Source organism: Chlorocebus sabaeus, chromosome 8 (assembly GCF_047675955.1).
Source record: "Chlorocebus sabaeus isolate Y175 chromosome 8, mChlSab1.0.hap1, whole genome shotgun sequence".
In the NCBI taxonomy this organism is placed as follows: Eukaryota; Metazoa; Chordata; class Mammalia; order Primates; family Cercopithecidae; genus Chlorocebus; species Chlorocebus sabaeus.
The window spans coordinates 85,184,035-85,256,123 of record NC_132911.1 but is presented as its reverse complement, the minus strand read 5'-3'; the positions used below and the strand labels follow the sequence as shown (position 1 = coordinate 85,256,123).

Genomic DNA, 72,089 nt, shown 5'->3' with positions numbered 1-72,089 from the left:
CCTCCCTGTTGAGAAAGCAAGCAGACTCACAGTTTTTCAGCATCTCAGGGAGCCTGCAGTAGTGATCCAGTTCCTTCAAAGAGTCTATGGATTCTCTCAGCTTTCCTGGTATGTTCCTGCAGTAGTTCTTGGAGCAAAAGTTCACAATGTGAGTCTCCACACACTGCTCTGTCCATCTGAGCAACAGCTGCAAGCTAGTCCTGCCTCCTATCTGCCATCTTAAACTGTCCATCCTTAATTTTTTTCACAGCATTAAAATTTTCTTTGAGCCTAGGAATGGACATGAAAGTACCTAGGAAAGGTACTTCCTGAATCAAACCCAGAAATATGAGAAGAATTTAATTTGGTGATAAAGGAAGAGGATGGCATTCTAGTAGGAAAGAAGAGCAAGCACAAATTATGTGAGGAAAAAAAAGCATGAAACATTTAGAGAATAGCAATTTGTTTTTATTACTTTATTTTAACTAATGAAGGAGAAGGGTAATCAGAAATCAGTTGAAGGAGCAGGTGGCAATCAGATCTTGACAGGCCTTGGACCAAAAAATTTATATGAAAATCTGGGTTCCCATCACCACGTTCATTATACCATCTTTTAGGACAGAAATTGCAACTAATTTTTCTGGAATATTAGCTAGTATTTATGACATATGTATCTCCTTGACCTAATTGATGGTGTTAGGGATTGGGTTGGTTCAAAGTCACTAGCTTCCAAATTAACCTGAACTGGAAGGTGATCAACGGCCTTTGTAGTCACTTGGTATAAAACTCTGCCTAGGAAGAGTTCTTTGAATGGGATAGTGACAAAGTAGTCAACACGAATCATCTCTCTTGGGATGTATAAATAGAAAGTACTCACAGGGAAACAAATCACTGAAGCAGTAGCTAGATGCAAAATAGTATAAAAATATTATTACAATTCTCCATAAGATATATGGAATACCCAATTATTGAAGTATCAGACCTAACAAAAATTTGCAACAATACAGTAGCCCAGGTTACCTTGTTATATCTTGATTTTTCTGATAAACTTCCATTACCAGTGGTAATCTGGATATACTACTTTCATGCAACATTAGAAACAAACACACTCAACCTCTTATGACATACTGAAGGGTCAGTATTTTATCTTAAATATACTAGCAAAGCCTATCACCAGGTAACAACCATACTATCAACTCCCAGGGACTATGACCATTGTATTTTTAATCCAAGCGTATTTGGTGCTTAATAAATAGCCTGGGACTCTGTGACACTGAACAATTTTATATTAAGTAAAAGAAAACAAATGAGTTAGAGGAAATCAACCGAAAAAGACTGTTTTATAACACACTTGAAGGTAATATTTTTAAATAGTTCATCCATTGACAGGACATTGATAATTGTGACATTCTCTGGATAAACTTGGCAGGGCTTGGGTCTTTGATGTTGCAACCATGAATCTTCCTGCAGGCCAAAAAGTAGTCATAGAGGCAAAAGGAATACTGTTAAGATACTGCCAATAAGTAGGATAAAAATCAAATATAAGAGTTGCATATTGCCAGATATGCAGTAGTTGATTTATCAAGCAAGTATCTTATGTCATTTGGGCAATCAAGATTTCTCAACCTGTTTTTCACAAGATGTTACTGGGTATTTTACAACAGAAGTTTCTAATCAACTGTACTCAACATGCCACTTTAAACACGGTTGATTAAGTTTCTTAATTTCAGGATTTTTCAGTCTTTGATATGCTAAGCAGTATTATGAATGTCTAAGAAAAGGTGTTAAGTATACAACCTTATCTCCCTAAGTTATTTAACCTTGCCTTTTTCTGGTGTAACATCTCAAACACCATTCGGAATCACCAGTTTATGTAATTTCCATACACTCTATATAGTTATGACCAAAGAGTTTTTCAGTGTTTCAAAATTTTATAGGAAAATTTACCCTTTGTTTGTCAATTATGACTCAATAAAACTAGGAAAAAATATAATTAAAATGTTTTTCATTATCTTTAAAAAACAAAAGGGAAATAAAATTTCGCCAAAGGAATTATTCAGTATTATAATTAGGTAAAATTCTTACACACAAGACATTCTCTGCACCTTGATTTATCAAGGAAAGTTCAGTCAGCATGAAGAAAAGAGGCTTATTTGGATCTTACAAGATCTGCATGATCCTATCTTTCCTTTGGGGAATTGGATGAGCACCAGAGGACAGGGACTCCCCAGGCCTTTTGACAGCTGCTCCTCCCAACAAATAAAGGGTATATACGAACAAAATTAATTATTTTATGACATAGCTACTTTAAAAATACAATATTTGCACTGCTTTTACATCTGAGTAAGGTAATTTCCTTTACATCTTGGTAAGAACAATAATTTTTTTTTACTTAGAATATCAATGGATCGACTATATATTTTCATTAAATATGGCCATCTCCTTTTTTAAAAAAAACTTCAATGAAAAATGTGTATGGATCTGACTGTTTTTCAATACAAAGAAAAGCACAAAGGAAGTTATCCCATCATTCTGAATTAAAACACAATCTGCAAAATCTGTTAAAATTGTTTCTTATTATTGTGCCAATAACTAATGGCCTAATTTTTTTAACATTAACTCTCCACTGAGGAGGTTTACTGAGCTAAACTTTTTCTTATAATATTAAGCATAGTCTAAGGAATATTATGGTCTATATTTTCCTTACAGTTCTAGAATAGATACATGAATCTATTCCAGAGTAGATGCATGAATCTATCCCAATGGTAACACGTACAGAGAGGATGCAAGATGCTTAGAAGTAGGGAGATGTGTGTCCAAGGTCTAGTTTTGCCTGGAGCAAACCACTCCAGGTATTACTTCCTTCACATAAAATGAAAAGATTAGACTTCACTTTAAGGATCCTTCTAGCTCTAGCTCTAAAAATCCATCATTTGAAAATAATGTTTTTAATGTGTTAGCCCTTTCAGCTGAAATACAAATAAGTAGAATAAGACTGGGTTCTGATGTCTCACATGTTTCCCCATTACAAAGTAATACAACGATTCCTAAGGGATTTTTCAACGCACTCTTGTGCAGCCCATCACTAAAAGGAAAGCTGCCCATTAATCTCATAGAGTGAGGCTGAAGACACTTTTGGGGCAGAGTGGGGAAGATGATCTCACAGGAACAAAATCTGCAGAGTTCAAAGCTACACAGATTTACCACAAACATTTTCATTTTGTTTTTCCTTGATTTTATGACTTTTTCTACACTTTCTATTCTGAGTTGGAATCGGATGTCAACGTGAGCTAGTAACATGAGCCCAAGCAATACAAGATTTGGATGTGGAAAGTCAAGATATTCAGGGGCACATATTAAAAGAAAGCTTATTTTTACACCTTCCAGGCATTTGTGTGAATACTTATGACACCTAGTGGTGAAAAACTGGGAAATGGGATAATCAAGGAAGAGGAAGTGGCAATGGCCTGAAAGAGAAAAGATTGTAGATAAGGAGGAACTGCTTTTTTTTTTCCAGCACAAAACTTATCCATAGAGGTGTCTAGTTCTGTGATCCCTTATTTAAGAAGAAATGGTTAGAAGAAAACACAATATATAAGGGTTAAAACGATCCTTAAAAAGCCAAAGACTCTAAAGAATCTGGAAATATGTCATTTACAGCAGCCATCCCCAACCTTTCCATGAATGGAGAAGTGGGTTGGGGAGGGGGGTTGGTTTGGGGATGAAACTGTTCCACCTCAGATCATCAGGCATTAGAGCATTAGATTCTCAGAAGGAGCAGGCGACCTACATCCCTTGCATGCACAGTTCACAATAGGTCTCCTGTTCCTACGAGACTCTAATGCAGCGAATGATCTGATGTGAGATGGCACTCAGGCAGTAATGCTCAGTTGCCTGCTGCTCACCTCCTGCTATGCGGCCAGGTTCCAACCAGGCCACTCCCGGGTACTGGTCCACTGCCTAGGGGTTGGGGACTCCTGATCTACACGGAAAGAAGAACTTCATCCATGTATATTTTTCCCATCCAGAAGTAAGGAAAACAATCATTCAAGAACTTCTGTAATCTACTACAGCTCAATCCAAGTCTGCATGGATCCACCCTGGTCCTCAAGACAGCTGAAGCAAGAGGACCTGTTGTAGCAATATCTTTTTATTTCCCATATACTAACACAATCTTAAAAAAAATCTTCAGTAAAGACTGAGAATGCTTTTTGCAGTGATATTAGAACAACTAGGAAGACACTGAAACTATTTGGCGTGTTGGGATTCACTTTAAAAGTAAATGCCTAATTTTTCATAATCAGACAAATTTGCAGAATTTCCAAAGAGAAGAGATGTAGAACTTTTTTAATAAAAATAGTAAATTACCTTATCTCTTAGAAAACAGTGAGAATCAGAAAGCTACTAAAATGAAGAAAGAAGATACATATAGATCAAATGGAGTTGAAAATAAATTGCGTGTGTGTGTGCGTGTGTGTGTGTGTAAAAATAATGGAGAGGAGTGGTAATGAGGCCATGTGAACGGAAAGCGTCCTGTTAATAATATTCTTAGAACTGATTACAAGTGCTCATTCCTTTAGGTTCCTGAACTGTTTGGCATTTCTCAATGAGGTTCATTCTAGAAATATTTTCATTGCAGGTCTATCAGCTCTACCATGTACTTCCCTCCAGTACTGAATATTCCATTATTGCTTAGACCATTCCTATCTGAAGTATGCTCCAGAACTTCTGCAACTCTTATCAGCATTTCTCTTATACTCTGTAGAGATGGTGGTAGATGGAACTATGTAAGTCACCTCTCTTTGAAATGTAAAACAAAAACAAAATTCAAAGGCCCCCACCAGCCATTTGAATGAACTCCCGCCTTGTCCAGGGCACCTGAAAGACTGGTTCTGGCCATGATGGGAAAAGGGGGGTTGGAAATGCCTTATCATGCCTTTCTTTCTTTTGAAATTCAGAAAAAGCCGATCAGCATTTGACATCAACACAGATCTTAAGTCTGTTAGGAAATATTTACAATCTATTTTCTCTGAAGCCTGCTATCCTGAGGTTTATCTGCATGATAAAACTTTGGATTCCACAACCTCTTATCCTAACTGGAACATTCCTTTCTATTGATAATGACTCTTTCAACCAATTTCCAGTCAGAAAAATGTTCAATCTACCTGTGACCCTGGAAGCCCTCTACCCCACTTTGAGTTGCCCTGCCTTTCTGGACTGAACCAATATGTATCTTAAATGTATTTGGATGATGTCTTGTATCTCCCTAAAATGTATAGAATCAAGCTACACACTGACCACCTGGGGCACATGTTCTCAGGGTCTCCTGAAGGCTGTGCCACAGGCCCTGATCACTCATATTTGGCTCAGAATAAATCCCTTCAAGTATTTTACAGAGTTTGAGTCTTTTCATCGACAGAAAGCAAGGCCCTGAACATTCCGGCATATATGCCTTGCCCAAGATGGATATTCCCATTAAGATGTTAACCTAGGTATTAGTTTCTACAATTAAATTTATTTGCAATTACGCAAAAGTTATTAATTTGGATTGCCTATTATACTACTGCTCCCCCCTTCTTTTTTTTTTTTTTTTTTTTTTTGAGACGAAGTCTCACTCTGTCACCAAGGCTGGAGTGCAGTGATCTTGGCTCACTGCAACTTCTGCCTCCCGGGTTCAAGTGATCCTCCTGCTTCAGCCTCCCGAGTAGCTGGGATTACAGGCACCCGCCACCACACCCAGCTAATTTTTTGTATTTTTAGTAGAGATGGGGTTTCACCATGTTGGCCAGGATGGTCTCGAACCCCTCACCTTGTGATCTGCCTGCCTTGCCTCCCAAAATGCTGGGATTACAGGTGTGAGCCACTGCGCCCGGCCTCCCCTTCCTTTTATAAATAGCCAAATGCTGGGAGACTCTGGAATCCATTCCAGACACTGAGAATTGTCTGAGAATTGAACTGGCTCAGTGGATGCATAACACATTTCCTATAACTGGGGCTGAAAGAGCTTAAATTAGAGTTAGCTGCTATGCAAATAAAGAAGAAGAGGAAAAGAAATCAAGTTCTCAGAATCCAAATGCCTAAAAAAAAGCTTTTAGGAACCAAGAAAGGTAAAAATATGTTTTATGCATTAAAGCTTCTCTTGAGATCTTTCATACAGCCAGTGGTGTTCTGGAAGTCAAGAGAATGGGACCTAACAGAGGCTCTATCATAAACCATTTGTGTATCGTTGAGCAAGTAGCATACATTTCCTAAGTCTTCCTTTCGTGATCTTATAAAATGAAAACATAGCCATAAAAAAGAACAAAATCATGTCCAACATGGATGCAGCTGGAGGCCATTATCCAAAGCCAATTAACACAGAAACAGAAAACTAAACACAGGATGTTCTCACTTATAAGTGGGAGCTAAACAATGGGTACACAGGAAACAAAGATGAAAACAACAAACACTGAGGATTCCAAAATAAGGAAGGGAAGGAGGCAGCAAGGTTGAAAAATTAGCTATCTGGTACTATGCTCACCACTTGCGCTATGGGATCATTAGAAACCCAAACCTCAGCACCAGGCAATATATCTATGTAATAAATCTGCACATATACCCTCTGAATCTAAAATAATTTTTTAAAAGCAAAGTATCATACAACTATAAAGGTAAAATAATAAAGTCAAACTGAAATTTCCAATAACTATGAAAGAATTAAATAATTTTTTCATTAAAAATAAAATAAAATGAAAATAGTTTATTAGATGATATCTGAGGCCCCCTTGAGCTTCAGAATTTGATTTTTTAATAGCTTATTATATCTACTTTTTCTTATTTTACTTTCTATACTAATTATGCTCCTCAAGTTCTGAGTTCAATACCTTTTGAAATTTGAACAAGAGAATAACAAAATAAAGATGATACCTGTTTTTTCACTGCTATGGGAACACAGAAAGTAGAAAAATATACCAGAGAATTATCTTGGGAATGAAAGCTAAAGAAAAAAAAAATCATGAACTTGATTTAGGCAATGACCAATATAACATTAGTTTTATGAGATATGTACAATAATTATTTTATTGACTGTTTAAACATTATTGGTTTGAAAGTTAAAACTAATGATTTTCTCTTTCAAAGGCTGAAGAGAGTAGGCATAAGGAGTCAAGAATTCACAAAGTTAAAAATTGTTTTAAAACAATTCTACATATTTCAGGAAAGAGTCAAGTACCTGCAATGAGATTGTGTAGCAGGACAAGCCACAGACAAAACTCCTCAGACACCGAGTTAAAGAAGGAAGAGGTTTATTCAGCCGGGAGCATCAGCAGGACTCCTGTCTCAAGAGCTGAGCTCCCCAAGTGAGCAATTCCTGTCCTTTTTAAGGGCTCACAACTCTAACGGGGTCCGCATGAGAGGGTCGTGATCAATTGAGCAAGCAGTGGGTACATGACAAAGGCTGCATGCATCAGTGGTCAGAGTGAAACAGAACAGACTGGGAAGTTTTACAATGTCTTTCTATAATCTATAGATAACATCAGTTGCTAGGTCGGGGTAGAATTTTAACTACCAGGCTTAGGTCAGGCAGGCCCAGGCCTGGTTTCAGGCTACCTGCCTTTAGTTTTGCTTCTCTTTCCTTTTCTGAGTATAAAACCATATGAGAGGGTCTGTCTCTCTTCTCTCAATTGAACCCTCTGTAAAGTTCCTTTCAGCCCTGAAAATCTAAGATACTATATTTATATCTCCTGGACTTTTGTACAAAATGACTCTTCCAAGTCCCTCCACTCTGGGCTTGGGGTTTATTTGATTCCATGGCTCCTGTTTGACAATCACGAGAACAAGGAAGATAGTGGATGAATAAAGATGGGAAAGGTGAAGAGATTTAGAACCAAAGATGAGTTTCACTGTTTTTACCATTCTTAAATTTACCTGGTGAGAACCATGAAGTATAGGGAGCCTAAAAAGAGAAAGAAACGAGAAACAGGAGCGTAAGCAAACTGGTATTACCAGGCGCATGCAGGAAAAAAAAAAAAAAAGATGTTTTATTTTTTTGTTTGCTTTTAGAAGAAATGCTGGGTTTTGCATTCTAGCCCCTCATTCATTCAAGACTCCCTTTTGGTATTCAAGTGCGATCTGCAAGTGGGTGGTGTAAGTTTGTATATTTACAGTAGCACTTTTCCGGAAGTGCTAAAGTAAATCCTGTGGCTGAGAAGTTTCTTGCATAGTACTTGAGGAGCACAGATTGTTTTGGTTTCCGTGTTATTTATTTAACTTATAAACTAAAGTGTGAGAGCATATATACCACGCACACAATTCAAAGAATACCTGCTACTCTATGCCAGTGGACATTTCAGTGTAACAATGTTAAAAAAAAAAAAAAAAAAAAAAAGCTCTGGGGCCGAATCTGATAGTGTTTTTTTCCCAATTAGTAAATTACCGATCAAACTACATTGAAAATCCACATGCTTATCTAACGTTTCAAAGTGATTTCCTCCTTCAGTAATAAAAATGATTTTAAAGAGAGTGAAAAGATTAATTCTACAGGGGGGAAACATAGGACATACAGCAATTAAATAACCATGATCTAAATTATTTACTACATTAGCCTGCCTTTGTTGAAACTTATTTCAGGGCCTAGTTTGATATACCTGACTAGCAGAGAATTACGGAGTTTTAAAAAATCTGAGGCCAGCTGTGGTGGCTGACACCTGTAATCCCAGCACTTTGGGAGGTGGATCACGAGGTCAGGAGTTCAAGACCAGCCTGACCAACATGGTGAAACCCCGTCTCTACCAAAAACACAAAAATTAGCTGGGTGTGATGGTGTGCGCCTGTAATCCCAGCTACTTGGGAGGCTGAAGCAGGAGAATCGCTTGAACCGAGGAGGCGGAGGCTGCAGTGAGCCTAGACTGTGCCACTGTAGTCCAGCCTGGGCGACAGAGTGAGACTCCATCTCAAAAACAAAACAAAACAAAACAAAACCGAACTACATGCATCACATGTGTCCTATACTGTAATGCATAAATTCTGTTCAAAATCATTCTTATGTTTGTTTAGGTAACATCTATTTCCATGTCAATCTAATGCATTGTAAACTTACTGAGGGCAGGGAGCATGTCTAACCTAGTGAGAGTTGTCTCAAATAAATATCAGTCCAGAACAATACTGTTATGCATACCAAACCCATCCCTGCATCTTCCCCACCATCTCCTCAGCCAGTAAGAAACTGCCTCTGCCTGACTCTGTGCTGGACTACTTGCTCTTGTCAACCTTCTCTAACCACCAAACCGGTCATGTATCAGGACCCTGAACAAACTGGGCCCTGTATTGTCTCTGTAATGAATCTCCTCTTCTGGAGACATTATTAGCAAAACAATCTTCCAGGAACTTGCCTTATATCGGTTCCATTTTCTCTGAGGCTGCTTTTCCAGCAAGAAGTATTACTGATGGATAGGCCCTTCTGCTCATCACAGAGCCAGCCCTTTTAGAACACATTCTTATCTTTGAGGATTTTGGCAGCAGGTACTCCACCGTTGAGCGCTTACTTTTAGATGAAATTAGGTAGATGAATTCCCACCCCTATAGTGAGTGACATATATATATATATATATATATATATATATATATATATGTATATATATATTTTTTTTTACTTCTTTTCTTTTTCTTTTTTTTTTTGAGATGAAGTCTCAATCTGTAACCCAGGCTGGAGTGCAGTGGCATGATCTCGGCTCACCGCAACCTCTGCCTCCTGGGTTCAAGAGATTTCTCCTGCCTCAGCCTCCAGAGTAGGTGGGATTACAGGCTTACACCACTGCACCCGGCTAATTTTTTGTATTTTTAGTAGAGATGGGGTTTCACCATGTTGGCCAACCTGTCTTGAATTCCCGACCTCAGGTAATCCACCGGCCTCAGCCTCCCAAAGTGCTAGGATTACAGGCGTGAGTCACCGGGTCTGGCTGTGAGTGATATTTTTATCAGTAAATGGTTATTAGTTTCCTAGGGGAAGAGACTAAAGGATTAGATATAAACACGTATTCATATCTACTCAAATAATTCCTGTATATGTACTCATGAGGGGCACAATAATTTCAGACATCAGATAGCATCCATTGAACTCTTGCGGCTGCCTTATCATCGAGTAACCTACATCTCTCCTCAATGCCATTAGCAGCACTTAGCAGCTCAATTTTTGATCTCCATTTGTACGTAGACTTTAGAGTCTCATTAAATTGAATAAAACAATGTAGCCTGAACTTTGGTTATCTATAAGAGCAAAAGACTGAAAACAATCCACATGACTATTAATTAAGCCTTTCCCAAGTATATCTGCAATTTTTAAAAACAAAACAGCACCATATGTGCTGATAAGGACCTACCTTAGAGTTGTTAAACTAATAAAGCAAGGTACAGAGATGCATATATAATTATTCCTGCATTACAGAGAATATTGCTAGAAAGATAAATAAGAAAAAGGTTAACATGATTGCCTCTAAAAAGGAGACAAGTGGCTGGGCACAGGGGTAGCAAGAAGGCTGACAATTTTACTGTTGTATTTTTGTATTTTGTAATGTGACATCGAAGTTATTTACAGACTCAAAATGATTTATTAATTTTTTTTAAAAACCAGCATAGGTGGCCAGGCGCGGTGGCTCAAGCCTGTAATCCTAGCAGTTTGGGAGGCCGAGACAGGTGGATCACGAGGTCAGAAGATCGAGACCATCCTGGCTAACATAGTGAAACCCCGTCTCTACTAAAAACTACAAAAAAACTAGCCGGGCGAGGTGGCAGGCGCCTGTAGTCCCAGCTACTCGGATGGCTGAGGCAGGAGAATGGCATGAACCCGGGAGGCGGAGCTTGCAGTGAGCTGAAATCCGGCCACTGCACTCCAGCCTGGGCGACAGAGCAAGACTCTGTCTCAAAAAAAAAAAAAAAAAAAAAAAAAAAAAAAAAAAAAAAAACCAGCATAGGTATTGGAATTAGACAGACTTGGATTAGTGTCCTGACTAGGGTTGCCGGACATAAGATGCAGGACATCTTGTATTTTTTATTTTATTTTTATTCCCAGATAATGCAGGAGTCCTTTATTTTTATTTGCTCAATACAGCAAACCTAGGTCCTGACCTCACCATTTATTTTGTTTGTAACCCTAAACAAGTGAGTTGGGTCAGATTCCTCTGAAACAGAAGGAAGGAGAGGAAGCCATGCAAGGATGAGATCTCAGGCTCAGCCCCATCCTGTGGGTGAACTTAAGTGTGAGTTCATCCTCGGTGTTGTCCCATCTTCGTATTCCCACACTGCACCAGGCAGCCCTGGCAGAGAAAGGAGAAGAACACAAACTCTCAGTCACTTTCAGCCTTCTGCATGTGTGGGAAAAATGGCTCTAGTAGTCCAAGGACAGATTGCCCACAAAGAGCCTTAGTTGCTGGCTGCTGAAAGTACACCAAAGCCGGGGGGATAAAAGAATCCATAAACACACATTCAAAGGGACAAGCAGGTCACTGGGAGTCATGCTGAGCAGCGTCATTCCTATTCCTGCCTCTGGTTCCTGAGCCTGTAGATTGCTCTCATTGGATTCCCATTTGTACTTAGACTTTAGAGTCGCTATAAATTGAATAAAACAGAGGCTGAACTTTGGTTAGCTATAAGAGCAAAAGACTGAAAACAATCCACATGACGTTTTATTTTCATTTATTTATTTATTTATTTTGAGACGGAGTCTTGCTCTATTGCCCAGGCTTGCATGCAGTGGCATGATCTCAGCTCACTGCAACCTCTGCCTCCCAGGTTCAAGCAATTCTCCTGCCTCAGCCTCCCAAGTAGCTGGGACTAACAGGCGCCCGCCACCATGCCTGGGTAAGTTTTTGGTTTTTGTTGTTGTGTTTTTTAGTAGAGATGGGGTTTCACCACGTTGGCCAGGCTGGTCTCGAACTCCTGCCCTCAAGTGATCTGCCCACCTCGGCTTTCACCCAAAGTGCTGGGATTATAGGCATGAGCCACCGCTCCCGGCTACCATGACTATTCATTAAGCCTTTCACAAGTAAATCTGCAATTTTTAAAAACAAAGCAGCACCATATGTAATAGCTGCTGCTTTATGCTACTTACCACATCCTGAAGGACAGCACCCCAATCTTGGGTTTGCCTTCAACAGACGGTTCCACGCTCCATCAGGCTAGAATCTTCTGAATGTGGTGGTTTGTGGTAGGAACGGCAACTTTCCTCATTATGGACCCTTTGCCACACTTCATTCACCATAGAATGGGTCTCGAGGTGATGTTATATCAGCAGATGAAACACTCTGTGGGCCCCCAGACAGCAGTGTTGGCTGGGGACCTGCAGAAGAAGGGAAAGCTCCTTTGTGGAGTATGTCAATCTGGTCAGGATGAACTGAGCCCTGGATTCCTTTGAGGAAGGACTGGAGGGATTCCTGCTGCATACACTTACAGTGGTGTTGCAGGGAATTCTGTCTACCTATTGCTACAGGACAAATCACCCCAAAACGAGGCTTAAACAACATTTTATCATGTCCCAAGGTTTCGGAGGGTCAGGAATTTCCAGGGCTCAGCAGGGCTGTTCTGAATGAGCTCCCCAGAAGCAGAGCCAGAGGCAAGAATTTGCATGCAAGTGATTTGTTAAAGGAAGTGTTAGGGAAAGATCTGTGAAGGCATGAGAGAGGGGAAGTAGGAGTGGGAAGAGGAGGAAACTGAGGCAGGATATGATCTCAGACCAAGTTCTGCAGAGGGCGGGCTTTAGCCTGATCCAGGAGGCAACTCTAGAGGGTCAGTTATATCTCAGTTGTATATCAGATGTCCTCATCTGATGCAAGGGACCTGAGCTTTCACACTCCTACACTTGACAGTCATCTGCTACCCTGGGCATCAGGTTGGAACTAGAGGGTAACTCCCAGGCATGCCTGACTCGCTATATGTGAAGCTCCAGAGGCCTCTTCAAATTGCTGTTCAGCCTCTATTTTTTGATTTGTAAAATGGAAATAATATTTGTATCTGCCTCATATTTTGGCTTTTATTATTATTTTTAATTGACACATAATTATATATATTTATGAGGTACAGTCTACTATTTTGATATGTGTATAAATGTGAATTATGAAATTAGGGTAATTAGCATATGAAAATTCAAAATCTTCCCTTCTAGCTATTTGAAAACGTACAATAAATTATTAATTATAGTCACTCTACAGTGCCATGGAACACTGGAACTATTCTCCTATGTCACTCTAATTTTGTATCCATTAACTAACCTTTCCCTAATCCTGCTTCCCACGACCCTACCCGGCCTCTAATAACCACTAGTCTAACTCTACGTTTCTAAGAGTTCAACTTTTGTAGTTCCCATGTATGAGTGATAATATGTGCTATTTGTCTCTCTGTTGCCTGCCTTATTTCACTTTATATAATGTCCTCCAAACTTATCCAGGTTGAGGGATGTATATCTATTAAGTAATTTATCCATTTTTAATTGGATTTTTTTGGGTGTTGAGTTTGTATCTATCTCCTCTTTTAGAATTTAATGGAATTATTCATGTAAAGTTTTTGCCTCAGTATCTGGCATTACTGTGAAAACAGTATTACAAATCATTATTTGGAGCAGAAATTATTCAAAATATACTATTGGTTTTATGTTCAATATTTTCTCTAAATTCAACACAACGAATGCTTTATCATAGGCAGATAAATCTCCTTAATTATGAAAAGCAAATGTGAGTATCAGAAACAATGGCTGAATATACCAAAACATTGTGTTGAACACCATAAATATGTACAATTTTGTCATTTAAAATGAAAAAATTTAAAGAAAATATGAAATATTTTCATGTTTAATACACTTCTAGACATTCAGAACACTACATGACACATGGGCCTTTAAAATATTTCTTGAATTGATGTATTAATAAATGTTGTTCATAATAATTGCAAAAAAAGAGGGATAATTATAAATCTACAATCTCTTATCCACCAACCCCAAAATACAAAAAGCTCCAAAAACTGCTTTGTTTTTCTTTTATAACTTAGTTGGTGGCAAAACCTCATGGCATTTGAACTCATTTGGCAGCAAAGCCTGAGGTGAACTGATGGACAAGCCATGTACACTCTTTCTTCACCTCACTTAGTGTGAGTAGTCACACGGTTTCACTACAGATATATTCATATGTTTGATTAAATGGTATTGTCCCAGGCATCTCTGGCAAAATTATATATGGGTTAATATGTGGATATAATACATACACACACTATATTAACTTTCTAAAATGCAAAACTAATTCTGAATTCCAAATTATATCTGGCTCAAGGGATTGGGATGTGAGTATCTGCCCTTTACTGTGGCTCTATCTGGCACTAAACCATCTGGTGACTTCCCAATAGACTTGGATGAAATCACTGCGCTTTCCCTGACTCCAGGGCCTTGCAGGACACAGCCAATGCCCACCATCTCCAGTGCAGTCCTTCCCTCTTTCAGGTGTTCTTCCTGGCTCCACACCAAGTTATGTCCACCTCCAGACATTTGCACTTGTCAATCATGCTGGAGAGGCTTTTCCTTGTTCCTCCTCCCCTGGAGGCTCCTTTTCTGCCTTCAGGTTTCAACTGAAATTTCTTCCCCCAAGAGAGGCCTTCCCTAACCTACCCACTATTGGTTCCTGCTATTAGTCTTCATCAAGCATCCTGTTTAGTTCCCTCACGGCAATTAAATCTATCTATAATTATTAGTTCAATTTTTGTTTATTGTCTATCTCTCCCTCCAGACTCTAAGCTCTATGAAGGTGAGAGCTTTTACTTTATTCAATTTTGTAGGCCCAGTTCTTAGCACTATATAACTGGCATATTGTAGGGACTCAACATATATTTGCGAAATTGAATGAATGAATGAATCAATCAATCAACAAGACATCCATCCCAGACATGCTGTCACTGGGGTAGGATTTAAAGACCTCATCAGCTAACTGATCAACACTAATACAATAAGAGACAACTGACTTCTTATATGTGATATATAAGTTGTATCAATTTGTTTTAGAATAAATAAAGTGTTTGTCTTAAGTCCTGAAAGAATCACTACAGGTATACAGGCTCTGGTATAATGAAATAAGAGACATGATAGAGAAAATGCAACTCTCCCCTTGGCAAATATGCTAATGACAGTTTTATCCAATTATCCCTTGAAGTTACTGCCTTCATTCACATTATGTTGCCTCATTCTGGTGTGGTGCCTTATTTCTTATTTTAACATGTGTCTTTATGCCCTATAGACATGGAATTCAAACAGCACCATTTCCCCATCGACTGTCCAAACATACCAAATTGACATGGATTTAAATTTTCTGGGATTCTGGAATTACTACCTATTTTCAGAATAAAACATTTAAATTCTCATAAAACCTTCTATCAGCATGGTAAATAATCTTCACATAAAATCAGAAAGTATTAAGATAATCTCATCTCTGTCATGATGATTTCTGCAAAGTTTCTGGGTGTGGCATGCGTCTGGTAAAATGATGCACTATGTAAGTCAGCCTCCAGAACTGGCCATTTTTCAAAACTCTGCCTGATCTAGAAAGGGTGACATTTTCCCCCATGTTTCCGCCCTGTATAGCTAAGGGAGGAAGCTGAGTTTAGTGGTTAGTGCAATAGACTGAGTCAGCAAGTTTAGTTTCTATATTTGGTGATGTGATTTGCTGAAAACCTTTGTCAAACCAACTGTGTCTAAATGATGAAAGGAGTCTTTGTTCTCTTATATCTAACTTTTCTAAACTTCTGTGTGAATACTATCTTCATTGCTACTGTCCTGAAACTCTGAAACATCTCTCTGGGATTTTTCTCCCTATATTCTTTCAGAGAATCAATAAACCAAACCAAACAGCAGCAAAGCAAGAAAGAAACTAAGCCAAATACCAGGGCCTCAGTGGCCTATGCACGCAGGTACACACACAGGTATAGCACAGGTTATACACGACCTGGCAGGGCCATGCACTCAGGTGAGAATAAGAATGAAGACCTCTGGAGCTGTGCCCAAATAAGCACCAGGCCCTTGCATAAAGTTCAGCAATGAGAAAGAGCAAAACTGTCCATTACAGTATAAACACAATGTTGGACATTTAACTTTACCATTAGGATTAACTTTAGAACAAACATCTCCCCTTCCCCAACATTCAGATATTTAATGTAAAAAGGGGGAAAAAATGTGTTCCCTGTTAGCCTGTTGGGGGCAAAATATTTTGTGGGGTAGAATTGTCCTTAACCAGGTGCCTACTACATTCTGCAACTTTGTGAAGCCAGCTTTGTTTGCAGCCAGGCATTACTTGGCTTATGTCACATCATGGGTTGAGTGCTTTAGGGGATCTAACCAAAGGATAAATATTTTTTAAATATTTTAAATAATTATATTCCATCAATGGAAAAGAATGTTTATCAAACCACTGTTAATAACTCCAAAACTTTTTCAAAAGCTCAAACATTTATCAAGAGGAAATTGATAAAAGAAATAATAGAGTTGAAGTAAAGTTAAATATTATGAAGTTAAAAAAAAAGATGTGAATCTATACTTAAATCAGGTTTAAAAGACAAATAATGGCAAGAGAAGACTGTGTTATATGATTCCATGTATAAAATGTTTTGGATGTTTATGCATATAAATACATGAAGAATTATTTGAATGCATCATAACAAAATATTAATATCAATTTTCTATAGAAGTGAGACTTCCAAGGATATTTATTTACTTCTTTATGCTTTTCTGAAACATCTTCTAATATAAATTTATTATTAAAGATACAAACAAGCTATTGGCATTTAAATGTTTTTGCATTTTTGTAATAGAAAGATAAGCAAATAAAAATTAAACATCACCTCAAACCCAAGAGATAGGCACTGTTAACATTCTTCTGTATTTAATTACCCATTATTACACAAATGGTATAATATGTACATAATATTTTATATCCGGTTTTTCCACTTTACAGTGAATTACAAGTCTTTTTTCCAAGCTATTGTCTTTTCGTTTTTTTAATTCCAGTTAGTATTTTATTGTATGGCTATATTATGCTTATTTAACCAGTCTTCTATTTCTAGAAAGTTATATGTTTGCCAGTCATCTGCTAATGTAAAAGCACTTGGATGAACATCTTTATAACCCAATTATCAACATTCAGAGAACTTTCTCCAAGACAGTAGAGGATGGAGTCAGCCTATCATCAGACAAAGGCCCAGTTGTTTCCTCTGCTGCCAAAAGCATAGCTCAGTCTCTCAGCCATGTCTCCTAGACCTGCAATTAATACTCCAGGGTAAAACTTGCCTGTCAGTTGGGCTTGCTTCTCTGGATTCCCAGAAATAGGCCACATAATTCCTCATGATTTTGTCAGCTCATTGTCACTTTAAGGCAATTAAAAAACAAATTTTGTCCAATATTTTCAGTGTCTTTGGTAAGTTATTCCAAATATCAGTATCTCATCGCAAAAGTGAAAATAGAACATCTTTTTTAAAACAGTCATCTGTCACTTCCTCCTTGATACTCTCGGTAGTTTCCCTGGGTCCTTAGATAAACCTAAATCCCTCACTAGGAGCTACAAGGTCTTACACACTCTGCTTCTCACCTAAATCTCAGAACGCATCTCGCTCCACATTGCTCCTCTTTCAATAAGCTTCTGTCACTCTGTGGTTCTGTCAGTCCCCACCTCAGGGCTTCTGCAGCGCCTAGTCCCTCTGCCTAGAACACTCTTGCTCCAGATGTTCACTTGCCTACCTACTTCTCTCATTATTCAGGTCTCAGTCCAAATACTACCTTTTCTTTTTTTTTTTTTTTTTTTTTTTTTGAGACGGAGTCTCGCTCTGCCGCCCAGACTGGAGTGCAGTGGCCGGATCTGAGCTCACTGCAAGCTCCGCCTCCCTGATTCACGCCATTCTCCTGCCTCAGCCTCCCGGGTAGCTGAGACTACAGGCGCCCACCACCTCGCCCGGCTAGTTTTTTGTATTTTTTAGTAGAGACGGGGTTTCACCGTGTTAGCCAGGATGGTCTCAATCTCCTGACCTTGTGATCCGCCCGTCTCGGCCTCCCAAAGTGCTGGGATTACAGGCTTGAGCCACCGCGCCCAGCCAACACTACCTTTTCTAAGAGGCCTTCCCTGACCATCCCATATAAAGTATTAAGTTGGTGCAAACATAATTGCAGTTTTTGCAGTTCAAAGTCATGGCAAAAAACTGCAATTACTTTTGCACCAACCTAACAGATTCCACCACTTTCACTCCTTATCACTCTACTTGGTTTTATATTTTTAGCTGCACTTATCACCCTGCCATTTATTCGAATCATGTATGTTTCATCACGCTATGGTTTGACTGTGTTCCCCAAAGTTCATGTGTTGGAAATGTAATCCCTAATGCAACACTGATAGGAGGTGGGGCCTAATAAGAGGTGATTAGGTCACAACGGCTCTGCCTTCATGAATAGATTAATGTCATTATCTCTGGAGTGGGGTGGTTATCTCAAGAGTGGGCTTGTTGTGAAAGTGATTTCAGTCCCCTCTTGCTCTCTTACTCTCTCTTGTCTTTTCACCCTCCGCCTTGGGATGACGTATCAAGAAGGCCCTCACCAGATCAGATCCCTGAAGTTTTGACTTCCCAGCCTCGAGAAATATAAGAGATAAATTTCTGTTCTTTATAAATTACCTAGTCTCAAGTATTCTGTCACAGCAGCACACGACAGACTAAGACACATCATCTCACACTAGAATGTCAGTTCCATCAGAAAGAACCTTCGCCGTAATCTATCTTATTCACCATGCCATGTGTTGCCAGCACCTTTAAAAAATGTTCCTTAAGAATTATCCTCTTTTCAGACATTTCCAAGTATGCAGTATGGGAGAAGGAGGTATGAGGGGAGGAGGCCATGGGAGGAGGAGAGAGACTGGATCAAAAGCAAATGTTTACATAAGATCTGGTGACAGAGCCTGGCAGACCAGTTATCATAAGACTCCAATTATTTTCCAGTTGCTGTGTGACCAGCTGCAAGTCATACCACTTTGCCTTTCACAACATTTCAAAATACATGTCACTCAGCTTTCCAAACCAGTTCACCAGCTTCATCAGCCCTTTCTACCAACTCACTTCACCCATGACCCACCAAATGGCAGTGAATTCTAAGAGGGCAGTGTTAGAAAAGGAGAACAGAGAATTCATGAAACCCAAGGAAACACTATAATTATTCTCATGAACTTAAAAGTGAATTCAAAATGGAATAGGCATTAAGAATCATTGGTTTATGAGCAGCAAGAATTGAGTAATAGTCTAAGTTGACTTGGCAGGATCAAAATCTAGGTGCCAACAAGATGGTTCTCAACCTTTTCATGGTCATAGCACAATTTCAAATTCCAGAATTTTGAGAAAACAGTTAAAGAGATTGAGACTCAAGAAATCCTTGACAATGTTAGCAATAGATGCATCATCATAATCACTACTAGCATAAAACAATGCTCATTTTGCCTGCAAAGATCTCACAGTGGCAATTCACTACAACCATTCATCCGCAGGCACTCGGACTTCACTTGAAGAGAACAGTTGATGCCCTCATGGTGCTCAAGGACATAATACAAAAGTTGTCATCTTTCTCCTGTATATTTTTCTTTAGTGAGAGGCTGACTTGTGTTAAACTGTCTTTCTTCTAGCAAATCATATTCTTCACCATGTTCTACAAACACCTCAGGTCCAGTTCTGCTTGACAGGCGTTGCCTGTTAGTAGAGTGCTTGGTTGCAGTAAAATAAACTGTATACATTGATCAAAACTGGGTAGCCTATTTTTTGGTGGCCAGAGTGCCATGACATGCCAGTTTGGAAGCAAGGCTGAATTCCTTACTTCCTATTTCAAACATCCTTATCCCACAGTCATCAAGCGCACTATTCTGGGGTAAGAGACCTGATTAAAGTTGAATCATTTGTAAAAAAGTAAGAAATATGGTTTTAATAAAGTCGATTGAAGCAATATCATAACGGGTCTTAAATAATATAAAATGTGCTAAATAGACATCAGGAATCCATTAATTTATTAACAAATTCGTTCATTTAACAAATACGTATGAAGCATCTTTTGTAAGTCAGGTTCTCCCCTAATTGCATACTAGAGAGTGTGTGCACTGTTAGAAACAAAGTCCCTTCTTCATAAGACTTACTTTCTATTGCAGAGACAGACAATACCCAAAAAAATTAAGAAATAAAACAAGTAAATGTATAGTTAGAACTGATGATAAAGGTGAGGACTATGAGGAAAAAATAAAGCAGCTCAGGGAGAGAGTGCGGGGGAGGAGTGGCAGCTCTGATGCATCATGTGGTCTGGGAATGACTCACTGCTAGGGTGACCTTTAGGGAAGAGACTCTAAGGAAGGGAGAAAGTGTGGGCTGCAGCCTCCTTGGGGAAGAGTGTTTCAGGCCGAGGAAACAAGTGCAAAGGCCCTGAGGCAAGAGCACATTTGCATCAACATTGGCCAAGGTTTGAGGGAATATTTGAGAGGACAGTGGCAGATGAAATAAGGAGGGGGTGCTGGGAAGGTGAAAGACACAGGCAAATCAGATAGAAACTCTATGAAGATCTTAGCTTCTACTCCTAGTGAAATGAGAGGCCAGTGGAGGGTTCTCAACAGAGGAGTAACATGTTGTAACCTGTGTTTTAAAATGATAGCTTTGGGAGAATAAAGTTGCAAAATGGCAGAGAAGGGGAGAGATGATGGTGATATCTGAATGAGGGTGGTATCTGTGAAAGAGGTGAGAAGCAATTGAATTCTAGGTATATTCTGATGGTAAAACAAATAATTTGCTAATGGATTAGATTTAAGATGGGAAAGAAATAATCAAAGATTAGACATTTAGCCTAAACACTGGAAACATGACATTCCCATGAATCCAGAGAGAGAATACTGCAAGAGGAACAGGTCTGAAATTTTAAAACATAAGAACTTCAATTTTGCAAACATCCCATGCTGTCCAAATTAACAGTCACTAAGTACATGTGGGTACTTAAAATTTACATTTTAGTTAATAAAAACTAAATTAAAAATCCAGTTCCTCAGTTGCACTCAACACATTTCAAGTGCTCAATACTCACTTAGGGCTAGTGGCTACCTCAGTGGACAGTGCAGATATTAAAGAGCATTTCTGTGTCACATAAAGTTATATTGGGCAGTGCTGGTGGGACATTAAGCCTTTACTATATTATGGGTCCTCTGCTAACTTTCATTTTTGTCGTATTTTTTATTGGACAGTGTTGACTTAAGACTTCCTATGTGAATTTCAATCATGCTTATTTCAGTCCCTATGCTAGGGTTCTTCGTTCATCCACATTTTCCACTTCTCAATCATGTTTGGTTCAGGGAGAATGTCAATAAACGCATATGGTTATGAGAAGCGGAAAATGTGGATGAAAGAACCCTAGCATAGAGACTGAAATAAGCGTGACTGAAATGGAAGTACATGCAATTTTTACATTTTCCCTAGCCACATTAAAAAAATGGGTAAAATTAACTTTATTATTATAATTTATTTTAATATGCAATCAATACCAAAAAATCATTAAGGCATTTTACTTTTTGTACTAAGCCTTTGAAATCCCCTATGTACATCTCATTTCAGACTAGTCACACTTCAAAAGTTCAATAGCCATATGACTCACAGCTACATATTGGACAGCACAGGACTAGAGTATCAGTGAGTTGAAAACCTCCACTGACTGCTAGCAGTGGGTAATTCCTAGGAGAAGATGCTTACCAGTTAACGTTTCTTCACATGGAGGGTGGTTTCAGAAGTCTCAATTAGTATACTTAGGGACTTTAGACAAAGATCTCTGCACAAGCTGCAAAGAGGCAGCCTTGTAGAATGACTGAACACATTGAGTAGACTTGATGAAATATAGGTTGTCAATCCAGCTCTACTACCTCCTATCCTTGAACTAGTCAAAAACCAGTTTTCTTACTTGCAGAATGGATATAGTTGTACTAGCCCTTTAACGTTTGCCCTAAAGATCATTTATGCAAAGCTTTAGCTCAGGGCCAACAGCCTGCTTCTCCAAATGTGAACTGTGGATATTTGCATTGGGGACCAAGAAACAGAGACTCACTAGAATTCTGATTATTCCATATTTATATGTGTATATAAATACAAAAAATATTTTAGTCAATGCTGATTAATTAAACCTTTGCTCTAATTTGAATCATAAAGTTTATGTTGTAGCCACCTTTTATTGAGAATGGTCTCTGCCAGAAATTCAAGATGCTTGAGTTCATACAAACTTCAAATAGTATAGGGAAAGCTTAAATAATTGGTACAGTATTTCCTGTAAGAGTAGTTATCTAAATTGCTAGAGTGTCATCTTAATATAGTACCCTCAAGACTCCCCCAGCCTTTACTCAGTTAATAATTATTAAAACTCATCGCTAATTTCCTGTAAGGTTTAAAGAATGCATACAACATGTATTAGCACAAACACATTTCTTTATTAACCAAGGGATGATCCTAATTAATCCAACACACTTTGAAATAGCTACATGTAAAATGTTTGTGATAAAGATAATTGAACACAGTAATGAAAAAAAAAAGAAACAGTATGGAGATTTGCTCATTGAACTGAGCTTGGTCATTCTCTTAGTTAATTCCTGTCCAAAGTGATGATGGAATTTTTATTCTACTTTTTCATAGATCCGAGTACAGGTGACATTGTTCATGACACAGTCCTAGGAGAAGGAAAGACATTAAAGAGTTAGGTTAGCCTTATATTCCAGCAGTGGTGGTGTTAAAACATTAGAATCAAAGTCCCACAAAATCACGTCATCTAATTCATAGATGGAGAAAATTTCTTTCAGGATTCACGGATTTGAGAGAAGCTAGAAGCTGTTGTTTTGCTTATAATATGCAAGTTTTACAGAAAACTAACGTGTTGAATATATCTTTATTCTTTTGGTCTTGGCAAATATTCCTTAAAGATACAGAAAAATGTGTGTCTAAGAGAGCAGTTTGGGGGCTTGCCAAGATTTCACCGTAATGTGGCAGCAAAGCAAGAACTCCCCCTGACGCCAGCCAAATCCTCTGCTATGTCATGTCACTTCTCTATTTCCACTAGGATTTTCTTAATAATCAGTGTTCCTGGCCGGGCGCGGTGGCTCAAGCCTGTAATCCCAGCACTTTGGGAGGCCGAGACAGGTGGATCACAAGGTCAGGAGATCGAGACCACCCTGGCTAACATGGTGAAACTCCGTCTCTACTAAAAAAAAAAAAATACAAAAAAAACTAGCTGGGCGAGGTGGCAGGCGCCTGTAGTCCCAGCTACTCGGGAGGCTGAGGCAGGAGAATGGCGTGAACCCAGGAGGCGGAGCTCGCAGTGAGCTGAGATCTGGCCACTGCACTCAAGCCTGGGCGACAGAGCAAGACTCTGTCTCAAAAAATCAGTGTTCTAGTATTTAACTTGTTATTTTGCTTTTTTTCTTCCAAACTGAGTTCTGTTAATGATCAATGATACAGAACAGTTATGTGAACTACGAATGCACACAAGAAGCTAAGACACAGCAGTTTGACACTTACCACCACTAATTTCCCATCTTTCAATTTTCTTGTTATTGTGCTTTCCTTCCCATCCCACTCCTGATGCTGAACCAATGCACCATCTGTAAAGCTGCAGACAGTCTGCAAAAATGAAGTAAATGTTTTATCTTCCAAGTACATTATAAGAGTTTCCATGACTCATAACCTCATTAATTAACATTTTTTTTCACCTTCTCCTTTCTGAGTCTACTTCATTAACCCATATTGATTTTATTCACAATAGTTTGTGGTTTTCAACCTAGTAGCTTATAAAAGATGCCAATTCTATGATGAAGTTGATACTTTTGCTAATGTGACAAAACTCAATTCATAACTTTTTCATTAAGTTCTTGCCTATAAACAGTAAAATGCTATTGATACAGCCTATCATTCTAGAAGCTTCTGCGATTTCATAACATGTCATGACTGACCTGAGTTTTTCTGCCATCAGCTGTGGTTTCTTCAAATTTCTCTCCCAGGGTACAAGAAAACTGTGTTGTTTTCAAAGTGCTCTCAGTTTTTATGGTGAGGTTTTTGCCATCACAAGTGATGATACAGTCTGGCTTGGCCATTGCGCCCATTTTTCGCAAAGCTATTCCCACTCCTGTAGAATGTTAAGTCATGTTAAACAACAGGAAGACCAAAGTTATCATTTACATGATAAAAGCAATATAATTCCATTGTAATCACTTTGTGCAGCATATTTTCACTTATTTGCTTATTGATAACTATTATAAACACATATCCCATGGTATGAGCCAGCACTTTACATATATGAAACTCAGGTAAGCTTACAACAGCCCTGTAAAAGGCAGATGTTACTGTCTCCGTTTTACTGATGAGAAAGCGAGGCACTGAAGTAACTTGCCCAAGATCGTTCAACTAGAAAGTGATGGAGCTGGGAATCAAGAGCACTGGCACCCTGGCTTCAAATCTGAGCTCTTGGCCACCCTGCTATGCTGGCTTTCAGAAAGTTAGGGAAGAAATGCAGACTTGCAAATTTTATTTACTGAAAGCAGTTGATAGAAGGTGGAGATAAAGTATTCAAAATTGCAAATTCAGGAGTTCGCTCAATCTTTTTCTTTTTCCTGGATTCTGCCAACCATTACATTCTATGACTCCAGCACACAGTCTGGCACATAAATGCTCTCGATAAATATTTGATTAGTAGACTACACAAATTAGAAATCGATCCTGAGATACTCGAACAGCACAATCTTTTAAGTCAGCAGCACAATCTGGATGCTAACAAATGGGGAAAAAAATCCTACCTTTGAATATAAAAAATATTTCATAGCTTTATAAATCAATAGAAATTTATAAAATACCACATTAAATTGTATGTTAATTTATGATCTATCAATTTCCCCTTAACGTTAACATGTAATTTAGGATCTCTCTCTTTCCCCTTAGAGTTAGTTAACATGTACAAGGAAACCTTAGATCCAGGCCAAATCACTGTTTCATAAATGAGACTACAACCTACGCAGGGTGATTGTCTTGATGAAGAACTCTCAGCCAGGCTTTAAAGTTCCCCTTGGAGCCTTCTCTTTGGCCAGCTCAGGGCTGGTGCCTTACGCTGTTAATTGAGTCATTATTCACTCTCACTTTGGACAAATAAATGAGCTCTGCTCTATTCACATCGTGACTGCTCCCTAATGAACTGAGTCTTGACAACCTTCAAGGCACCAGAATCCTGGAAACAAGCCCTCCAAACCTACACACAATTTGCTTTCTACAATTTGTTCTCTGGGCCTTAAACTTGTACACACACACACTGTATTTATTGGACATGTGCAGTAAATCGCTTTTTCCAGAGTCATCTTGATGTAGGTTTATAAGGAAAAAGAAAAACACTGCCTTCTTACTTCACTGATAGTATCATAAATACACTCATGATTCACGATAAACCAGCCTTAACACTACATTGTCTTGGATAAAGGGTACTGAAGGAGTGATTCCGAAGTGCCACGACGACCAGGTATCAATAGAGGGCCACAGTAGTTATTTCACCAGTGAGCAACCAGGTTAACATTTGTGGATACCGGCTTCTGAAGCACCCTCATAAGTCCCAGCCGTCCCTTAGGGCTGGAAGCTCCCTTCCAGAGAGGATCCATTCTATGCTAACTCCATCTCACTTCCTAGTGGCCTGTGACAAAGGTCCACTTTTGTTTGCAATTTATCCAGTTGTCTCAATCAGCATGCAATCTGTCACTGGCATAGAAAAGGACAGTAATTTATAATGAAGCACTGTTTTGAGTGAGAGAAATGAATCTTACTACTGAGATTCTTCTCCCTCGGAATGCTTTCCGCAGGGCCACACCCATCTTGCATGCAGTTTGCCGCAGCAGGGCCAGGCAGTTTCTGTTACGGTTTTCCAGAAGAGCCCACTGCCCCCTTCCCCCTCACCCTCCAGAGGCAGAGACCAGGATGGCAACACATGGCCACCCCCAGGCACAGTCGGCCTCATTGCGCTCCTCCCACAGGCCACCCTCCCACTGCGGTGCCCCGGCCCGGCAGTGCCAGCAGCAGGTCTGCACCGCCTGCGCCACGCTTCTCGGGGGCCCTGGTGTTCCATGGGGTGCCAATCCAAAGGGTTCGGCTCAACTGCTGAGGGCGAGCAGAGGACCTGGGGGAGATGGGGCTGACAGAGGAATACAAGCTGAAGCTGCAGCGCCGCTCAGACCCGTCTACAGGATTTCTGCGGGAAACTGCGCGCCAGCACCGCGTCCCCAAGAAGGGAGGGCAACCTGCGCGCCAGAGAGGAACAAAAGATGCGACAGGGAGGGAAGGGGAGTGGGTGCTGCCACGATGGGGTAAATGGAAGAGCCAGGATAGTAGCAGGAAGGGGAAGGATGAGTAAAGGAGGAAAACAGGGAAATAGAGGGTCGCCTGGAGGGGGTCGAAAGAAGTGCAGCGTGAGGTGACGGGTGCGCGCACTAAAGGACAGGAAGCAATGCAGAGTGGCTGCTGTTTGGGCGAGGGGAAAGAAGCATAAGAGAAGTAGGTGGACCACGAGGTGGACTACCTCCGGAATCTCGCGGCCCGTGGGCGGGCAGGAGGCGCGCACGCTCCCTGCTCCTAGACGCCTGCCCGCGTGGTGCTGCGCGCGCTGCACCCAACGGCCGCGTGGTGGGGAAGATGGGAGGGGTTGGGGATAGGTCGCTGAGCATCTCCTGCCCCGGAATCTGGCACGCTGACTGGGACCGAAGGACAGACGGCCACAAACACGCCACGTTGCAGGCGCTGCCAGGTCGGGTGCCTCACCTAGCTCCTTCATGTATTCATCAAAGCCTTTGCTATCCACCAGGCGCCATCTTCCTTCCAGCTGCTGAACTGTGGCCATGGTGGGCGCGGGCGGGCTGACGTGCAGAGCGGGGTCGGCGTCGGCGTGGCAGCGTGCTGTCAGGCGCCCGGCGCCCGCGGCTGCTTTATATCGGCGGTCTGCGCAGGGCGGCGCTATGCGGCCAATGGGAGGCGGGCCTCGCCGGGCCCTCGCCCCGCCCGCCGCGCGCCCCCCGGGCCTTCCCGGGGTCGGGAGGTGCTAACCAGCAAGCAGGGACTCGCCACACGCACCCCACGCCTCCCGGACGCCTGCGCCTGCACGTTTCGGTGCCTCTGCAGGCCCAGGAAGCCACAGGGGGCACCTGGAGGCCCAGCCCCGCCTCTCCTTCACCCTTCCGTTTGACAGCCTATCCACCGCCGTTTTTCCTTTCAAAAATACCCGGACCAATCGATTAGCCCTCGCCGGACTCGGACTGCAGGAAGTGATTGATCGGCTGTTTGGTTTATTGATTGATTAACTACGGTGCCTCCCTGACCTTCTGCTCCTTGCCAGCGGACAAGCTCACAATCCACACCCTCCTGAGAGAACCCGCTCTCGCCATCCGCAGGTCTCCCTGGCCCAATAGTGGGGATATACCTGAGTTGAGCTAGAGGATTTTATCAGAAGGTGCCTGTTGGAACGGAGGACGTCTCGGGAAGTGTGGTTTCTAAACTAAAAGACTGCAGGAAGTGTCAACTTTAGTGATTGTCATTGCCATTCAAGAATGTTTTATTAGTTTATGTTCCCCTCGTAGTGCACCCTTCACGGTTTCTTCTCAGACACCAGCGGGTTCCCTCTTTCTCTTGAACTATAATAATACCCTATACATGTGCGTAGAACGTGATACATTTCAAAGTGTACTTTTCACAGTTTATTACTTGGTGTTCCCGGGTGCCTGTTGGAGCTGACCTCCCTGGACTGGACTGACCTCCCTGGACTGGACTGAGGTGAGGAAGTTGCCACACAGGTTGGCCGTTTCGATAGAGGTAATGTGCATTTATTGAGTAGCTACTAAGTGCTAGATGTGCTTCCTGGGCACTTTATAGACATTGGTCTCCACTATATTTTTGCTAGGGGTGTTATCCCAATTTTTCAAAAGAGAAAGTAGGGCAAAGAAAGTGCACAGTGGGGCCGGGCGCGGTGGCTCACGCCTGTAATCCCAGCACTTTGGGAGGCCGAGGCGGGCGGATCACAAGGTCAGGAGATCGAGACCATGGTGAAACCCCGTCTCTACTAAAAAATAGAAAAAAATTAGCCGGGCGCAGTGGCGGGCGCCTGTAGTCCCAGCTACTCGGGAGGCTGAGGTAGGAGAATGGCGTGAACCCGGGAGGCGGAGCTTGCAGTGAGCCGAGATTGCGCCACTGCACTCCAGCCTGGGCGACAGAGCGAGACTCCGTCTCAAAAAAAAAAAAAAAAAAAAAAAAAAAAAAAAAAAAAAAATTAAAAACAAGAAAGTGCACAGTGGTAGAACCAGAATCCCCATCCAGGTCCAACTCACTGAAGACCTTATGAAATCAGACCACACCTGATGACGGAACTCTGAGTAGACCATAGTCACCGAGACACTACTGGTTCTTGTATCATCCTTGACAAAATTGAAATCTGAGGTTGGTTTGCTATCTCCCAACATGCTGCTTCCTTGAACTGCATCCCTTTCAAGTCCCTGCCCTAAGTTTAGGGTCCCATCAGTCTTCCTGGTGGTACCATTTAACACTCAGTTGTTTTCCCAATAAGGGTCTTCATGTCCCCACTGCTCAGAAAACATTCGTGTTCTGAGGGAAGCTGAGTAGGTCATTTGCTCAGTGATGGGAAGCCCTGGCTTCCAGGCACTTCGGGAGCTCCTAGGGCTGCCTGTGTGTTTGAGCTCTTCATGTGCCATTTCAACATGTCTTATCCGTTTCTGTATAGAATGTAGTAATAATAGGACGCAGCACTCTGATACTAATTTTTAAATTATCATAATCTAACGTGTTACAGAAATATCAAAAAGAGATTGGCACTGGAGTACTAGATACTTAGCTACTTAAGAAATAGCCTTTAATCTCAAGGCCTTACCTAAAACTTAAGTTTAAACACAATCTCTAATGTGATGAGTGGAAATCGTTCTTTTGTGTTAAAACATACAGAAAAAACAAAGATATATGGCCAAAATAATAACCGTTATTTTATCTTGTGGAACAAAAAATGGCATGGTGATTGCTCTGTTCCTCAGGGAAACACATTGAATGTCTTGTTTTCAGACACTTCATCTGATGTGTATACAGATGTATGATTGGAGTAGATTATTCCTAATGCCCCTTAAGCTCTACTACTCAGATTCTTTCCTTCTCAAGAGTAATGGTAATGGATTTTAAGATGTGAAAAAGCAGTAAGTACTCTCTTCACCCGCTAAGTAAAGGCCTATTCTAGGCTACTTACCTTGCACCCATTATGAGGTGTAAAACCAAAAATGTTGTGAAAACAAATTTCACTGAAGTCTCATGTAACTTTATGGGGATGGTTGAGTATTTCTTTGTTGGAAAGAAGGAGAATCATCACTTGATTGTGATTAATTACGACATAGGAAACAAGAAACAATAGTTTTATCCTAGCCTGTCCTTACGAACATTAGTAACTGTGCTGTTCATTATTTTTAGTAACAGCACATACGTAATACAGGTGTTATATCATGTCTTCCTTCACACGAAGATAATAACACATTCTTCTTATGGATGAAAATGACTGAAGAATCAAGAATTACTAGCAACTCTTCTTCCAGTAGCTTAGAAAACTGCCTTTTTCAAGACAGATGCAATTTTACTTAATATCTCTGAACCTTAGTTTTATCATCTGTGAATTTAAGGAGATGAGAATTAAAACTAAATAATTTATTAGATCACCTTCAGTTTATGAAGTACTCCTGCAGTAGTAGTTCATGGCCTTGAAAAAGCGTACTCAAAATTACTCTATTTCCACCTAGTGGTAAAACCATAATATTTCTCTGAGTAGAAATTAGAAATTGATAAATTTGAGTAGTTTTTCAGCTTCTCATTCTGTAATCACACACAGCTTTGGAGCATATTGTGTCATTTTTATTTAAAGACAACTTCCCAGTTGAAGTTTATGTACATAGATATGCCTTCCACAAAGTTGATTATTGCATATTAATTCTTCGTAAGGACAGTAAGTGTTGGTGGCTTAGCAACAGGCAGTTGGTAGAGAAATGGAGAGTACCACATTAAATTATTGCAGAGAATATTCAAAGTAATCCATTTCAGGGAACTGAATCTTTTCTAAGTATATGGCCAGATGATCAAAAAAGGAAAAAAAAAAATTAATCACTGAGATTGGAGAATACGTTTATTTAAACCTAGTGCCTCCCTTAAATTTTATAACCAGCTTTTTAACCCTCACTCATCTGGCTTTCCTTGCTATAGACATGCTTTGCATACCCAGCTTCTACTCACGTCTTCCCTAAGAAAATTTCACTTGGAATCAGTTCCAAAAGAAAATCTTAAGAGATAGAGTATGGATCTGCATGTTGTCAGCTATCTGAAGCAGCAGAAATTCCCGTATGAGAATAAGTCAGGGAGCCTTGCAGTTTAAGGCACACCTTAAATATTAAATTTTAAATCCTTCAATGCATCCAGCCAAAACAAGAAATTGCAATAGCTACCATCCATCAATACAAGGTTTTTTTGGTTTGTTTTTCATAATAAGATTGGTTTTAATTAAAGCACTTATAAGGCCGGGCACAGTGGCTCATACCTGTAATCGCAGCACTTTGTGGGGCTGAGGTGGGCAGATCACGAGGTCAGGAGTTCGAGACCAGCCTTACCAACATGGTGAAACCCCGTCTCTACTAAAAATACAAAACTTAGCCAGGCATGGTGACACACGCCTGTAATCCCAGCTACTCAGGAGGCTGAGGCAGGAGAATCGCTTGAACCCGGGAGGCGGAGGTTGCGGTGAGCCAAGATCGCATCACTGCACTCCAGCCTAGGTGACAGAGCGAGACTCCATGTCAAAAAAAAAAAAAAAAAGAACTTATAAAGATGGAGTTATATTTTGAACTTTGTGCTTTTACCTAAAGCAGTTAGAGTAGAGTCTTACACAACATGACTGCCATGACTAACCATTAAAATTTTCCAGCACCTTAAATAATCCATCATAAACTTGTGCTTGCTGAGTTAACTGGATTACAGGATAGCTGGAGGGAAAATGAGGCATTGCAAAAGTTACAGTAATAAAAGGTGAACGGCTTTAAAATAAGGCAGAGGACATAAGGCTCATTTTATAATAAAAGCTTTCAGTATAAAATTAATACATTTCCCTTACTTGTATAGATCTTTCTACTTTCCAGACATGTGTATTATTGTATATTACATTTGTCATTAGCTCATGGCAACAGATATACATAGTTTGGGCTAACCCTTTTATACCTCATATGAGCAGTGTTCAAAGGTTTAAAAGCACAACTCCGAAGGGCAGAGCTTGAAATGAAGCAGGAGGATGCAACCAAGCCACCCCAGTAAACACAAAATCTTAGTAAAAGCACTATGTTTACCAGGCAATACAACTTCAAAACAAATTCCTTAGCAACTCCAACCTCTTCAATCACATTATTACTCCTAATAATAATCACATTATTACAAGCCCACTTCTAATCACATTATTACTCCTAAGCCTCCTTATATACAAAATCTTAGGCTGGCCAAGCCCAAACACACAGACACATTCATAATGAACATCTCTGTCCTTAAAAATTACAAACATAAAAAACCTCCAAATGATATGTTCCCACTGGAAAAGGCCAAATTCTTTTCTTGTAGATTACCCTTTTCTATTTTTCATTCCTACCTCCCATGCAATATTCCTAGATTCTCACACCATTTGATCATTTCTCTTTTTCGATATTATTATCTATCAGAATTAATGATTTTTTCAAGTCAAATCTACAAAACCATGGATTTGCTTGCCTCTTAGCTATTTATCTCAGTGAGTCAGGCCCATTGCTTCCATTTTTCTGGATTAGCTTTGAAGAAGAATCATCAGCATTTAATAACCTACCTAAATCTGACTGAAGATGCTTTCTTGATCCTATCTCTGGTCCTCTTCCTTTGGCGATGGGAAGAGCTACCCTGTAACTCCTCAGAGTCATGCACAGAGCTGTAAAACCAGCATGGAGCTGATTTTGTGCACTTCTCTGAAGGACCCAAGCAGCAGGATGGGTACTTTTGTTCACCCACCCATAGACACCACAGGACACTTTTTGTTCACCTGCTCACTTCTGCATTGACCAAATTTAAAGACATAAATTCAACAGTATGTAGGGGAAGGTATATTTAATTCTCCCATGCATTACCTCTGCCATCTTGCCCGCTGTATGCCTAAATTCCCTGTTTCTACGGCAATGGTTTCTCCTCTAAGTAATCCACTATTAATTACACGAAACCAGTTTAAGTTTCCAGTAAACTATATTCTGTTTTCTACATTGGCTAAATATTATAATTTCATGGAGGAACTGGGAGGCTAAGTAGTTGTTACCAGTAAGAAGGTCAACTGTGATCTTAGTTCCAGCCTATTTTGGAAGGTGGGATAAAAAATATTTGTGTCACAAATCTCAAATCTTGTCTCCTGTCTTACAACCTTGAAATACATAGTTAATTCCTGCAGGGTCTCAGACATTCTACTGAGTTGCCAAATATTGAGCAAATATTGGGTTTCCCTTGTCAACACTCAGGACTAGAAAGAGGAGATCTCAAATACCATGGCCTCAGGATTCTGAATGTGGGTCTGAAATCCCTCCTTCTTACTTTGGATTAAAAGCTCGCCTGAGCTACAAACATCTGTTGTCCTAGAATGGATATTTTTATTTAGATATCAACCAATTCAACTTCACTCCTTTATTGATTCAGTCAACAAATCAATAAAATTGACTTCAAAAATTGAAATCACTTTTTAATTTTCCTCCTGTTCTCTTTCTACCCTGCCCTTTCTTCTTCACACTTGATATCAGTTTTACCCATCTGAAGGAGGAATAAGTCTGACTTGTCTTTGAAACATTTGCTTTGTCTCATAACTGCCACATGCTGGGCCTAAAGTGTATGTACCTGGATTTGAAGACAACAAAATATCTAGAGGATCTGCTCTGTGGGTGGGACATGGCAGCTAGAGCTGTGGAGGTCAGGCTTGAATTCCAGGGGATGGTACTATCATGATTCTGATGGGTTCTTCTGATCTGGATTTGGATCCTGGCAAGAGAATGGTAGAGTTTAGCTATCAGGAAGAAGGAACAAGACCTAAGCTGATGGTCAAATCCTAAAAAAACACAAAAATAATCGTGTGCCCTGCATCTTTACCTCCTTCTCCCTGCCCAGCACATCAGAGAGCATTAATTCCAGCTTCACCATCAGGGCAGAGATGGAGCTCCTAATGGCCTTTCTGCCCTGGTAGGTTATCTGAACATACTATTTTTTGCAGAGTGCAAGATTGGATGACCATATCCTGGTTTGACTGGGGCAAGTCAGGGCTGTGCTTGTTGTTCTGGTATGATTTTGAGCAATGCCCTCCTTCCTTCCAACTATTTCAAATAGGATGAAGAGTTGTATATTTAATTCTCACGTATCAGGCAGCTCCAAAGTCTAAATTTCAAGGAAGGCATTAACATGGTACTACAGTGTCATCTATTGTAGGACCTGAAGGTGCCTTGCAGGAGGGAAAAAAATGCGGTAGGGCCATGTTCAGTCTTTCCCTACTCAGGTATCATACAAATATGTCATGCAGGGATAGCTTTGCTTGCTCACAAAAGAATGGCCAGCAGAGCTGTCCATACCAGACAGATTCCTTTGTCTCAAATCAGTCCGTATTTTTAGAACACCTAGTAATTATGTGGATAGAATCTAGTTCTTATCTTCAAGAAGTTTGGTATCTAAGTCTGTACAAGCTAAAGAACTACATCCATTGTGGTTTTTTTAAGTTTCACAAACATTTATTAAAAATTGATTCTGTTTTAGTTCATTACATTGAAAATTTGAAAAAATTAAAGGTTTTTGAAATATCAGATAAACAGAAACCCTCAGATTCCCCATAATTCATTATATCTTTTTTCTTAAGAAACTACATTATTTTATTTAAGAAATAAATGAAAGGTTTTTAGATCATCACTTGTTAAAGTCTACATTTGTTGTTTTCCATTTACAAAATAATGTTTTTATTTTGTTCTTTTATTTTTATTTTATTGACAAATAATTGTATATATTTATGGGGTAAAATGTGATGTTACGATATAGATATAGAAATAAAATAATAAAAATAAAATACTTAGGAGTACATTGAACCAAGGAGATAAAAAATCTATATACTTAAAACTGTGAAACATTGATAAAAGAAATTTAAAATGACACAAATAAATGGAAAGATATCCTGTATTCTTGCATTGGAGGAACTGATATTGTTAAAATGTCCATACCACCCAAAGTGATCTATAGATTCAATGCAATTGCTATCAAAATTCCAAGGTCATTCTTCACAGAAATGGAGAAAACAATTCTAACATTCATGTAGCACCACAAAGGACCCCAGTTAGCCAAGAAGAACAATTAGCAAAAGCTGGAGGCATCACACTACCTGATTTGAAAATGTACTACAAAGCTATAGTAATTAAAACAGCATCGTGCTAGCATAAAAAGAGACACATCAACCAATGGGATAGAATAGCCCACGAATAAACCACATCTACAGTCAATTTAATTTTTTACAAAGGTGCCAAGAACACACAATGAGGAAAGAACAGTCCCTTTAATAAATGGTATTGAGAAAACTCGATATCAACATGCAGAAGAATGAAACTAGGCCCTTATCTCATATACAAAAATCATCTCAAAATGGATTAAATTCTTAAATGTAAAACATGAAACTACTAGGAGAAAACATAGAGGATAAGCTCCATGACATTGGTCAAGGCAATTGTTTTATCTTTATAATATTAAGTGAGGTTTTTTTTTAAAGCTAGTCTTTTTTTAAAAAAAACCATAACAACAACAGGCCACCTCTTTTGCAGAAACCAGGTGAGTGTACCAAATAGATATACCTTGTTTAAAATTAATGTACCAAATGTCAAAAAGTTAACTGAGGTAAACTTTGCTCAGGTGGATCTTGTCTGAGAAATACTGGGTTAGAGATCATAAAGCAACCCATGCCACTACTTAGCTCTGTGTGTGCTTTAGAGTTAGTTCATTGCTATGAACCTGGGAGTAAATGGACACCAGGCTATGCCTGAGGTGGTGATGCATACTGAGATATACAACTTGCATAACAAAAATGTCCAGCATACAAGTCAAAACTGGAATTGTCTACCACCCAGCTAGTTCAGTAAGGGCGAGAAAATCCTGCTGAGTTCCTTTTCTGAGAATTGAGAGAAGAGTCTCAGAAGCAAAGCTGAATGATTTCTTGCCACATATACTCTGATGCCCTTGTCTTTCAATAGAAACTGTACGTGGTTCCTGGGGAAAAGAATATGGTTCTATATGACAAGTTTAATTTGTTTCATGTTGTAAAATATTATCACTTCTGCAGCTATATTATCAGGACATCAGATAAGTATCAAGACAGAATAGGACCAGCTTCTATAAACAGGAAAGAATGCCATTTACTGGTGTCCCTGTGAATGTATTTAGCATATGAAAGTTACTATATGTTACTTACTATATGGGAAAGAAAGCTTTTTTCTCAAATACCTTTCCATTTTATTGCATTTTTGCATTTTGGTTGACATAATCATTTCTGAGATATATTCACAGAAACAAAAGTTTGACCCCAATATGAAACAGGAAATCAAAACTGCCTAATATTCCATTTGAAAGCATGTGATGATATAAATCGTAACTAGAAACAAAATAAAAATCACGTAAGAGTTAAACAAAACATTTATTTGTCATTTTCCAATCAACGTAAATAGTGACGGTAAATCTTGCACACATAAAAAAAGTATTGGGTTTCCTTTTGCTTCGTGCTTTACTGAGTAGGTGGCAGCTGCCTCTGGTTTTCCAAGGCAAGGCTCTAGTTCTTTCACACACTGGTTTTTCACAACCCAAAGCCATAGGTACAGTATTTAGAGAAAGCTTTGTATATGTGACCCGGGAGGCCAAAGTAGATGCCCCTTTATCAATTAAGCCAGACCTTAAAGTTGAAACAGTACTCTGAGGGAACCTAACTAGTCCAAGTCACTAATCCACATGAACAAGTAGAACTTGATCTTTGCTGCCCACGCCCAAGACATACAGTTTTTTATTGCATATTTGGCAGTAATTCTTGGTCAGACGTGATCTCAGAACAATGAGTTGTCACTTGAGCAGCCATATCAGTAAATTTTTAAAAGTTACATAGTTTCATTTCTGAAATTAGATTAGTGGCTTGGATTTAGAACTAAAGGAGAATCAAAATCCTAGAGTTTAAAAGAATTTTAGATGTCTTCTTATTCAGCTAAAACTCAATCAAGATTCCTCTGACAAAAGATTTTCTGAGTAAGCAAAAATAGAATTGCAAATTATAGGTTTATCAAGAATACCAAATATATTCCGTGATTATTAAAGTATTCTTTAAAATACTTTATGGGAAGAAAAATGAAAATGAAAAAATAAAAGAAAGGGATTAACCAAAAGTTAAATTATTTCTTTCAATTTGTATTTGGCCTATGAAAATAACAGTTAATAATTCATAGTTAAAACAATACTAGCGTATGGATTATAAATAGATATGGAAAATTTAACACTGCAAGTAATTGTGCTATTGTTTGACCTCCTCACCTGTTTCTCAAGAAAACCATATGTCGTAGTAATCATGTGTCATATACATACACAAACACACATAATTTGCTCACTATTTAAACTGTAGCAGAGCCTTTTTGGTCTCCTAGAAAATCTTCAAAAGTATATATCTTTTTTAAAGATCTGTTTTAAAAAAACTATTATCTTTGTGTCCTCAATTCCCCTTTGTCTTCACTTGAATTGAAAAAAAAAAATCTTAAAAGATTTTTTAAGAATCAAATTAGACATAGCAACTTTTGTCTCTATTATAACTCTAGGCCCTAACATGTTAATATAGTCAGGCAAAGAAATATTAATATCATTCATAAGACAATAATTTCATTAAATATCTGCTCTAAATGCATAAAAAGTAAAAGCAGTGGCCTAGGATATTGTTCTAGACTTTGCTACAAAATACCTGTTTAAATTCAAATTTTTGTTTTCTCATCTATAAAATGAGAACAGAAGAAATTAAATTTTCCTGTGAGTGATTTTTTGAATACAGACTCCATTATCAAACAAATTAGGAAAATTGGGCATACCATGATTCCCACTGGATATTTCCAGCTTGTATGAGCATACTAAAGATGCCAGGAAATCTTGAACTTAAAAAATACATTTAACTTTTTAAGAGCAGCATTTCTACAAATGGATTGATTACAAAACCTGCCTTGTTTGCTGCCGTCCTTTTAACAGCACTTCGAATGCTCTGAAGAATAGGAAAATGCTGATGATAATCTTCAGCCTCCAAAGTATTTGATTCTATCACCGAGTCACTGTTCTGCGGGAATAAAGAAGTATAGTATGTAACTAGTAATGGCCTCAAAGAACATACATATTAGTTGTTCATGGAGGACATCTATGCATGAAAACTTACCCCCTAGTAAAGGTCTTCTAGACATGTTCTACTGAAGTTCAGAAAGTGAATGTAACCAAAAGGTACAGTATTTAGAGAAAGCTTTGTATGTGTGACCCAGGAGGCCAAAGTAGATGCCCCTTTATCAATTAAGCCAGACCTTAAAGTTGAAACAAGTTCCCTACAGGTTGAGGGTTCAGGGTTCAGCTGGCGTGGTATTGTCCTAAATTCCTTTAAGAAAAACCACACCTTTGCTAAACTCCTTAACAACAGGAGGAATCAGGCAAATTATCAGAACCTTCTTAACTCTGATTTACATCCCAGACCACTACAACTTTAATTGAACAGAGGACACTCCTTATATTCTTTCCTGATAAGCAACTGCAGGCCTCAAGCCGGTTTCAGCCAGCTTAATAGAGAGGGTGCACAAACTGTCTTTGTGTCCTATAGTTCACCTTTTGATGTAAACAGCAAAGTCCACCCCATTTTAATGCTAAAATCCCGCCCCAAAGTGAACATGGGATGTATGTTCCATACACTTTTACCCATTGTCATGCACTTAATTCCTCTCAGAGATATGGATAGCTTTTCCCCAAACGTGCAGAAGCATAAGAGACTTGGAGTTTTAAGGGAGGGACTATTGAAAAGAGAAAAGAGATGAAGGTGAATTAAGATGTTTTTCTTCATGTTTCATCCTGGTACATGTTACCCATTGGAATCAAGATATAACCTGACCGCAGGGCCAGAGGACACTTACCCAGGGCCTGATTTTTGTAGGGTAGAGCCTGTATTCTGAGGCACCTATGTTTGTCTGACTCTATTGCATGATACAGGCCCTATGAGGCATAAATTTCAACCTGCCTTTTCCCTCTTCAAAGAGAGAGGACCTTTGGTCCACAGCGGATACTGACTCTGGTTTGCAAACTGATATTGTCAATAATACTCTCCTTTCTACCATGTAGCTATCCGGGTGGTCTTTTGAATGACAGGTAGAATATTGGACTGAGTTGGTTTACTTCTGAAATCTTCACCCTGAATTTTGAGTAATAGGGAACAAAACTGATGCAGGGAGGAAGGAAGAAACCAGGTTACTTACACACCTGAACTTTTCTGTTGATGGAAGAAGAGAAAGGTGACCAGTGGAGGGGAACAGGAATCAAATGCATCTTCTTCCAAGCAGTTATGAGTACAGAGTTTTTCTTTTCCTTCTAAAGGTGCATCAGGATATAGGCTCTGCCCAGTAGAGATCAGGCCATTGGTAAGCATCCCCTGGCTTTGTGGCCAGTTTATATCTTTTTTTTTTTGAGACAGAGTCTCGCTCTGTCACCCAGGCTGGAGTGCAGTGGTATAATCTCGGCTCACTGCAACCTCCACCTTCCATATTCAAGTGATTCTTCTGCCTCAGTCTCCCAAGTAGCTGGGACTACAGGCACGCTCCACCACACCCGGCTAATTTTTGTATTTTTTGTGGAGACGGGGTTTCACCATATTGGCCAGGCTGGTCTTGAACTCCTGACCTCGTGATCCGCCCACCTTAGCCTTCCAAAGTGCTGGGATTACAGGTATGCGCCACCACGCCCGGCCGCCAGGTTATATCTTAATTCCAGTGGACAACATGTTATACTAGAATGAAACATGAAAAATAACAACCTAATGTACCTCCTCTCTTTTCCCTTTTCAGTAGTCCTTTCCTTTAAATTTCTTATGCTGTCCTTGGGGCCATAGGAACTTGAAAGACTAATTCATTCTAATGTATGAAGTTATTTAATTCATATTCGACCATCTGGGAGGTATTTGCACTTTAAAAGGAGAAGAAGGAACAATGTTTAAACTGAAGGCTGAATCCATAACAATGGCATTTCAGACAGTAGCACTCACCTATGTATGTGGCATTGGTGGGCAGGTGACGGAAGCCATTAGTGGAGGTAGACAGAAAGTAGTCAGAAGACACAGCAAAAACTGATTTTCGAAGAAAGTGAAAAGGGGGAAAAGTACAGGAAAGTAACTAGGTACTTCAGTAGGTGGTCTTGGTATTGTATTAAATTGCTATTCCAAAGCCAAGTGTTCTATTTCTCAAGAAGTAAGCAATTGGGCACACATTTTTTGCCTAGATATATTAAACCTACCTAATTTATATACTTACATATGGGAAGTGTAGTAAATGGTTTCTTTTTTTTTTTTTTTTTTTTTTTTTGAGACGGAGTCTTGCTCTGTCACCCAGCCTGGAGTCCAGTGGTGCGATCTCGGCTCACTGCAAGCTCTGCTTCGAGTTTACGCCAGTCTCCTGCCTCAGCCTCCTGAGTAGCTGGGACTACAGGCGCCCGCCACCTCGCCCGGCTAATTTTTCGTATTTTTTAGTAGAGACGGGGTTTCACCGTGTTAGCCAGGATGGTCTCGATCTCCTGACCTCGTGATCCGCCCATCTTGGCCTCCCAAAGTGCTGGGATTACAGGCTTGAGCCACCGCGCCCGGCCGTAAATGGTTTCTTTAAGATACGTGTATAATAATTTCACAGAGCATTTCTTTAACAACCAAAAAGAAAAGAACACTGATGAAAACAACTAAAAAACCTTATTCTGCATTTTAATTATTTATCATCTAACATAAGGATAAAATATAATAGTTAAAATTTAAGATATATGCCATTGACTGTTTTCAGACTCAGATTCCAGGGCAAATTTTGTAATATGATTTTTATTATTGTTGCTCAGCCCCCTTCTGCCAGCAGGATCTTGCTGAAGGAGGAGTTACAAGCAGAGAAATAAGAGTTCTCTGAGTCAAGGAAACTACAAGTGAGAAATCCTCAGTGATGAGGAGAGGAAGTTCTCCAAAAGTCCATGATAACATCCCATAGAAAAACATAGCTTTAAAAACTCACTAAGTACAAAAAATATTCATTTATATTGAAATGTATTATTCTGCTACAAATAAATTTCAGATAAAACTATTCCAGTCAAATAAGACTTTTTCTACCCTTTATTTTTCCTCTTTTCCCACACGAGAATAGCCAAAGGTAGCCTAATGCAGACAAGAAGATAGTAGAGAAGCCTCCTGTATTCCCCAGTGGATATTTTCCCATCTGTGCAGAAGCTTATGGAGGGGAGGAAACTACTTTCTGCTTGCACCGTGAGAAGGCTTACTCTTCAAATTCACAAGTGACACATGCATTGACTTATGCCTGTGAAATGGATAAGAGCACTCCCATGCTCTCATTCTCCCTCCCTCTCCCTTAACCCCATTCTTGCTTTTCTTCTTTTTTTTATTTCCACCCCACAGGGGATTTCAATCATTTCTTTTTAAAAAATCGCCAGGGTTGATGGCAAATGTATTGTGTAAATCAGCTAAGTCAACTGATGCCACCAAAAGCAAATGGCAAGAAGACAGCATCAGTAGACTTGAACATGCAAACCTCATTTTTAGGTTGCTGAGGTGTTTTTTGTTGTTGTTGTTGTTGTTTTTAACTATGACCAAATACATAATGATGACAGTACCATCATCATCAAGCACATGACAGTACATGACTCAGTAGTCTGAAGAAAAGGTAATTAAGAGTATTGATACTCTATTACTCTATTAGTAATTAGTAACCATTCGTGTAATTTTTTTTTTTTTTTTTTTTTTTTTGAGATGGAGTCTCGCTCTGTCGCCCGGGCTGGAGTGCAGTGGCGGGATCTCAGCTCACCGCAAGCTCCGCCTCCCGGGTTCACGTCTCCTGCCTCAGCCTCCCGAGTAGCTGGGACTGTTATGCCTAGACCGTTAGTTCCCCAAAGAAGACCACCAGAGTCCAGTGTCAAAGCCAAGCGGCAAGGATCTTTATTACAAGTTCGAACCTTGTCCCTCCATTCTACAGCATGCAAGAGGGCCCCGAACAATGCGAGCGTTTGCTTTTTATAGCCCGAAAGTCACAGGGGAACAAAGAAATTCTTTTGGTTCCTGCGCTTTCAGTGAAACCTTGAACGGCTGTCTCCTTATCAGAGGCTTTCCAGGTGGTGTTTATACTGGGCTCAGGGAGTTTGAGAGATATATGGCGATATGTGGTGGGATGGGAGGATGGAATGTGTTTGTACTAGGCTCAGGGAGTTTTGAGCCCGGGACTGAGGAATGTGCCCAGCTCCTTGCAGGACTACAGGCGCCCGCCACCTCGCCCAGCTAGTTTTTTGTATTTTTTTTTTTAGTAGAGACGGGGTTTCACCGTGTTAGCCAGGATGGTCTCGATCTCCTGACCTCGTGATCCGCCCGTCTCGGCCTCCCAAAGTGCTGGGATTACAGGCTTGAGCCACCGCACCCAGCCTCGTGTAATTTTTTTAAAAAAGAAAAAGACAACCAAGAGTTTGAGAATGGATTTGTAGTCAAAGAAACTTTGGATACTGGAAATGCCTTGGAGATTAAGCCTCTATTAAATCCTCTTTTTATTATTCAGAGATTACATCACATTTTCCTCTTCACCTACCTAAGTTTCCTGAAGCAAGCAGTGGAGGTTCTCTTTGAAAGCTGTAAGTTTAACTTTCTTGTTCAGTTTCTCCTTAATATCGGCAAGAAAAATAATTATATATGTGTATGTGTGTATATATATAGAGAGAGAGACAGAGAGCAAATAAATTCAAGAATCTTAGTCTCTGTTTCTCCACACCATCTCGACATACTCACTGAACTTTTCAAAGACAGATTACAAATCTATTTCATTTTACATACTTATTTCTGGATTATCCTTGGTATCCAGAATTATCTAAGGGAAATTGTCATCTCTCGCAGATCTTCTCTTAATTAAGTAAAAAGTAGGTAACATTTACAAGAACTTCTAAGAGAATTAGAATTCATAAGAAATTGTATAAAAGGTTTTGTCCTACTTAAAAGACATGGATCAGGTGTTCAGGCACCTGTTGTCAGTTCCACTAATGCTACCTTCTAGAGTGGCATTGTAAAAGTTCTGGTGTCTTCAGAACTTCAAACAAACACTATGATAGGCAGATGCCTTAGGAAGACCCTAGTGTTAACTTTTGCTGTGATCACAGCACAGTGGTGCCTCCACCCTCCTCCATGGCTTACTTTGATATTGCTGTTTTCACACTGATGAATCAACAGCAATACTAAGGTGATTTAAGAGTGGTTACTCACACATGAGATCATCCACTGGTGCCCTGCCACATGTTATTAAACTGCCTCTGTTCACAGAATGGTCCAGAAAACACTTCTAGCTAGTGTGCTAACACTTGCAACTAGGAGGTAGCTCACAATGACCAAATCCAGAGATACCACTGAGTCATCCTGGGTGCAATATTTAACATCTCTATGTTTCACTAGGACAAAAGTGATGCCTCTTTCTAGCCCCCAACCTTGTTAATAATTTACATTAAAACTCAGGACTAACATGTAGAGTAGGAACCATTCCTACTTACCAAGCCTGGCTGGTAGATAGTAAATTGGTAAACCACTTTGGAAATCTGTGTGGTATTATCTATTAAAGTTGAACATTTATACCAAGAGTCATGTACAAAAATGTTCATGGTAGGGTTATTTGTAATAACCCCAAATTGGAAATATAGTCAAGCAACATCATCATTGCTTAACAACAGGGATAGAGTCTGAGAAATTCATCGTTGGGTGATTTGATCATTGTGCAAACATCATTGAGAGTACTTACACAAATCTAGATGGTATAGCCTACTACACACCAAAGCTGCGTGGCATTGTCTATTGCTTCTAGACTACAAACCTATACAACACATTGCTGTTCTAAATACTATAGGCAATTGAAACACAATGGTAAGTATTTGTGTAGCTAACCATATCTTAACATAGAAAAGGTACAATAAAAATATAGAGTTATGAGCTTACGGGACCACTGTCAAATATGTGACCCATGATTGAGCAAAACTCTTATGTGGTACATGGTTGTAACTCATGTGTTCATCAACAGTAAAATGGTGCTTTTAGTGTGACATATTCATTCAATGGAATAATGAAAGCAATGATAAAGAAAGAACTATGACTATTTGCAACCACTCAACGATAAACATATTGAGTGAAGGAATCTGCACACACAAAAATTAAAACCTGAAGATCCTATTTGTTAAAAAATCAAAAATAGATAAAACTAATCTGTGCTAGTGGGAGCCAAGATAATGGTTTCTTTTGGGAAGGAGAGAAGGAGGAATGATTGGGAAGGGGATGAGGGGGCTTCAGAGTGCTGGCAAAGTTTTCTATCTGGAAGATGGCGACATGGGTAGATTCACATTGCGATATTTCACCAAGCTGTACATATCAGATTTGTGCATTCTTCTCTGCCTAGTGTTATGCTTTCATTAGAAATGTTATTTTTTACAAAAGAAAATAGGATGATGAATGAAGAACTGTGAAATATCTTATCTCAGGAAAAAGTAGCAAATGGTTCAATAAAATTCTTCCTATGGGCCGGGCGCGGTGGCTCAAGCCTGTAATCCCAGCACTTTGGGAGGCCGAGACGGGCGGATCACGAGGTCAGGAGATCAAGACCATCCTGGCTAACACAGTGAAACCCCGTTTCTACTAAAAAATACAAAAAACTAGCCGGGCGAGGTGGCGGGCGCCTGTAGTCCCAGCTACTCGGGAGGCTGAGGCAGGAGAATGGCGTAAACCCAGGAGGCGGAGCTTGCAGTGAGCTGAGATCCGCCACTGCACTCCAGCTTGGGCGACAGAGCGAGACTCCGTCTCAAAAAAAAAAAAAAAAAAAAAAAAAAAAAAAAAAAAAAATTCTTCCTATGTTATTAATCCTGGCTTATAAGAGTTCTCTTAAATTATTTTATTAGGTAAAGGAAACATAACTTAGCAGGTTTTACTTTGTTGATTTTCACCTTTCAGCTGAGTACAGCTAGAGTTAGCTGAGCTCAGCAATTAAGGAAGTGAATTTTGAGGGGGCCACATAATTCCTTCTGACCTCCCACTTGACAAGGTTACACTGACAACTGGGAGGTGATAATGTAACTGGGAAAGCAACCTGAGTGCTCCTTTGGGAAGCTGCATGGTACGGTGGAAAAAATGTGGAATTTGGAGCTGGAAGGAACTGAGCTGGAATTTTAGCTCTGCCACACTTGAGTTGTATAATCCTGAGCAAGTGACTTTCTGTTTCTTCACCTTAAAGGGGGATCATAATGCCCATTTTAATGGGATAATAATACATACATAAGTATGCATGCATGTATATATATCAGCACCATATAATACTCAGTGAATGGTAACTATTATTATGAATAGAATTACCTAACTTATTTGTTAACAATGTAAATAAACTGAACAAACATAAAATGCCAATTTTTAAAAATCTGCACTATTTTTATTATATTTTCTTATTCAGTATCTTAATAAACATTTGCAACATACACGTTTCAAACTTGCAAATATACCATGAGGTTATCCTAATTTGTACTCATGTAAAAATGTGGCATCATATTTTTATAAAATTTCCAGGGGTGACAGATTCATTTTTTTAAACTTTTATTTTAAGTTCAAGGGTACATGTGCAGGTTTGTTATATAGGTAAACTTGTGTCATGGGGGTTTGTTGTGCAGATTATTTCATCACCCAGGTATTAAGCCTGGTACCCATTAGTTATTTTTCCTGATCCTCTCCCTCCTCCCAACCTCTACCCTCTGAGAGGCCCTTGTGTGTGGTGTTCCTCTCCATGATCCATGTGTTCTCACCATTTAGCTCCCACTTTTAAGTGAGAACATGCAGTATTTGGTTCTCTGTTCCTCTGTTAGTTTGCTAAGGATGGTGACCTCCAGCTCCATCATGTTCCTGCAAAGGACATGAACTCGCTCTTTTTTATGGCTGCATAGTATTCCATGGTGTATATGTACCACATTTTCTTTATGCAGTCTATAACTGATGGGCGTTTAGGTTGATTCCATGTCTTTGCTATTGTGAATAGTGCTACAATAAACATATACATACATGTGTCTTTATAATAGAATGATTTATATTTCTTGGGGTATATACCCAGCAATGGGCTTGCTGAGTCAAATGGTATTTCTGTCTTTAGGTCTTTGAGGAATCACCACACTGTCTTCCACAATGGTTAAACTAGTTTACACTCCCACCAACAGTGTGTAAGCATTCCTTTTTCTCTAAAACCTCGCCAGCATCTGTTATTTTTTTACTTTTTAATAATAGCCATTCTAAGTGGTGTGAGATGGTATCTCATTGTGGTTTTGATTTGCATTTCTCTAATAATCAGTGATGTTGGGTTTTTTTTCCATATGACTTTTGGCTGCATGAATGTCTTCTTTTGAGAAGTGTCTATTCATGTCCTTTGCCCACTTTTTAATGGGGTTGTTTCTTCCTTGTAAATTTGTTTAAGTTCCTTATAGATGCAGGATATTGGACCTTTGTCAGATGCATAGTGTGCAAAAATTTTCTCCTGTTCTATAGGTTGTCTGTTTACTCTGTTTATAGTTTCCTTTGCTATGCAGAAGCTCTTTAGTTTGTCAGTTCTTGCCTTTGTCACGATTGTTTGGCATCTTCATCATGAAATCTTCACCTATGCCAATGTCCTGAATGATATTGCTTAGGTTGTCTTCAGGGCTTTTATAGTTTTTGCTTTTACATTTAAGTCTTTAATCCATCTTGAGTTAATTTTTGTATATTTTGTAAGGAAGGGGTCCAGTTTCAATCTTCGGAAAATGCTGGTTCTCTTTAGTCCCCAAGAACTTTATTACATGTTCAAATGTTCTAAGATCACAGCCTTACAGCCCAGCAAATAACTGGTCTACCTCAAAATGTATGAAGCTAGCAATTTCTGTGGCCCCAGATACTTTTTACAGCACCTGAGCTAACTATTATGCCATTATGCCCTCAAGGTTTTCCTGGAACCACAGTATAACTAATGTCCCCCCTAAGAGGACTTCAGACCCCTTCAATGACTTTCATTTTTATCATAGAATGCCTCTAAGAAAGGGTAAAGTGGAGAAAAGGAGCCAGGGCATGAGCTGTAGAAGGGACAAAAAAAAGCAAGCATGATTGTCAACATAAACAGGGACAAGGGAAGAAAATATATAATTCCTGCAGAGTCATATAATCCATTTTAAGGAACACTTAGAACAGGAATTTTGTGCTTGATGTGTTACAGATAGAGCTTGGGTATCAACTGTATGACCATCAGTGTACAGCTTAAGTGTTAATATCCTAAAGCCTTAGTTTCTTATCTATAAAATGGATATAATTGGATCTATTACATTGTCTTTGAAAAAAAGAATTTAATTTTTTAAAAATATGTTAGTAGTGTCTCTGATTTTTGTCTTTTTACATCTTCAAAAAAAATACATGCATCTGAAACCATTTATAGGGGTTGGAGGATTGAAGAATTAATATAGACCACTTTCCCTCTCATGGGTCCAATGTATACTCAAAGTTATGTCTGTTATCTTATGAGCTTTGAATTCTATTCAGATATTTACAGATTGAAGAGAAGAGCATACTTTGGTCTAGTAGCCAGCAGGGCAAATAATTATTGTCCCCATGTTCGTAGTCTCTGAAACTTTCTCTAAAAATTCTTTTGAGCTCAAAGTATTGGTACTGACGTAATTTAATTAAGCATGCGTGAAATTCCAGTGTTCCAAAACCTGAAATTGACGTAATTAAAGTGAAATGCAGAATATGCACCTCTGATACCATTCTTTAATGTTACACTCCATCACTCCTGCTTAATATCAAATCACAGGAGGTATTTTTCATCTGTTAATTGCATTTTACACGCCCTTCATCATTGGCCTCGAAGCAATTAAATTTGAGGAAAAAAATTACTGAGGCAAGGAATAAGATCCAAAATAATCAAGTTCACTGAAGTTGTTTTCACTCAATGATGTCTCTAGCAGATAAATCACCATTCACAGTTTCATTCTACTCTAGCCATTTCACTCTCAAAAATTCTCCAATTAAAAGCTAAAGGTTCTAGAGAGATATTTTTATTTTTAGAATATTTGTGAAAATCCAGGAAAAAAGAAAGCTGCTTATTTCTTTTCTTTTTTTCTTCTTCTTTTTTCTTTTCTTTTCTTTTTTTTTTTTTTTTTTTTTTTTTTTGAGAGAGAGTCTTGCTCTTGTCTCCCAGGCTGGAGTACGATGGTGTGATCTCGGCTCACTGCAACCTCTGCCTCCCGGGTTCAAGCAATTCTCCTGCCTCAGCCTCCCGAGTAGCTGGGATTACAGACACGTACCACCATGCTGGGATAATATTTATATTTTTAGTAGAGACAGGCTTTCACCATGTTGGCCGGGCTGGTCTTGAACTCCTGACCTCATGATTTGCCCACCTCAGCCTCCCAAAGTGCTGGGATTACAGGCGTGAGCCACTGTGCTCGGCCTTAGAAAGCTGATTATTTCTAATACTTTGTTACAGAAATTATTCTTTTGGTAGAACATATGTTATTAAAATACTAAAAATAAAATCAATAATTTGTCAATTTTCATTATCTTTCATCCACTATCTTTCATCCATGGTGTTTTGCTAACCACATAGTATTCTTGGCAGTTTTATGCCTTAAGTATTCACAATAGACTTAGAGTTGATAGTTGACATAGGTAACCTAAGAATCTGAGTTCTCGTCAGTAAAAAATCTCCCTATGATATTTGTGAATATTAGGTCAAATCATATGCAATTGACATTTTTGTAAGTTAAAAATGGTCAAATCTGAGAAATTTCATATAATGTAACCAAATATCTGAAGAGTTCTAAATACAGGTATTTTGGTGTGCCTGGAAATACTTTTGGGTTTTTTCTCCATTAACTTGATGTGAATACATATTTTGGAATTATCTTCTGGTCAAGGTCTCATCTGTTTGCCATTCTCTATTTTTTTTGCTATCCATTTACTCTTTTATCCTTTAAATAGATAGCTTCTATTCCATTGACCCAAAAGAAATTCTTTTCCAAAATTACTGACGTTCATTCAAAAAATTGAACACTGATCACTCTCTCCTTTAAAACCATTCCTTCTTGGTTTCCATATTACTATGTTACTTGTTTCTTGATTTATCTCTCTAAATTTTTCTCCTCTTCTATTTGCCACCTAAATGCATTCTATTTGTCTCCATTTTCTATCATTTTTCTTGGCCAATAGACTTATACTGTCACACCAATCTCCTTCACAGTTAGTAAATGAGCTCCCTTTCTGCTCTCTGGCTACCAGAACATTCATACACAACTGTGCTCTTACTTGTTACTGTCACCATCCTCTCTCCTTTCTGTTTACTTAATGAAAAGGCATCTCTCTTCCTCAACTCTTAACCCCTCCTTGTGCTACCACATGCCTTCCCCCTATCCCAGGGACCCTGCTCCACTACAGCATCGCTTCTCCTACACCCTTACCCCTTCCTATAGTTTCTGTCCCCCCAGCATATAAACTTTTCTCCCATGACATAAAGAAAAAATGTCTCATGATTCTATGTCATTTTCTAGTTACGGTTCTATCTTTTTTCATTCATAAACAAGTTTAAATATTTTAATTCTTTTTTATCTTCACCTCTTAAAACTTTTACGACCTTTTGTCATAAGTTAGGCACACCCAGAAACAGGCTCTGATTAGAATTTGATGGGAGTAGTTTACTTGGGGGATAATCTTTGCTAGGAGAAAATGAAGTGAGTCAAGGTAGGAAAAAAGTCAATAGAGAATGTGTTTATCTTAGATTACTATTGTGGTAAACTGGGATTTGACTCTCATTTGGCATCTTTGGGAAACTGTAGAACATATCTTAAGGGTGTTTTCTCCTTGCAAGAGGAATACTGGGGTACTTACCAATCAACTCACATCTTAAATCACTGTGGGCTGCTCCTGCAGGCATTAACTCTGGCACATCTGACCAACTCCAAGACAAGGCTGGGCTCTTGCTAATGAAAAAGCCCTCAGATAAAGTAGCAGGTGCTTTCAGTAGGACACCATTGGCAAGGTTGGAAATAGTGAATGCCAAAGAAATATGGGAGGGGCACCAACTGTGTCTGCTACACCCATTGTAATTAGCTTCCTGCTTTCAGCACTTCACCTTTCTGGTAGAGAGCCAGTGATCTCATAATTGCCACACTTAACGAAATCTCTTTTGTCCTCAGCCTCCTTGACTTTTCTCAATGCAGCATTTGGCTTCCAGTCCTTATCTCCCTTGATATTCCCTCTTCCTTGGCTTCTCTTTCTTGTTGCTTCTACCTCTGTAACAGTTTTGCTTCCTTTTCAGCCTTCTCATTTCCAAGTGCTGATGCTTTGCAGGGCTCTGCTTTGGCTTTCTCATTCTATACACAATTCCTGAGACATTCCTCCCAATTTTATGACTCCTCCAACCACCAGCATGATGATGACTTCTGAATCTATATTTCTAGCCTGGACCCCTCTCCTGTAGTCACAGCCTTATATCACATCGCATTCCATGTTTCCATTTCCTATGGTGCCAGAACATCTCAACCAGAATGTCACAGAGGTACTCAAACCCACATTCACAAAACAGAGTATTATCTGTCTTTAACACATGTTCTACCTCCTATATTCCTTCTAACAAAATGGATCATCAGCTAACCAGTAACACAATAGAAAATCTGGAAGTCATTTCAGCCTTTGTAATTTTCCTCATTCTTCACATTAACTGATGACCAAGCCTTGTTAATTGTATCTGCTCAACACTCTCCAGTTTGTTCACATCTGCTCTTTCTTGTCACACAATCTCTGCTTCACTCGGCCTCTAATCTCACCTTATCACTTGGTAACCTTCACCCTACTGTTAGAATTGTGTTTCAAAAACACGAATCTGACCAAATGCTTACTGGAAAAGTTCAAATTATTTCCCATAACACGAAGAGTCTCTGTGAGCTGGCCCTCATCTGCATTTCCAGCCTTAGACACCATTTCCTCTCCCCACCTACTCTATACCCCAACCACTGTAATTTCCAAATTGTTCCATAAAGTTCCAAATCTCTATAGATTTAATTAAAACTTATGTATAACATGCAGAGTGTCATGTAGTCTAAGAAATTTACACATATTTTATTATTTAATCCAGATAACAACCCTATGTATGTATTATTATCCTCATTTTATAGATGAGGAAATTGAGGCCCAGAGAGGTTAAGTGATTCAACCAACATTACACATCTAGTAAGTGGCAGAGCCAGGATTCAACTCCAGGCACTCTGGCTCCAGAGTCATTACTCTTCACCATTCTGCCACAACAAACTGGATTTGTTAACGTCATTTCTCTCTGTCTGGAAAATCCTCATCCTCCCCGCACTTCCAGTAAGTTTTTCTCTATCAAACCTTTCTTGATCCTTCATTTCTTTGGTAGTCTTGACCTCTCTCTCTCCTTTGAACCCCTCTATAGTACAAATACACTTAACGCTTATTTCCATATGTGTCTCCCTTTAGTATACACTCCTTGATAGTCACTCCCTTTTTTGTTCCTGTAGTTTTCTCTGACCCTAAACGTTGGACCTAAGCTTAAACCTTTGATCTCCTTTTCTTTCTACACTGACTCTCTTGATGAGATCACCAAGAGATAAACAGTTTCAGGCTGCAAACATCATAGGTACAGGACAACTTTTGCATTTGGATTTCCCACTCAGAATTCTCTCCCGAACTCCAGACTCATATAAAACAGGCTTCTCTAACTTCACTGGATTGTCTAATGAGTATTGCACAATTAACGTGTTTAAAACTACTCCCAATCCTTACTTCTCACAAACTCCATCTCAGCCTTCTTCATCTTCAGTCAGGTATAACACCATTCTCGTAATTACTCAGGGTAAATAATGTTGGAATCATCTTTTATTCTTTTTTTCTTATGCTCCACAATCAATCTACGAGTTGTGTTTGAAGGGGTGGTCTGCCCCTCCACACCTGTGGGCATTTCTCATTAGGTGGAACGAGAGACTTGAGAAAAGAAATGAGACACAGAGACAAAGTATAGAGAAAGAAAAAGTGGACCCAGGGGACCACGCGCTGGCACCAGTCTCTGAGTTCCCTCAGTATTTATTTATCATTATCTTTACCATCTTGGAAAAGGAGAAGTGGCAGGATGATAGGATCATAGTGGGGAGAAGGTCAGCAGCAAGACATATGAATAAAGATCTCTGTGACATGAATAAGTTTAAGGAAAAGTGCTGTGCCTTGATATGCAAATGTAAACATCTCCATAAACCTTTTTAGTGCATTAAAGAGCAGCATTGCTGCCAGCAAGCCCCACCTTCAGCCCTAAGGCACTTTTCTCCTTTGTCAGTAAATAGAACATACAATCAGGTTTTACACCAAGATGTTCCATTGCCCAGGGACGAGCAGGAGACAGATGCTTTTCTCTATCTCAACTGCCAAGAGGCCTTCTTTCCTCTTATTCTAGTCCTCCTCAGCACAGACCCTTCACGGGTGTCAGGCTAGGGGACGATCAGGTCTTTCCCTTCCCACAAGGCCATATTTCAGACTATCACATGGGGAGAAACCTTGGACAATACCTAGCTTTCCTAGGCAGAGGTCCCTGTGACCTTCCGCAGTGTACGTGTCCCTGGGTACTTGAGATTAAGAGAATGGTGATGACTTTTAACCAGCAAGCTGCCTTCAGGCACTTGTTTAGCAAAACACACCCTGCACATCTCCAAATCTGTTAAACCTTGAGTCACCACAGCACCTGTCTCTTGCAAGGACAGGGTTGGGGGTAGAGTTACAGATTAACAGCATCTCAAATACAGAACTAAATGGAATCTCTTATGTCTGCTTCTTTCTTTATAGACACAGTAACAGTCTGATCTCTCTTTCTTTTCCCCACAGTGTTGGCTCTACTTTCAACATATACCCAGAATACAACCAATGCTGTCCACCTCACTACTATTAACCTGGTCCCAAGCACCATCATTTCTTGTCTGGATTAGCTGGATTAGCCTCTCAACTACCTCTGCTCTTTCCCTTTTAATTATAATTTCCAACAGAAGCCTGGCTGATACTACTAGAACTTAAGTCAGGTCATATCACTCCTCCACGAAAATCATCTCGGCAGCCTAAAATGCGTACAGGAGCTGGTGTCTGCTACCTCCCTGACATTACGTCCTTCTACTCTACCCTTGCTGCAGAAACACCTGCCTTCTAACCATTCCTCCAGTGCTCCAGGCACGTTCCTACCCTTGGGCCTTTGCACTTAGTGTTCATACTGCTGCTTTCTGCTCTGCCTGGAACATTTGTTTCCCTGATACCTTTGCTTCTTTATCTGCTCTGGTCTTTGTTCAAATGTCACTTTCTCGGTGAGGCCTTCCCTAACTACTTCATTTAAAATTGAAAGTACTTAACCCTAACAATTTCTATCCCACCTTCTGGCTTTCCTTTTCTACATATCACCATCTAATAGCATATATTTTACTTATTAATTTTATTTTTGGTCTACCCCCACTAGGATCTAAGTTTCATCTAAGTCCCCTGCTCCATTCCCAGCACCAAGCAATGCCTACTTTATAAGTACTCAACAAGTGTTGGCGCTTATTATACTCAGCCTGTAACCCAGTGCCTAGAACCCTCAAGTCTTTGATAAATGCTTATTGAACATATCAGTAAATTTGTAATTGAATATATCATCTATCTAAACTATCCTAAGATCTCTGTAAAGATAATTCCAATCTCTATTTCCATTCTAAACCTCTCATCTAAGACTTAAAGTTGCAGTGCCAACAGCCTCTTGTTTAGCTTGTCCTAAATGATGTTCTAGCACTTCTTATTCAGTCTAAAATGAAACTCATCTTTTCCAAACTCAATTAGTTTTCCTCCCAAACTCAATTAGCTTTCTGATTCTTTTATTAATGTTCAAGATAACATCTCTCTTTCATCAGCCATTTTTGTTTCACTGATCTCTGTATCCAAACAATGATCAAACTCTAAGATTCCACCTATACGATGTTTCTCTAGTTTGTCTTTCTTTCATTCACACTGATAATGCCTTCATTAGACTTCAACTACCTCTTTTAATCTGTCAATTCAATCAGTCATTCGGTTCTCCATCCATCTCTTCCTACATCTGCAAACATTACTGAGTACTCATTGCCCTGGGTACTCTGCCTAGTATTGTGCAGAATGTGCCAGGAAATGGTTTCTTTGATCAGAAGAAATGTCAATTGGTAGGCCACATTGATACAGTATATTCTGTTTCAATCCTTTAACTATATTATTGACATTAGTTTGTGTGACTGGAAAAGCAAAGCCAAGTCCTGAATCCATGCCAGTCAAAACCCATTTAAATCTTCCTGGTGCTAATGGCAGCAGCCTAATATAGTCTACTTGCCATCTGTGTGCTGGTTCTTCACCTCTGGGAATATGTTCCATTGCATTTTGTAAACATTGTCTCTCCTGCTGACAAATTGGACAATTATGGCTAACGGTTTGTATTCCTTCTGGTGCTACCAGTAAGGGACATCATTCAGCTCAGCATTACATGGCTTGCTTCTTCCTATCATATCATGTACCCAAATAGCCACTTCTAGCAAATGCCCTGAAGCATCTACCTGTTGGTCTCAGTTTCTCTTAGATCCTGGAAAGGGATTGTTCTGTCTTATTAGATTGATTCTCATGATTATGTTAACACCTCCTCTCCCAAAAACTTTACATTTAATGAGAAAAGAATCTGTGTTTTCTTAAGCTCTGGTAGCTTCAACCTCATTTGAACATGTAAGGAAGCCTGTGAATATTGACAGTAATCAAATCTAATTGCTTACAGGTGTCAGTCATTTTGAACATATAGCTGTTTTGGCATTGGGAAGGACTGTATCGAACATAGACAGTAGAAACTATAAATCCAAACAGTAACATTTTACTCAAGGATGAGTCATGAAGCTATTCCTTCACTAATTCAGTCAGTGTGAAAATGCCCCTATCCTGAAGGATTAATAGTATAACACTAGCTCCCTCTGTTGCTCATTTCAGAAATGACATGGCATTGGAGCTATTTTGTGCAGCCATGAAAATAGACGTCCCCAAAAGTAACATATTAAACTATATTAAATCAGTGGAGACACATTTTAAATTTTATGTCTTTAAAACCACCACACTGAAGATACAAGGGAAAAATAAATAATGTGGCATTTAGTGGCAATTTCACACAGTGTCTCCTTCCCTTTTGATTATTATGATCAACCAACATAATATTGTGTTTAGGAGAATCTGTGATAATGGAATGTAACATGAACATATAATTTCAGGCTCTCTGAAGACAGTGGTTGTCAAGTTTCAGTTAGCATAAGGATAATGTGGACAGTTAGCATAATGGATAATGTAGCATAAGGATAAGTGGCTCTCAAGCTTTGCCATGCATCAGAATTACCTTGGGGGGTCTCAATAAGGCATGGATTGCTGGATCCCATCCACAGAGTTTCTGAACCAGTAGGTCTGTGTTGGAGCTGAGAAGGTACATTCCTCATACTCTAGAACCTCTATTCTGGAGCATTTCGACTCAAATCTGATCTGCAAGATGGCAGCATGAGCTTCACCTGGGAATCTATAAAGACACAGACTCTTAGGTCTATTCCAGATTTTACTGAATCAGAGTCATCTGTTTAAAATCATTCCCAGGTGATTTGTATCCACAATACAGCTTGAGAGGCATTTGCTTAGAGAAGGGGTGCAAACTTTTTGGTAAAAGGCCAAACAATAAATAGTTTAAGTTTTACAGGCTGTATCATCTCTGTCACAAATACTCAACTCTGCCATTGTAGCTCAAAAGCAGCCATAGACTGTGAGTGTGTTCCAATAAAACTTTATTTACAAAAATAGGGAGTGGGCCATTTTTCCTCCTCTGGCTTCTGGCTTAGACTGTGTGTGTTTATGTGTATTGTTATTTTGTTTCATTTTAACCTTGCTTCACCCCCCTTAGTCTCTGCTTCAGCAGTTCTGGAGTTGAACCTATCCTTTGTATTTTTAACAAGCATCCTGGAAAAATTTGATTCAGGTGGTCAGCAAACCACACTGTGAGAAACAATTTAAGCCATTGTTTTGCTTGGCAATATCTAATTGTTTTATTATTTATATTTTTCTGCTACATGACTCATAAAAAGAAAAAATTAAAATCTTTGATCTATTCTTCTTTTCAATAACACCTTCCATGTTCTTCCAAAGGTTTTCCACTCTCACTTTGGGCTGATACTAATGTTTATGTTTTTCCTCAACAGAAAAATTGAGTGCCACAACGAAACTTGGCTCCCGTAAGGAAAAAGGACAAATTGCATACACATTTAAGCCGAAAACTCATTACCGAAGAAAATTAGAAGCAATGAGAACTGCAAATCTTTCTTCTTTATTGCTTCTCTAATTTTTTCAAAACAAAGCTCAACTACTCTAACGAAACTATTCAGGGAATAGTTTTATGATTAAAGAAAAAAAAGTGTGCATTTACTTTCTCTTAGTTCTATATTTTGCAGATAGAGTAAGAGAGAAAACAAAGGCAGCTGTGAAATGAACTTTTTTCTCATTCTCTAAATGGCTAGTTGTTCTTTTTGTAAAAGTAAGATTTGAATTTACCTTTTCATCCCAATCTCTCAGTCCCTTTCACCAACTCTCCTTTCCTGCAAAGGCACTAGTTCTAAAATAAGTCAATGAATTTTTCTGCTGCCATTCTTTTAATTTACCTTTAAAAAGTTCTGGGAAACAATCTATGGAAAGAAATTTAATTGCTAGTGAACAGAGATGAGAATTATAAATGTTACGTTTTAAATATATTGTTTAAAAATGTATTTTTTTTAAAGTGTGTAAAAACGATACCTAAATTTTTCTTAGCCCTATTTCCCACTTTCTTTAAAGAGTAGTTTTAAATTGTGAGGTTCTTGGGGTATTTTTATCATTTTTTTAAAACAATTCATTCCTAATAATTAAAACAATACTGCTTATTATTAAACTTTAGAAAAGACAGATAAACAACAAAGGAAATCATATATAACACCATTACATATAAAACTTTACTAAGTGTAAAAATAATTTGAGGTGAAATTCATGTTGAATTTACCATTTTTCAAGTGAGCAGAATTCGTTAGTGTTTAGTATATTCACAATGTTGTGTAACCACCACCTCTATTTAGTTCCAAAACATTTCCATAACTCCAAGTAAAGCTCTTACTCTTTGAGCACTTTATCCCCATTTCTCCTTCCCACAGCCCAACAGCCACCAATCTGTGTTCCATCTCTATAGGTTTATCTAATCTGGATATTGTATAAAAATGGAATCATGTATGTGATCTTATGTGTCTTGCTTCTTTCACTTAGCATGTTTTTTAAGGTTCATCCACATTATAGTGTACATCAGTATGTATGAATGATCCTTTACATGAATGAATAAAATTCTGTTATATGGATATACCACAATTTGTTGATCCATTCTGCTGTTGGACATTTGGCTGTTTCTACCCTTTGGCTATTGTGAATAGTGCTGCTATGACATTGTGTACATGCACTTGTTTGAGTACGTTTTCAATTATTTCTGTGTACAGTTGACTCTTGAACAACACAAGGGTTAGAAGCACTGAGCTCCTGTACAGTTTGAAATCTACATATAACTTTATTGACACCCCAAAAGTTAACTACTAATGGCCTACTGTTGACTAGAAGCCTTACCAATAGCATACACAGTCAAAATAACACATATTTTGTATATGTATTATATACTATTCTTAAAGAATGCTAAAAAAAGAATAAAATCTTATTAAGAAAATCATAAGGAAGAGAACATATATTTACTATTCATTGAGAGAAAGTAGATCATCATAAAGGTTTTCATCCTTGTTTTTACACTGAGTAAGCTGAGGAGGAGGAAGAAGATGAGGTATTGGTCTTTCTATCCCAGAGGTGGCAGAGGTGGAAGAGGTGGGAGGCGAGGTATGAAAGGAAGTCACATTCAGTATAACTTTACAGAAATACCTCAAAATTTCTGTCTGACTTTTTTGCTTTTTCATTTTAATAAAAGTGTTTCTATATGGTACCAATCCTCTCCGACTGTTTCCTTTAGTTTCAGTGACCATATCATAGAAGTGTCCTTTAATAACTGGACATAGAAGCAATCTTAAATAACTGGAAACCTTCTACTGGATTGTCTAATGTCCATTTGTTTTCTGGCACTGCTTCTTCTATGTCTTCTTCCTTATCATCTGGCACGGGCTCAGAAGCACTCATCTCCATCAAGTTGTCTTCTGTTCATTCCTCTGGTGTGGTGTCTATTAGCTTTTGAATTTCTCCAAGATCCATATCCTGAAACCTTTCACCCTCTATATATTTTTGTCATATCCACAATCTCTTTCATGATTTCCTTCATTGGCTCTGTTATAAATCCTATGAAGTAATGCACAATATTGGTACCCAGTTTTCTCCAGCAGGAATTTATTGTTTTGGGCTTGATGGCTTTCATGGCTTTTTCTATAACACAATGGCATATGAATGGTGTAATTCTTTCAGACTTTCATGATATTTTTTCTACTAGGGTTATTTTCCATAGTGTTGACAATGCTTTCCTTAGAGTACCATGCGTAATGAATCGTAAAGATCTTTATGACCTCTGGATTTAGAGACTGAATTAGAGATGTTGTGTTTGGGGGCAAGTAGACCACTTTGACTCCCTTGACATTGAACTCATGGGGTTCTGGGTGGCCAAGGACATTGTACAATATCAAAATATCTTTAAAAGGCAATCTTTTGCTCGCCAGACACTTCCTGACTTCAGAGACAAAGCATTGGTGGAACTAAAGCAGAAAAAGAGTTCTTCTCATTGTTGAGGCTTTCTTGTTGTACAATCAAAAGACTGTTAGCTTGTGTTTGTCCTTTTCCTTCAAGGCTCAGGGGTTAGCAGCTTTATAGATAAAGGCAGTCCTGATCATAAACCTGACTGCATTTACAGAAAACAGTAGAGTTAGCCCATCCCTTCCTGCCTTAAATGTGGGTGCTCACTTCTCTTCCTTACTAATAAATATCCTAGGTAGAATTTTTTTTCCAGAATAGGGCACTTTCATCTGCATCCAAAACCTGTTTAGGCAGATAGTCTTCTCCTCAATGATTTTCTTAATGCATCTGAGAACTTGTCTGCTGCCTCTTAGTCAGCAGAAGCTGCTTCTCCTGTTGCTTGACATTTTTTAAGCCAAATATCTTTCTAAAATTATCAAGCCATCCTTTGCTGGCATTAAATTCTCCAGCTTTGGATACTTCACCTTTCTTTTGCTTTAAGTTTTCATATAATGATTTCACTTTTTCTGAAATCATATTAGAGTCTATAGGTAGGCGTTTCTTGTAACAATCCTGCACCTACAGAAAAGCTGCATTTTCAATACACAATAACAAGATACTTTGAAACAAAATGCAAAGTTTTCTTGCCTGCTGGCACGGCTGCACTGAGAGCTTCACAAATCTCCTTTTCTTCTTTTTTTTTTTTTACAGTGCTCCTGATGCTGGATTCATTTATTATGGTGGACAATCACAGCTGCAGACCTCAACCTAGGGTACATATCAAGTTATTCAACTGTTTCTTGTAATGTCATGACTTTGCTTATTGGGAGCACTTCCAGAACCACTGGTGGCACTTTGGGTCTTACGGTGTTATTCAAGGTTTATGCTGTTGCACTAAACCTGAAAAATATGTGAGAACTGTGAGAAATCGCTTTTTACTATGATACACAATTTACTAGCGAGACCAACTGCTCACACAGAGATGATTAGCATCACACATCGTTGTAAAGAGATACTCATAGCACTTGAACTCACTGCAACAGCAACAGGAGTTGGCTATAAAATTATTACAGTAGTGCAATATATACTACAGTTAATTTTATGTAGTTATGATTTCATACTGCATCTTTACATTTGTTTTACATCTTTACATTTGACTTCAAATGGCACCATGTATGGTATGTGTTTGTGTCTGTACATTTTGATAAATGTTAACTTTCTATGATAGATTAGTGTACATTTTAAGAAAGTAAATGATAGGCTAGTATCTACATATATTTTATGCACTCATGATATACCTAACCTTTTTCTTATTTTTAAAAACTTTCTAGGCTACATGGTTTATCTGCAAGTTTTTTCAAATTGTTGCAAATTTCCAAAGAAATTTTCAATATATTTATTGAAAAAAATCTACATATAAGTGGACCTGTGCAGTTTCATCCCGTATTATTTAAGGGTCAACTGTATATACCTAGCAGTGAAATTATAGGGTCATATGGTAATTCTATACTTAACTTTTTGAGAAACTGCCACTGTTTTCCACATGCCTGGCCCATTTTCCATTTCCACCAGCAATGTACAAGGCTTCCAATTTCTCTGCATCCTTGCCAGCATTTGTTATTTTTCACTTTTGTATCATAGCCATCCCTGTGGGTGTAAAGAGGTACTTAATTGTGATTTTGATTTGCATTTCCTTCATGACTACTGATGTTGAACATCATTTCATGTGCTTGTAAGCCGCTTGTATATCTTCTTTGGAGAAATGTCTGTACAAGTCCTTTGTCCATTTTGTAATTGGATTATTTGTTTTTGATTGCTGAATTATAGTTTCTTTATGTATTCTGGATGTTAGATCATTATCAGATATACGATTTGCAAATATTTTCTCACATTCTGTAGGTTGTCTTTTTACTTTCTTGATTATGTTTTTTGATGCATAAAAGTTTTGGATGTTGATGAAATCCGATTTATTAATTTTTTTCTTTTGTTATATATGCTTTGGGGGGTCACATATAAGAATTCATTGCCCAATCACAGTCATGAAAATTTATCGCTATTGTTTTCTAGGAGTTTTATAATTTTAGTTTTCATGTTTAGGTTGTTGATTTATTTTGAGGTAGTATTTATATATAGTATAAGATAAGGGTCCAAATTCATTCTTTTGCATGTGTCTATTTAGTTATTTGAGCATCATTTTTGAAGAAACTATTGTTTCCTCCACTGAATGGTCTTGGCATCTTTGTCAAAAAAAATGGCCATGGATGGATGGTTTTATTTCTGGACTCTTAATTCTATTCCATTGGTCTATACAGTAGTCCCCAGTTAGTCACAGAGAATATGTTCCAGGACCCCCAGTGGGTGCTTGAAACTGCATAAAGTAGCATACCCTATACATACTGTGTTTTTTCATATAAGTATATAATGTTTTTTCAATGAACATGTATACCCAAAGTTTAATTTATAATTAAGCTCTGTAAGAGATTAACAACAACAATTAATAATAAAATAGAACAATTATACCATACTCAGAATGGCACACAATTTAAAACTTATAAATTGTTCATTTCTGGAATCTGCCCATTTAACACTTTCAGGCCATGATTGACATTGACTGCGGGTAACTGGAACTGCAGAGAGCAAAACTGCACATAAGGGGAGACTGCTATATGTCTATCTATATATTTAAACTTATGTAAGTACCACACTGCTTTGATTGCTATAGCTTTATAGTAAGTTTTTAATTTGGGAAGTATGAATCCCTCCAACTTTTTTTTTCAAGATGTTTTGCTATTTGAGACCCCTTGCAATTACATATAAATTCAAGGATCCACTTTTTCATTTCTGCAAAAAATGCCATTGGAATTATGATAATAATTGCATTGAATCTATGGATTGCTTTAAGTATTAATAGTATTCAGCCTTCCAATTTAGGAACATAGAATGTCTCTCCATTTAATTAGGTCTTCTTTAATTTTTTCCAACAGTATTTTGACATTTTCAGGAGAGTATCTGTTTATATTTCTACAGATAAAATACATCAGGTCAAAGGGTGATAAAATTCCAAATATATCACCAAATTTTCCCTTAGAAAAGTTTGCCAACTTATACTTCCATTCAATCTTTATTAATGTAAGGAGTAGAAAATGGTATTTCATTACTATGATTTTCACTTCTTTGATTCTTGGTGATGTTGATATTTTTTCATGAGCTTATCGGTCGTTTATAATCCTAAATCAGGAGCATTTACTTGTAAACAAATCTCAGTAATGATTGAATTTCAAAATCGAATTCATAGAACTTATAAACCTGGTTGTCATAAACCAATGTGAATGCAAATGAGGACATTATTATTGTTATTGTTTCATTAGTGGTATTAAAGCTATCTCACATAATATTCTTACTTATATACCATAAAGCATATTAATTTCAAAGTCCTTCATTTTAATTTTGTAGAAAATTAATAAATCAGAATATTTAGGAAGATGTAATAGTTTGTTTTGTCTTTTACTCTATGTTTTTCCTGGAACCATTATTCCATATATAAACAGTACTACTTCAGCAACTAAACATGAATAAATTTCTTTGGTACTGGTGTACCTTATGCTCCTACTTAAACTGGCACTGCAATTGAATTTTAGAGCTGGAAAGAACCTCAGAGACCACTTAGTGTGCTCTCTAATTTTACGGATAAGGAATCTGAGGCCCAAAGAGGTGATGTAGTTTAAGAGAGGTCACGGTTACTCAGTCATTCAGGGGCAGGATGCAAGGCACCACAGTCCTTCCAGTAGACTAAAGTTGTGTCTTGTATAGTCAGTAAAACAGTGTAAGAGCGACGTTGAAAAATTGTGGAGTGCTTTTACATTGCTCTTTTGCTAATGCAACCAGCAGTATGTTTTGAATGTTTGACTTAGTAAATCATTGAATCATTGACAAATAAATAAAAATAAAAAACCTACATGCTTCCTCTGCAGGTTTCAGAGGCTAAAAATGGCTGCCACAATCCAATCAGCCATTAGAAGAAGCCGTGAGGGGTGGGGATGCAGGCAGAAATTGACCCTTTCAGCTTTGCTAAATGTGGTCTTTTTGCCCCACATGGCCCTAGGAGAAAGTGGTGCAAATATTTTAGTACTTCAGGGCAAACATTTCTTCCTTCCAAATCCTATTCTCATTGTACGAATTAAGAGCCTGAGCCCTAGATTTCAAGTTCCTGAGCTTGGATTCTGATTCAGTCATTTGCTAGCTACATACACTTTCAAGCCTTACATTTTCATCTGTCAAATGGACATAATAATAGTCATTATTTCCACAATAAATAAAAAGACAAAATATACATGAAGTACTTAATATATAGAGACTTAGCATGTGACAATGGAGACAAATGGCTGTAAATGCTCCTTAAAGCTTAGTAAATTGTAGAAGGTGTGCACAGTATGCAGCTCATTCACTTAATCTCGTTGCTGGAGGAAAAAACTGCCTCCACAGTACCTAAAATTGTTGACAACTTCAAATTTTCAACATGTTTTTGTTTGTGTATACTCTTTGTAATTGGAGCATTTTAAGGCATATGTGATTTGGATTTTTTTTAACAATGTGTTTCTAGATATGGGACAATATGCTCCTTATAAAGCTATTTAAGACTGAGAGCATGGGACCAATAATTCTCTGAGGATCTAAAGTATATTTTTGAAGACTTAGAAGAAAAAACTCAACAGAATAAATGTGTTCAAAAAGTTGATAAAGCTTAGATGTGACATTTTAACTGCAACTTGGAAAGATGTTTCAATAAGATAGTAAGGAATTACAGACTCCTAAATTAGGCGACTATCAAGAATACTTTCTTTTATTATCTTAATATTTATTTACTAATAAATATAGAAAATTTCCAATAAAAATTAATGAAATATAAAACAAAACTAATAAATATATTTGACATCTAGAAGCTAATTAAAATTTATAAAAAATTCAGATCATACCAAGAGTCATAATTAATTTAAAGGAAGAGATACATTTTGAAAAGAAATAGTGAGGCTGGGCACAGTGGCTCATGCCTGTAATCCTAGCACTTTGAGAGGCGGAAGCAGACGGATCACTTGAAGTCAAGAGTTCGAAACCAGACTGGCCAACATAATGAAACTCCGTCTCTACTAATAATACAAAAAAAAAAAAAAATTAGCCAGGCGTGGTAGTGGGCACCTGTAATCCCAGCTACTTGGGAGGCTGAGGCAGAAGCATTAGTTAAACACGGGAGGCATAGGTTGCAGTGAGCCGAGACTGTGCCACTGCACTCCAGCCTGGGCAAAAGGGCGAGACTCTGTCTCAAAAAAAAAAAAAAGAAAAGAAAAGAAATAGTGAATAAGGTGAATAAGCTTTGGATTATTTGATAATCAAGTTAGTGAACAGGAATAAGTCATATAAACACACTTAAAAATGATATACATTTCTTGCTGTTTTGACAGGCAACACCAACATTGACTAAGATAACATGGGATTCATAATATGCTGCTACAAAGAAGGCATTGATAGCAAGCTGGGTGATGAGTGTTTTCAATGCAGGAGTAATGAAATTGGTTGTTGCCACAGTGAAATGAAAGTCCCTGAAATCTTATCATTTGTCATAGAAAGAAGTAATCAGAGCATACCATCAAATATAGTAGCGTTGCATCAAGCAATTCATTATTTTGAAAAACCATACTGTTTTTGTAGATTTTGTAATACTTTGTGTACACATCAACTTCTTTAAATTTGTAATTTGTTGTTGGTTTTATTTTTTCTTTTACTTTTAATTACATTTATTTTATTCCCATGCAATAAGTTTTTTTTTTCTTCAGTTTCTTCTGGGATCTCTTTTTCTTCTGTGCAATTGCCTTTTCTGGTTTAGAAACAATTTCTTCCCTTTCAGTAAGGATCACCTGGATGTGTGTGTACACACCATTTCTATAAAGTGACTTCTTTCATACTATAAAGTGACATCTTTCCGATACCTTGTGGTTTTTCATACATGTGTACTCTTGATGACCTGGAAAGTTTCATGTGTGTTCTTTAAGTGAACACAAAGATTTGAAACTCTTGATTTGCAAGATTTTTGTGGAGTTTTCTGGGTCAGATGAATAGCAAACTGTTTTCACATATCACCTTAGGCCACTTAGGGGAAGAGCAATTTGTTTTTTAATCATTCTAAATAAATATTTATTTTACAGCTAATTCTGTAATTGTAATTTTTATCATTTTTTTCATAAAGAAGAACTCCCAAATTGTATACATTTCAAGCTCACAAAATCTGGATCTGCCCCTGGGTAGGGGAGATACGAAGGATCAAGAGAAAGATTAAACATACTCAGGTATGGTGGCTCACGCCTGTAATCCCAGCATTTTGGGAGGCTGAGTTAGAAATATCATTTAAGACCAGGAGTTAAGACAAACCTGGTCAACATAACAAGACCCTGTCTCTACAAAAATAAAATTAAAATACAATTTTATTAAAAAGAGAAGGATTCAAGAGAAAGATCAAGATCGAGAGGGACCTCCCTACTGAGTAGAGTCTCACACCCCAGCTGCCTCTTCTTCTCACTTGCAGACCAAGCTTCCCTGGCCTGCTTTTCTTCCATATTTGTCACAGTTATTCATGCTGTTACAGCCATAGCTATCTGCTAGAATACTGCATTGAGTGTGAAGTACAGTGCACAATAGCGCCATAGAAGTCTGCAGGTAAAAGGTAAGCACAATGATCAGTGCCCGAAAAAGAGACGGGTTAGTGATATGAGAAGGTAATTGCCTCTTGAGCAAATCAAAGAGCTTGGGTAGGGCACAGCAACATAATGCCAAGTGTGATAGTTAATACTGAGTGGCAACTTGATTGGACTGAAGGATGCAATATTGATTCTGGGTGTGTCTGTGAGGGTGTTGCCAAAAGAGATTAAGTGGGCTGGGGAAGGCAGACCCACCGTTAATTGGGTGAGCACCATCTAATCAGTTGCCAGTGAATATAAAGCAGGCAGAAAAACGTAAAGAGGCATGACTGACCTAGCCTCCCAGCCTACGTCTTTCTCCTGTACTGGATGCTTCCCACCCTCCAACATCAGACTCCAATTCTCCAGTTTTGAAACTCGAACTGGCTCTCCTTGTTCCTCAAGCTTACAGCCAGCCTATTGTGGGACCTTGTGATAGTGTAAGTTAATACTTAATAAACTCCTTTTTATATATATCCTGTTAGTTCTGTCCCCCAAGTTAATACTTAATATATTCCTTTTTATATATATCCTATTAGTTCTGTCCCCTAGAGAACCCTGACAAAAACAGATTTTGTTACCAGGAGTGGCTCTAGAGGAACAGAATATTAAGGATGGAGTTCTTTTGTTGGTTTTGGGGTTTCTGGAGTCAGCTACTTAATATGATTAGATCCAAAAATGCTAAGGACTCTACTTCTGATAGTGTGGAGAACACTGAGAGTTCTTGGCAGAAATTGTTTAAAGAGCTATGCCAAATAAATGCATTTGACACCCCTGACTTATTGCTCATGAGAGGCAAAGAGTTTATAATACCTTTGACCATATGTGAAGAACCAAGGAACATAATGAAGCTGGTTGGTTGTTCCTAAGTTCAGTGGACAAAATGATAAAAGAAAGTGACGAACTTGGGGATTATGTCTCCCGGCTTCAGAAGCAGATACTGAGCCTCAAATCTGCTATGATTGCCCTGAGTGAGAGTCTTACCTCCTGTAGAGAAGGAGCTGAAATTGTGGGAAAACAGACACAAGCTTTTATCATGCGAGTGGCTGACCTGCAACAAAAGATGCAAGTACAGCCTCGCCACGTGTCTACTGTTAAAGTGAGGGCATTGACTGGAAAAGAACTGACTAATATACTAAGGCATTATTAAATAAGTTGTAATGAATCCCAAAGTGTCCAATGGTGACTACAGAATTTCCATATAGGTTCATATAGGTTGGTTATTTGCTTGAAAGGTAAAGACGGGAGACATGTAAAGTAAGTTTGCATAGCTAGACCCAGTGTTTACTTATATACTACGTGTTATTTGAGGTGGCTTGCAACAAGGGGGATGCTAATGGAGGCTATGTGGGGTAGGGGCTGGGAGTACGGCATCTCCTGCCCATGCCATCCCAGGGAGCCCACCCTGACCCCTTGATGCCTTGCTGTAAAATATTACCTATAGGTTGTATTTATTGCAGAATTATTTAGCTTTTATTTTGTCAATTCCTTAAAATGAGCCAACAAAAATTTAAGAACATTAAATTGTGTATAAACACAAAAGATTTAGAACCACAAAAACTGTAAGGAACCTCTTTTGAATTCAAATGTAAAATCTAAGTTTATTTGCAGGAATAACTCCAGAGTTACCTGCAGTTCATGCAAGAGTCTCTGTTCTATAGTAAATGATGTACTTCACAACATCATTCAACACAAATTCACTATTCATATACCCAGTAGGTCTGGGTATTGTGCCTGCATCTGGGCATACAAAGGACAAGAAACAGTTAATTGAACCTTTGCTCTGAGCTCAGTAATCTGGACTAGAACAACAGTATTACATGGAATGTAAGTGTAAGTATGTTGACTCTCTTCTGGAAAGAAGTGAGGGGAAAATAGCTTTTGTTTTTCGTGGGAGAAGAATCACTCCTCCCAAAAAGGAGTAGAAAATGGAAATTATTCCATGGTGAACATGAAGATTAATTGCTTATTTCTTCCTTGGGGAATGCTTTTGAAAAGCATGTTAATTTTTTATCTTCAGGGGCCTGACATTTTTTAATTAATTTACAGTAATGTGCTAGCATCTTAATACATTTTTTCTTATGTTAGGAAAAAAGTATGCTTTATAAGTGACTTGGTCCCGCAGTAGGAAAAAAAATTGAGAAGTATGGGAAAGGCATTAAGTCTCCTGAAGACCTGCTTGTTTCCCTTCATAGTTTTGCTGAAAATTAGTTAAGCTTGCATGCTGTTACTTCTGTTCCATTTTTAAAATTTTCTAAATCATTAATACATTTATATAAGCAAACCTACACTCATATTTATTTAAACAGAATTCTCAAAAGTTATTTTTCAGAACTGATTAAGATTTAACTTAGGCTTACACTTTTAAGAAACAAGCATTTTTGCAATGAGTTTCAAGGAAAGCTTAGAAATCTTGGTATTTGTAAATCTCTCTGAGATTATCACAGTAGGAGCCAAACCATATCTTGGAACTTTGCATGTCATTTTCTACTCAGCTAATAACGTGTAACAGTTAAGAACTAATCATCTCAGCATGGCTGTACCTGCTGTTCGAGGCTTGGTGGCAGATAATTGCAGCTCAAAGTATTAGAGGAAAGAAGGAAAGAAAATGTAATAGTATTTCCTTTGTAGAGAATAGGGGCAGTTGTAGGAATGAATTATATAATTGTGATTTCTGAATTATTTATCTAGTGCCACAGATGTCACAGGGCTTGAAGTAGAGTTTCATTATTTAACATGAGTAAGATGCAGGATCTAAAGGCTGTCCTAATCAAATTTAAGTCATTGACTCTCCTTTCAAGGATAGAAGATAAGAAAATTGTGATTGCAGTCATGCTTAATTCCATAGAACTGAGAAGTACAGCCAGGCAGAGAACCCAAAGAAGAAAGAAGTTAAGCTTTTCAAAAAAGTGGGGGCTAAGTTCCATATGGCTCGCCTGGTGAGGACCAGATGGCCGGGGCCGTGTGCTGGAAGAGCTGATGCCGGCCAGCAGGCAGCTAGAGAGTGTGCCCGCTGGAGCCTTGCATGAGTAAAGGGTTTCAATCAGTTAGGACAAGGAAAAGTGATGATTTTTATGTTTATGATTCTTTGATTTATGCATTTCCAGGAGTGAAATAAAGTGGTATGAGGACAGACGTGAAAAAAAAAGGTAGAATAGTCTCTTGATAGGCCTACTTGTGCCAGAAGCCTAAGAGAACAGCTCTGGTTGCTAAACTAGAATTCCAGCATCTCCACAATAAAAACTAATGTTTGTGTAGTGATTTCTATGCCAGATTTTTTAAATGTCACCATCTTATTAGGTAGGTCCTAATTTTGTCCTTATTTTGTAAATGAAGAAATAGGGCCCAAAGACACAGGTTTGGTAATATTGTCCTAAGATTAGTCATGGAGCCATTTCTGATTTCAGAATTCAAGAGTTCACTCTTAGCCCTTCCTTTAGACCACCTGTCTGGAAGACATGTACTTATTTAAAAGCAAGTCTTCCTTCTCCATCATACACAGAGAGGGAAGGAGAGAGTCATTCATTTACTCAACAAGTATTTACTGAACATCTGCAACGTGCCAGGACCCATCGCCTAGGCCATGCAGATGTTTAAGGTGTAAGGATTGAGAATGATGTACAACCTAGTGATTCTCAATTTTTAAAAATCTTTCTCCCTCTAGAGAATTCACTTTCACACTCTTTGTAAGTTACTCTTCTAGAAAGAATAGTGCTAATCATATTGCCCTCTCTGTAATTTTCCACTGTGCCCTTGCCTCCTGTTCCTCATGTACACATACCTCCTGCTCCCACCAAACTGGATCATAGCTATTCAGAGGCTGAAACGGGAGGATGGCTTAAGCCCAAGAGTTAGTTCAAGGCTGCAGTGAGCCATGATCCTGTCACTGCACTCCAGCCTGGGCTACCAAGGGAGACCTTGTCTCAAAACAAAACAAAACAAAACAAAACAAAACAAAAAAACTGGATCATACCCTGTTCTCCCCCGTATGCCCAACACTTGCCATCTTTGACTTCCTTGATGATACTCTTCTTTCTACCAGGAATTTATCACTGTCTCACCTCAAAATCCTTCTTGTCCAACTTAAATGCAAACTTCCGCCACAAAACCGTCTCTGGATTTTGTCCATACGCCGCAGCTGGAAACACTCCCCCTGCCCTCCCTTGAGACTTCTAGGATGCTTTGTCCTTGCCTCTCATGACATCTTGTACATTTTGACAATGTGGTGATTATTTTGTATAGTCTTATTGACCCTTCTTGATTGGGAGCATTTTAAGAGAGCGTTTTTAAACTCACCCATCTCTGTGTACTCCAAGATCTAGCAATGTATTGAATAGATGGTTGAATAATAATTTTCCTCAAACACAATTTTCCATATATTAAAGACAACTCTGTGATTCAAAGTTAAATCATGCCATATTTTTAGGATGTCTTTATCCAGGAACATCAAAGATGGGTAACTTTCCTCAAGAACATTATGAAAGACAGTCCCTACGGGCAGGTACCACAAATAAGGACATTTTTTTGTTTATTTTGTAAAATTTACCTATGTTTTCCAGAATTGCTGTGTTTTTTGTTTGTTTGTTTATCTAAGCCCTATACCTATAGCTGACACTTTTCCAACCTCTTAACCTCCATTATCCCCTTCTTGTTCTGGCCCTTATCACCTCTGTCCTGGACTCTTGCGAGAAATTCCCAAGTGACATCTCTGACTTCTAACTCTCTCTCTCTCTACTGTAAACCACCTACAGACTCCAAAGTGGTCTTTCTAAAATATGCTCCAAAGTGGCAATAGACCAGAGTGGTTAAGAGGCTGGGCTTTGCAATCACCATTTCCCAGGTTTTCGTCTCTGTTTGGCCACTTACTGGCTCTGTGGCCTTGGACAAATTACTTAACTTTTCCAATCCTCAATTTCTTCTTCCATATTATTCAATAAAATTACTCCTCTGTCTCATAGTAATACAGTTTGGCTCTGTGTCCTGAACCAAATTTCATCTCGCATTGTAATCGCCAGGTGTCGAGGGAGGAACACGGTTGTACCATGGGGATGGTTTCCCCCATGCTGTTCTCATGAAAGTGAAGGACTTCTCACGAGAGCTGATGGTTTTAAGTATGACACTTCCTGGCTCGTTCTCTCTCTCTCTCTTTCTCTCTCCTGCCACCATGAGAAGATGTGCCTTGCTTCCCCTTCGCCTTCCACCATAATTGTAAGTTTCCTGAGTCCTCCCCAGTCATGCAGAACTATCCATTAAACCTCTTTCCTTTATAAATTACCCAGTCATGGGCAGTTTTTTATAGCAGTGTGAAAACAGACTAATACACATAGTGTTGTGAAAACCTCTCATGTGAAATGCTTAAGTAACATGCCTAGCATAAGTCTCAGATACTGAATAGGGCTATCATTTTAGTGTCATTCTTTTGCTAAAAACAAAAACACACTCTAAATAGTTTTTAATAGGTTTCCATTTAAAATACACATTTCTTAGCTTGAAATATAAAATATGAAGCTCTTGATAATCTAGCATCATTCTATCTTTTCATCATGATTTCCTACTCATTCCTTCGTGTAAGTCACGAAGGATTTTTCAGCCACGAAGGATTTATCAATTTTCCCACCTCATGTTCACACCTATGAATATGTTGGTCACTCTTACTGGGATTCTCCAGAAGTCCATCTGTTAAACTCCTACTATCATACACAACTGAAATATAAACTCCTTGGTGAAGCCTTCCTGGTTACCCCAGACAAAATTAATTCTCCCATTTTCTTCCCAAAGCCATGTTGTTCTTAATTCTACTAAAGTAGGTTTCTTACAGCATTGTCATTGTTTGTTTATTAGTTCCTCTCAGTAAACTGTAAAATCCTTTTAAGAATGTGTTTTACCAGTTTCTGGGTAGCTAATACGTACTAGAATTGAGTGGCACAGACACCCATAAATATCTGTAAAATAAGTGAATAAATGTATAAATGAATAAATTCATGAACCAAGTAACTCATTCTTTGTGGATGAAAGATATAAAGTCAGGTAACATGTATTGGCCTGAGCATTTCACTTTTAATATGAAATGACAAAACACACACACACACACACACACACACACAAAGAAAAATCAGAGAAACAATTTAATATCAGACAATGGTTTTGGAAAACAGTATTCCCTGCACGCCTATTTTAGTCTAATCTTCTAAAGCCTTTCTTCACATCTGCAATAACTCCTGGGCAGTCAAAGTTCATAATGGTGACCTGGAGCGACCACAAGTCAAAAACCATTTTCTGGTTACTTTTCAATTGACAGGACATTCCATTTATTACAATAATTTAATTCCTGGTCCATCAAGGCTTACTATAATAAGAAAGGCAGTCAGAATTATACTTCTGGGATTCGTGAAAGCAAATAATCCTAGACAAAGAGAAACCTTTATGCCCAAAGATTTACTCTGTGGCATTATATACAATAGCCTAAAAATTACAAACAAGCTAAATGCCTAAAATATAATCATGTTAAGTGCACGATGGTACATTTACTCGGTGGAATTCTGCTTTTTAGAATTATGTTCTTAACGTCCATATAGTATAAGGGAAAAATTAAATGTGTTAAATTTAAAATCAGGGTATATAGCTGCAAATAGACAATTATTACAACCATGTAATATAAACAATTATAGAAAAATGCTGAAAAAATACATCAAATATTAATATTGTTTGGGTAGTGAAGCCATGATTTTTTTTCTTTTTGGTAATTTCTAAGTATTCCTTGATGGAATCTAGTATTATTTTTACAAAATATTAACTAATTGTTTTATTTTATTGATTGATTTAGAGACAGAGTCTTGCTCTGTCGCCCAGTCTGGAGTGAAATGGTGTTATCTTGGCTCACTGCAACATGGGCCTCCTGGGCTCAAGCAATTCTTGGGCCTCAGCCTCCCAAGCAGCTAGGATTACAGGCACGTGCCACCATTGTATTTTTAGTAGAGACAGGTTTCTCCATGTTGGCTAGGCTGGTCTCAAACTCTTGGCGGCAAGTGATCCACCCAATTCAGCCTCCCAAAGTGCTCGGATGATAGGCGAGAGCCACCAAGCTTGACCTAATTATTTAATTTAAAAGACTATTTTGATGGACCAAACCTGCCCACTCAAACCACTGGGCTAATTTAGTCCAATGTATGTTAGAAGCTTCTGTGAGTAAGCCATCCTAAAAAGTC

The 72,089-nt window shown here is 38.6% G+C and overlaps 1 protein-coding gene and 1 long non-coding RNA gene across 2 annotated transcripts; one reads left to right on the top strand and one right to left on the bottom strand.

The window, feature by feature from the left end:
• Positions 1-22,420: 22,420 nt before the first annotated feature.
• Positions 22,421-26,984, bottom strand: FABP5 (fatty acid binding protein 5). The gene is made up of 4 exons (XM_008000965.3): positions 26,791-26,984; positions 23,955-24,127; positions 23,524-23,625; positions 22,421-22,679 (listed from the first exon to the last, which is right to left on the bottom strand). The coding sequence occupies exons 1-4, from the start codon at positions 26,867-26,869 to the stop codon at positions 22,626-22,628; spliced, it is 408 nt and encodes a 135-aa protein (XP_007999156.1). The 5' UTR covers positions 26,870-26,984; the 3' UTR covers positions 22,421-22,625.
• A 122-nt stretch (positions 26,985-27,106) lies between these two features.
• LOC140712216 (uncharacterized) lies at positions 27,107-56,807 on the top strand. Its single transcript, XR_012093719.1, has 2 exons — positions 27,107-27,834; positions 55,630-56,807. It is a non-coding gene; the product is annotated as an uncharacterized lncRNA (long non-coding RNA).
• Positions 56,808-72,089: the final 15,282 nt, after the last annotated feature.

Bases quoted from the DNA above. Each gene is read 5' to 3' on its own strand.
- FABP5 (XM_008000965.3), bottom strand. From the start codon at position 26,869: ATGGCCACAGTTCAGCAGCTGGAAGGAAGATGGCGCCTGGTGGATAGC. The intron at 23,626-23,954 runs GTCAGTCATGAC...TCATTTTTGCAG, and splicing joins CTGATGGCAGAAAAACTCAG to ACTGTCTGCAGCTTTACAGA. The intron at 22,680-23,523 runs GTAAGTGTCAAA...TCCTTCTCCTAG, and splicing joins AAGATGGGAAATTAGTGGTG to GACTGTGTCATGAACAATGT.